This window comes from Apteryx rowi, unplaced genomic scaffold, assembly GCF_003343035.1.
Source record: "Apteryx rowi isolate R43461 unplaced genomic scaffold, aptRow1 scaffold_86, whole genome shotgun sequence".
Taxonomy (NCBI): domain Eukaryota; kingdom Metazoa; phylum Chordata; class Aves; order Apterygiformes; family Apterygidae; genus Apteryx; species Apteryx rowi.
Genome location: NW_020451160.1, coordinates 1022537 through 1091027, shown reverse-complemented (window position 1 = coordinate 1091027; position 68491 = coordinate 1022537). Strand labels below are relative to the sequence as shown.

The 68491-nt window shown below is 58.1% G+C and overlaps 2 protein-coding genes across 10 annotated transcripts in view; one reads left to right on the top strand and one right to left on the bottom strand.

Annotated features, from left to right (window-relative positions):
* The window catches only part of TMEM94 (transmembrane protein 94), a 45437-nt gene extending 24102 nt beyond the window's left edge, over positions 1-21335 (top strand). For 2 of the 9 annotated variants that reach the window (XM_026090399.1, XM_026090403.1), the window contains 23 exons: positions 8-112; positions 730-894; positions 1221-1430; positions 1609-1924; positions 2680-2853; positions 6002-6104; positions 7374-7591; positions 8847-9028; positions 9229-9367; positions 9987-10120; positions 10996-11095; positions 11667-11819; positions 12561-12669; positions 13122-13311; positions 13874-13951; positions 14378-14463; positions 15056-15137; positions 15463-15617; positions 15982-16076; positions 17299-17392; positions 17653-17823; positions 18647-18904; positions 20652-21335. In XM_026090399.1, the coding sequence (XP_025946184.1) occupies positions 8-112; positions 730-894; positions 1221-1430; positions 1609-1924; positions 2680-2853; positions 6002-6104; positions 7374-7591; positions 8847-9028; positions 9229-9367; positions 9987-10120; positions 10996-11095; positions 11667-11819; positions 12561-12669; positions 13122-13311; positions 13874-13951; positions 14378-14463; positions 15056-15137; positions 15463-15617; positions 15982-16076; positions 17299-17392; positions 17653-17823; positions 18647-18719 (3132 nt within the window). In that variant the 3' untranslated portion in view covers positions 18720-18904; positions 20652-21335. Of the gene's footprint in view, positions 1-7; positions 113-729; positions 895-1220; positions 1431-1608; positions 1925-2679; positions 2854-6001; positions 6105-7373; positions 7592-8846; positions 9029-9228; positions 9368-9986; positions 10121-10995; positions 11096-11666; positions 11820-12560; positions 12670-13121; positions 13312-13469; positions 13576-13873; positions 13952-14377; positions 14464-15055; positions 15138-15462; positions 15618-15981; positions 16077-17298; positions 17393-17652; positions 17824-18646; positions 18905-20651 lie in introns of those variants that run through there. The other 7 variants (XM_026090401.1, XM_026090400.1, XM_026090402.1 and 4 more) reach the window with 7 other exon arrangements.
* Positions 21336-24649: 3314 nt separating this feature from the next.
* CASKIN2 (CASK interacting protein 2) lies at positions 24650-53347 on the bottom strand. Its single transcript, XM_026090474.1, has 20 exons — positions 53223-53347; positions 36047-36098; positions 33969-34066; positions 33671-33816; positions 33409-33504; positions 32351-32481; positions 32006-32114; positions 31645-31753; positions 31224-31318; positions 31013-31130; positions 30281-30463; positions 29633-29754; positions 29338-29419; positions 29107-29201; positions 28729-28839; positions 28507-28608; positions 28119-28257; positions 25579-27741; positions 25094-25412; positions 24650-24746 (listed from the first exon to the last, which is right to left on the bottom strand). The coding sequence occupies exons 1-20, from the start codon at positions 53317-53319 to the stop codon at positions 24650-24652; spliced, it is 4464 nt and encodes a 1487-aa protein (XP_025946259.1). The 5' UTR covers positions 53320-53347.
* Between the last annotated feature and the right edge of the window lie 15144 nt (positions 53348-68491).

Here is a 68491-nt window from a genome sequence, read left to right as displayed (position 1 = left end):
TTGGCAGGAAATGATACGCTGTATCTGGAGCCACTTCCTGTGTGTTTTAAAAGGCAAATCCCCAACTCTGAGCTTCACCTCCAGCTTGCTGCATAGTTTGGGATCCGTCACTGTGAGTATTGGTGGGTTGTCAGAAGGAGGAGCCCTGCATGAATGCTTCATTTGCTTCATTCAGGTTATCCTTCCCTAGACACAGACTTTTARTGATCAATTCACCATGCTGGGAGTAGAGACCTCTCAGGGCACTCCTCTTTACAGAAGAGCTTACAACTGTCTTGTCTTGTCCAAGCAGCATATTTAAAGACAAAAACAATGGTTAGAGATACTCTATGGCATCTAGCAAGAAGTCTGTATTTTCCAGCTCTGGTTTTGGTTCCACAACCCMCTTGACTCCCATTTGAGTACCAGCTGGTTCTGGTCCCTATAAGGTATTAACTGGTGAAACAGGTTCAGCAGTTGCTTCCTTCCCATGGATTTAATGCCTAATCTTACAATAGCCTGAAATAAAACTGGTATTAAACAACCCATCAATCCTGCTAGAGCAGGGAACTCTCCATTTCTTGGAGAGACATTAGGTGCAGTCTCTTCATGCAGAAAGTTGGTGGAGAAGGGACTTGTCTAGCCTCCGTTGTGTTTGTTAAACTTTTCAGTATTTACAACTATGCATAAACACTGAAACATGTTTTCACTGAGATTTTGCTTTCTTGTGGGTGTTGTGGCATGTTCTAGGTGCTCTGCTGTGTAGACAAGCAGGGGATTCTTTCCTGGCCAAACCCCAGCCCAGAGACTGTTCTGTTCTTCAGTGGGAAAGTGGAACCACCTCATGATAGCCATGAAGACCTGACTGATGAACTCTCTACACGGTCCTTCTGCCACCCTGAGATGGAGGAAGAGGTGAGAGATATGTAATCCATAACATAGTAACATAGTTTGACTGACGTACTCAACATAGCCTTATCAGGTTTCTGATTTTGGTTCCTGAACTGTGGGGTTTGTGGTTGCACAGAGAAGAAGGCTTTGCTTGTAGAGGAGTCCTGTGGCCATAATTCTTTAATTGAAAGATTAAGAAGCAGTGAGGATCAGATCCTCTTCTACAGGAGTCCCAAGGCRGTGTCTCCCCTTTCTCTCTGTCCCCAGTTCAGTACATTTTGCATGTGAATCAGTTGTGGTTCATGTTCAACCACTGAATCTCCACCGTTCATTTAATTGGTCTCTTGCAGCCCCATGAAAGAGATGCTTTGCTCTCTGGCCCCCTGGCAGACACAGTCCATGTCACCAATGAGCAAGAGAGAAACAACTGGTCTAGTGACCCTCCAAAGGCTCCCGATGCCCATGCCCACCGAAAGCCAAACAGCAGAAGCAAGCATCCCTCTGGGTCCAATGTGAGTTTTAGCAAGGACACGGAGGGTGGAGAGGAGGAACGTATTCAGGTAAGCTATACAGAAGGGGCGCAGTTAGTCTCTTGTAGGGCTATATGACAGAATTATACCTGTGGAGTCTCCCCTTTTAATTGGAAATTTAGTTGGGAATGCCCTGCGGGATTGTGGGCTCAGGAAGACAAGCTGTATTCGTTGTAACCAACTAGAATTTTCTTACCTGTTGGACCAGGCTGGTGGTGACAGTGAGGTGTTGGCCTGTGAGGCTGAAGACTTTGTGTGTGACTACCACCTCGAGATGCTTAGCCTGTCCCAGGACCAGCAGAACCCCTCCTGCATCCAGTTTGATGATTCCAACTGGCAGATGCACTTGAATTCCCTCAAGCCTCTGGGCCTGAACGTGCTGCTCAATCTCTGCAATGCCAGTGTGACGGAGCGTCTGTGCCGCTTCTCTGACCACCTCTGCAACATTGCCCTGCAGGAGACTCACAATGCTGTGCTGCCTGTTCATGTGCCCTGGGGCCTCTGTGAGCTTGCCAGGCTAATAGGTAAGGAGAAATAGGAGGAGTGGACACAGAGAAGTCAGAGCTGTCAGCAGAGGGATGGCTGAATCTTTAGAGAGCATGAGAAGTATTTCCCCAGACCCAATTGCTGTGAAGGCAGAATTACAGAACTGACTCGTTTGTTTTCGGGCCGCCAAAAGAGTATATTAAAGAGGTTGCTTTTGGCAAATTCAGATATTGTAGATGCTATCAAAGGAACAAATTTCATCAAGGACACTTCCAGCCAGCCCTGGCTAGGCTTGGTATTCTTCTGACTTGAGTCTGCCAATCATATCAGTAGACAAAGAACAGCTGCTAATGGACAGATAGCTGACCTGTCTTTACAGTAATGCTTTATCAGGAGATTGGGTATAGATGATATGAGGTACCTCAGTTCATTTTACAGATGGGAAAACTGAGGCATAGAGGAGACAAGAGGTCAGAGGCAACACTAGAATTAAAATTTGAAAGCTCTTGAACTCTGTTCTGTGCCTGTTCTTCAGTGTCACAGTTCCTCTCGTCAATGAACCAGAAGAATAAAAGCTGTCATTACTAATAACATCTAGTCATTCTGAATGCTTTTTATCATAGATATTGAACCATCTTGGTGTAAATGCACAATGAGAACAGCTCACCCATCTATTGCTGGGGAGATGTCAGAATGAGAGCAAGCAAAGTGGAGGGTGTGGAAGAAGGAGGGAGGACTTGTCTTTTGCTTTGGTTACAGCCTTATTTTTCTCCTCTTCATGTTCATATTTAAGGTTTCATGCCGGGTGCCAAAGACCTTTTCAAGCAGGAGAACTATTTGGCCTTATATCGCTTGCCAAGTGATGAAGTGGTTAAGGAGACGATCCTGGGGAAGCTTTCGTCAATCACCAAGAGGAGACCACCTCTGAGTCACATGATTAACCTGTTTGTGAAGGATACCAATACCAGTAAGGCTGCCTTTTCTTCAGGCATCGAGCTCAGGAGGGAAGGATTTTTTCCGTAGGGAGCCTAGGAAATGCCAGTCTGGAACAGTCCAGGATCCCTATGGGGTGATAGCAGTGCTCTGCCTGTGGCCAATACAGATATGCTCAACAAACCTTAGTGGTCAGCACTGTGGGCATACTGAGGGAGCAGTTCTTCCCAGCTCTGGCTCACTCCAGGATCATAAACAATCTTTGCAAATTGGCCTAGATAGCTCATAGTAAACCTGTTTGACTATGCTACCTTTTCTATGACCAAATGGCAGAGTAGAACAAGGTAATTCTTTAATTTGGTTTTGAATACACTTCATTATGGTATAGAAACTGATACTGCACATGGTTGAATATTGCCCAGGGTTTTAGCTAGTGTTGCCCATCTGTCTGATAACCAAGATAATAAATCACTATCTTGGTAGTCTAAGCTAATACATCACACCACGAATGCAACACCTGAGGCCATGCTGACTTCGCCTTTCCTTCTACTCCTTTCTRTTCTAATAGGAATGGGCTAGGATGGAAGGGATATGCAGCTGGGCATGGTGAGGTCTTAAAGCACCTCAGCAAGATTTGACAGCTTGCCCCTCAGAGCTCTTAGTCTCAGTAATAAATTAACCGACTGATCTTGGGTCTTTGGAGTTGGCATATGTTCTGTATTGAATCTGAAATATGGTTAATATGTTGGCCAGAGATTTACTAAATAAACTGTCTCCTCTTGCCCAGTTCTTCTTAAACTTGTGTCTTAATCTGGGAAGGAGCTCCCTTGTTTGTCCTGATTGCTTCTGTCTTGCCTTTTAGGCAAGAATTTTTCCAGTGCTGAGATTCTCAGTGTAGAGAAAACCTTTTAACATTGCCTCATTTCAACTCCTTATCCTCATTTTTAAATGGTTTAGTTCAGAGGCTGGAGCTCAGAYGAGTACATGTGTGACCTGGATTATGCTGTCTAGAGTAAATTGTAAGAGGAATTTTACCAGTGAGGTTTGTTAACCATTGGAACACCTTTCACATAATGATGCGGTAGCGTTTTATCACTTGAAGTTTTCTAAAATGCATGCAGACAGAAATAATGGATTATGCAGAGATTATTGCGTGAAATCAAATGGCTGTTTTTATGCAGAAGAGTCAGACTAGATGATCGTAACTAACCTCTCTTGATTTAATACCTGTGAATAAGTCTTTGAATCCACCCAGTCCCATGATGTGCTGAAGTCAAAGGGAGATATATAATAAATTCTACAGCTGTAGCAGAAATAGGAGGTAACTTATCTGTATGTTCCATTGTTTAGTCCATTGAAATATGTGCTTGGCCATCTAGCAGTGTTCCCCCATCCATAATAACCACATGGAAATAGAAGCTCATCGGTGTCTTCAGTGGAGTAAAATGACTTGATATTCTCTGTCTTCCCTTGCTGTAGCTGCACAGCTCAGTTCTTTCTAATGAGTCCCAGCAGTTGTGAATAGATAGACATCCTCCCTGTCTTGTTCATTAGTTCCCTCCCTTGTGCCAGAGAAATCCTGGCCTTCTGGATTTTGATTTAGGAAGGGGAGAGGCTGAGCTCACTTTGCTAGCAATGACGGATGAATGAGCTCCCTCCAATTTGTAGCATGTGCTGTCACTGTCATTTACCCCTTGTAGGGACTGTGGTGTGGGATGCTGTTGACATTGAATGGGAATCATATGGGAAATGGATTGCAGTTGTTTTCAGGCATGAATGTATGTATGTTGTTTGCACCTGGTCATCTGTAAGCTCTTGCTCTGTGTCCAGGGCATAGGCTCTGCATGGTTCAATGAACATCTCTTGTTCCTTCTTTCCCAGCAAGAACTCTCTGACCATAGGAGCAAGGTGGAAAGCAAGGTGTTTATATAATAAAATTAGCCAGAGCCCCAGACAAGTACTCCTTTGTGTCCCTGAAACAAGCTCCTTCTTTCATACACTGCTCCTATTGGTTTTGGAGGTTTGTTATGCTGATAAACTTGGCGTGTGATGTCTATTTATAGAAGAAAGCAGAGAGCTGCTGTGTTTTGGAAAATCCTCCAGTGTTCCTGAAGGTCCCTGCCTGATTTATGCTAGTGGGTATTCTTGGCTCTTGATTTCACCAGCTAGTGTGAGCATTTGCAGTCAGCAGCAGCGCCTGTAAGAAGCCTTTGGGCTCATTTTTCTTGGCAGTGATGTTTTTTTCATTAGATCAGCTTTGAAGCTGTTGGGGGCAAAGTCACAGAGCAGCTGGAGGAGGGAACCTAGACAGTGAAGTCTACGTGCGTGCAATGTTAATGTAGCAGCACAAATAAAAGGCAACAGGAAATGTGGAGGGGAGGCAGCCCCGCATCCTTTGCCTTGTGTCCTGTGCCTGGGTCCTGCATCAGACAAGTATCATCACACACTTTTGGGAGACCCTTTGCAACACCCCAGCCTACAAGAGGGAATTAAAAGTTGTAAGTCTGTATTAAAGAATAAAGTAACAGAAGTAAAAATAGAACAAGCTGTGGAGTCCATTGATTTTCAGTTCTTCCGCTGGTCAAGACATGAGTTATTCTTTTACAGTCTGTTATTTTGAACTTTTGACCCATCCTGATTTAATTGGTTCTCAGGACCCTTTGTGAAACAGGCTGCTATCTAATGGATCACACCGTTAAATTATCCTCTGCTACGTAAATGGAAGGTATTCAAGAACAGTCCTCTCCCAGACTAAAATCGAATGCACTTTCCTGTGTAGGCAGACTTTGATTCCTTTAGTCTCATCACTGGTGCTTATCCCCTCATGAGAAGAAGCACACAAGAATATCTTCGTTTTTGTTGTACTGGATACAGGAGCAAGCTTTGCCCCCACCTTCTGTAGGAGGAGGACTGTTGCACAGTGCAAGGGAAGAATAGGAACTGACTCCCTGGCTAAGCTTGCTTAAACTCATGGCTGGGCAAATATCAGCTGAAYGCATCTCATCCAGTCTTGAATAATTTCTTGACAGGGACTGAAAACTCTTAACAGAGGAGAGGGGATATCTGGAGTGGATCGAGGCAGTTTGTGGGAACACTGTTTTAACAAATAAGGGAGCAGTTGGTATGAAATCCCTTGCTGGGAGCCTGTAGGTGTGATGCTGACTCATTCTCTCACACTTCAGGCACTGAGCAGATGTTTTCTCATGGGACAGCCGACATCATCCTCGAGGCCTGCACAGACTTTTGGGATGGCACTGATATCTACCCCCTCTCTGGCTCTGACAGGTAGGCAGCTTTGTCGTTTGGTGTGTTCAGAAGTTGCTGCTAAACAGCAGAAGGAACCTGGTCACTCTGTATTAAAATTCCCTTTATTGATGCTTGCTAAACTATTTAACAGAAGTTTGAAGTATGTTATGAACATGAGCAGTGTCTGCTTATAATCTGTTGTTAAAAGCATAGCAGTGTAAAGGATTAGATAGCTACAATCAACCTGTTGGACCGTAACAGTAAAGCATTTCCTACTGTATCTGTTAACATTTGTTAATTTGTTAAACATCTGTTAACCCCTTATAAATGGAACCTGACTGCACTATATAGGAGGACCATGAATTCTAGTCAGGTCATATGCTGATGGCAAAGAGTTTTGTTCAAGAAATGCCTTATCTTACATAAAATGCAAAGTGATCAATTGTACTTGCTGTTGATAGCTTCAGACCAATCCACTGTACCACATTGCATCCTTTTAGACCTGCAGTGACATCTGACAGTCTGTTGCGTCTTCGTCTATAGGCTAAATTTATGTTCCTGCTAGCTGAGCAGATCAGTATTATTTGGCTTCACTGAACAGCAGCACATTGTTCTACTAAATCTGCTTATCCTCAGGTGTGTCATAACTCCAACTGGTCCTTTTTGGAATATTTATCATCTTAGGAGCCGATGAAAAATCCCATGTTCAGTCTAGTGTTACCTTTGTGAGTTCAACATAGAGAAGAACTTTACATTATTCCAGGGATTCAGTCCAGTTAGTATTGACTAACTGGAGACTTCAAATACAGTACCGGGGACCCAGACTGTGAAGGGGGGTGGAAGAATAGTCTGTTATTTTAAGTATCTCTGCTACAGGTTCTATTGTCAGGGTTGTCAGTTCCTTCCTTGGTGTTTGTCTTCCTACAGATAAACTTTCTCTCTGATGAATTAAGCCTCTGCTGTCATGCAGTGAACTTCCTTAGAGTCATCTGGCAGCCATATAGAGCATATTATATTAATGTGTATTCCAAAAGTACTGCATTCATATTCATCAATCTGTCTAATGAGCAACCAGAAATGTTCACCACAACCCCTGCTGGAATATGTGTTTTTGTTGCCCCGCAGTGCCTGCAGCTTAGAGGGTGCAGAAACAATAAGGAAAGTTTTTTTCAGAGTCTCTTACCACTGCCCACAGAATACATTTTTCCAAATATCCAGTTGGTGATTCCTRCATTGAACTACAGTGTACATCGTCAGAAATGCAACAGATTTCTCCAGCTTTGTCTGATTTTTGTCTCTTCTACACAGGAAGAAGGTGTTAGATTTCTACCAGCGGGCCTGCCTCTCAGGATATTGTTCTGCCTTTGCATACAAGCCAATGCATTGTGCCTTGTCCTCCCAGCTCAATGGCAAGTGCATAGAACTGGTGCAGGTCCCTGGACAGAGTGCTATCTTCACATGCTGTGATCTCCCTGGGACTACCCCCATCAAACAGAGCAGTCGGAGGAATAGCTGGAGCTCGGATGGTATGTGTCTCCTCTGGTGTCTGTAAAAAGGTCTGCTGCTAGGCCAGGTGCTTTCTTTCTGATCGATCTAGAGCTGYGACAACGTTGTTACTCAGAGCAGCAGATGGAAATGGAGAACTATGCTTTTCTGAAGTAGGTGCAGTTCCAGAGGAAATAATGATTTAGCAGCTGGCAAGTATGTTTCTAGTTAAGTCATTGAAGCTTGCAGAGAAATACTTCTACTTGTGGGAAGTCTGTTCTTTAAAGCAGGCGAGTGAGATTCAAGACTTCTGGGTATTTTGATGCTTGGCTTGCTGTTTGTCTAATTTTATGGAAATCACGTATGTTGGGTTTTTTGAAGGAGTTAAATGCCTGATGGTATGTGACTGTTCTCCCTTGATGGATTTTTGTTGCTGGGCTGAAGGGTCCGATTCCAAGTAGAACTAAATTGTACAACATCTCCTCCAGAACAGCAATGGAAACTGAGCAATAAGCGCATAGCATTACATAACTCCAGGAGGCTCCTTTGAAAAACCAGCCTTGACCTCTCTCTGCCTTGGTTTCCCATTCTGTAAAATGAGAGTAACATGCTTTCAGACAGCTAGGAGGCAGTTATGACTGAGTGTTTTCAAAACACTTTTCAGTCTTACCTGCAGAGAGCTTTGTAACTGTGTGAAATATTTTGTTATATTGTTCCTCGTGCTGCATCCAACTCCCATTCACCACAGGCTGATCTGGTGATGGTGAAGGAACCCTGTCAGCCAGTCTTTGGCAGACTCTTTGGGAATCTGTGGACAGTGTCACTGGAGGGAACATGATCCAGTTCCAGTTCCTTTGCGTCAGCTCCTTGTAGTCCGATGCCTGTCTGCATCAGCCAGACCTCCCATGTTGTTTAAGCACAGTATGATGTGTTTAAAATGCACATGTGAACATTATGCAGCATATATCCTTTACCTTTTTGCCCTGGTTTCTTGTGACTGACCGTCTTCTGTTTTGTCTTTTCCCTTTCCATGCTCCCTGTTTTACACGTGTATTCTTGGTCGCACATGTGGGGATGTTCTGAAACTGCTTCTGGGATTGGGTATGCTGGGACAAATGGATGTCTCTTCATCTTTCTGTGTGTGTGTGTGTGTATATCTGCATGTTTGTGTGTATCTGGAAACTGTGTCCCTGTGGTGTTATTTTGGTGGTGTCTGTCACCATGTGTGCTGCTGTCTGCATGCACATATGGCCACCTGTGTCTCAATGTGATTGCGTGTTGTTTGCATGCCTGAAGAAGGGATTGGGGAAGTGATGGAGAAAGAAGATTGTATCCAGGCTCTGAGCGGACAGATCTTCATGGGAATGGTCTCATCTCAGTATCAGGCCCGTCTTGACATTGTCCGCCTCATTGATGGATTGGTCAATGCCTGCATTCGTTTTGTCTACTTCTCCTTGGAAGATGAGCTCAAAAGCAAGGTAAGCTGTCTTTGCTGAACTCCCTGAACTTGCATGTCCCCTGCATGTCTGACTGAAGAGTTTAGCTCTAGTGCAATCTAAGGTTAATCTGATTCAGCTAGTTAATGGATCCAGAAGGTACCTAGGCTCCAATATGGCATTGGTCTGCAAAGCTCTCGCCTGGACAGCTGCACTAAAATCTTGTGTCTGCTCTCCTGCAGGTCTTTGCTGAGAAGATGGGTCTTGAGACTGGCTGGAACTGCCACATATCTTTAACACCCAATGGTGATGTGCCTGGCTCAGAGATCCCTCCCTCTAGCCCCAGCCACGCTGGCTCTCTGCACGATGACCTACATCAGGGTGAGAGAACTGCACCTAAGCCACTTTGAATGCCACGTGTTTCCTGGATGGTTCTTTTAAACCCGTTCATAGGTTCCTGTGTCCTCACCAGATACCTGATCCTTCAGAGCTTTGAGCACAAAACTGGATGGGCCTGAGGTGTGTGTATGTGTGAGCGAGAGTTGTTTATTCATAGTATTTCTACCCAGTCAGTGAAGCAGTTGTTGCAAACAAACATCCCTCTGTGCACCAGCAGTCGTGACTGTACAACTGTTCATAACATTTCTGATTCTTGCTGGGGCCCTGGTCAAGCCACTGAGGGTCAGTCTTTTGCCTGTGAGTTACTCTTTTCCCTCACTTCAAGTGTGATTTCTTCATTCTCTTTTTCCCCTGGAAGAAGAAAGCAAGCTGAGCAGATAAACTGTCATGTCTCAGAAGAGCAGAGACTAGGCTCACATATCTACCTCTGAGCAGATTAGTCATCTAAAAATACTGCATTTTATATGACTGAGTGGGATCGAAGTGTAGCTAACCTAGAAAACCAGGCTTCACGTTTCCTGGCTTCTGCAGTGCCATGTGAATATACCACGTGGGTGTGTCACAGGGGTGGCAGAGGCAGGTTTGTGCTTATTGTTTATAGTGTTTCYCTCTGCTCCAGTTTCTCGAGATGACGTGGAGGGGCTTCTGCTGATGGAGGAGGAAGGACACTCAGATCTCATCAGCTTTCAGCCAACAGACAGTGATATCCCCAGCTTCCTGGAGGACTGTAACAGGGTGAGGCTCCCTTTTCCTACACACCTCATGCTGTCGCTGTGGTCAAGAGTAGCACCTCATTGCTCAGAGAGAATGCCTCTCTGAAGCCAGTTGATTGAGTGGTTCTTGTTGGGACTTGTGATTTTCCTCTTTCTGCCCCAGCTTAGAATCTAGGGCCTGGGAAGTTYGGGATTCTCTCGGTTCTTCCCTGCTGCTGAGCTGTTCCTTTCTCTGGAGAGTTCAGGAGTGGAGATGGCCTCACATGGAGTGGCCTTGAGAGCCTCATCTCAGTCCATCTGGGTCTTCTTCCCATAAGCTTAGCTCGAGGTGGAAACATGCATACGTTCCAGGCAGGCGGAAGATACTTCTCCCCTCCAGTTCTGAGCCATAGCTGGTGCTGCCTAGCAGTCAGGGTGTGGGACATGCTCTTCCTGCCTCATAAAAGCTCAGACACACTCAGTGGAGGTTACAGAAATATCAGAGAGATGTAGATTGAAAATATATTAAGCCTGTGTTTAGAAAGCAAGAACCCTTCCTTTGCTGGGTGTTGGTGTGGCTGCAATTGAAATGGCAGGTCTAGGTGCTGGGAGACAGTGCAAATTCTCAGACTAAATGCTCCCCGCATGTAAAAGTTCCTTAGAAATCTCTAAGCACAGTTTGATCAGGCTGATCTCACAGACCCTGGGGGAGAGCACAGACAACTTGACATGTCAGTGTAGGACTTTAGCAGAAGACTTTTTACAATGGCTTAGGTGAGCCAGCTTCTCTCTGCAGGGACCTTAATTTGTATCTGATCTTGAAGTTGCATTGTGAGAATCGTAATTCTCATTTCAACAGTTCCCTGATAACTGCCTCCTTCCCACACGCTCCTGCTCATTCTCCTTTCTCCTTTTCAGGCCAAACTTCCACGTGGGATCCACCAAGTGAGACCTCACCTGCAGAACATAGACAATGTGCCTTTGCTGGTGCCACTCTTCACAGACTGCACCCCAGAGAGTGAGTGGCACAGGGGCTAGGTCTGTCCTACTACTGCCTGTGAACACCCATCCATTCGCTCTAGCACCTCTGGGCAGAGTGTGGAAATGGATGAGGGGAAGGGGATATGCTCCAGAAATCCAGAGGGGCATTTTGATATCTTGACCCTCTGTGCTACCTGTGGGGAACTTGCTTCCTTTTCGTGTGACTGTTCCCTAGCTACAGAACTGGGCTAAGAACTGCTCCCCTGTCAATTTGCATTCATAAGAGACACAAAAGCAAACATTCAAAATGCTACTGCCTTTTATTAAATAAGCTTTATCAGTGTGCTGGGAGACTTTGATCTCTGCTCACAACCCTTGCTGCCTTATATAACTCAGAAATCACTTCCCAGAAGTATTTTCCTCTGGCAGTTGCTGTTAGCACCTTCTGCTGCTTTGTAGAGCTTTTGATTGCAGAGACCAGAAAGGACATAGTTTTTTTGTCTCTGAGAGATACTATTTTGTCTAAGAAAGGGCTGAGTGCTCAGCTGGCTAATACCTGTGCAGTCTACAGTAAAAGTGCTAAGTATCATTACAATTTGGCATTTTAGGTACCTCTTGGGCACAGCTTACAGGAGTGCCAGTGAGAGCCAGTTACAGCGCAGCCTGCCTAGGCACTCAATGCCTGGGTAGGTTTTCCTCTGTCTCCGGTGGAGGTGGTCCTTCCCTGCTCCATCTGACTCCTCGCTGTGCTGCAGATCTGGGTGCGCCCATCATTTAGATAAAATGTTTACATAAGAATCTGCAGAGAGTGGCTTATTTTTGCCTAGAGCATTCTAGAAAATTCACATGTACACAGAGCACTGTGCAGAGCTACAGAAGTAAAAGTGGATCAGACAGCAGCTTTGATTTAGAGGCCTCAAGAGGATGTTAATAAAAAGATTGGTGATGCTGGGAGTGCAGGAACAGGAGCTGGCTCTGAGCAAGGCTTAGTGTGGCACTGCTTTTGGAGTGGTTTGTTAGATTCCCTTTGTTCCTTTGAACTTGGAACAGCGGTGAAGCGCTGCTGAGCAGATTTTAAAGTTGTCTTTTTATTTTAATTTATTTAAGGCTCAAATTATTTAAGTGAATTTAATTTCTGCTGTTTGCTAACAAGACTATTTGATGCTAGAGCCACCTGTGTTATGTACCCAGGCCATACCCAGAGCTCTGGTCTGAAAGAGACGTGCTAGAGGTACAGGTCTCCTCTGGATCGCAGTTCTRTGGATCGCAGCTCAGCTCCTGTAGAAGGCAGGTGCACAGGGCACTTTGTCTGCAATTCGTTAACTACCTAATTGTGTCATCTGACTTTGGATCTGACTGCACTCRGACTGAGGAATCTCAGTTGGGGTTATTTTAAAAGATCTGACTGCTTGTTATCCAGACTGGAAAGGGTGTGCAAAACACTGCTTCTCTGTGTGCGCAATGAGGTAACATACTATTTTTCTCTTTCTGTCCCCTTGCAGCCATGTGTGAGATGATCAAGATCATGCAGGAGTACGGGGAGGTGACCTGCTGTCTGGGAAGCTCTGCTAACCTGCGGAACAGCTGCCTTTTCCTGCAAAGTGACATCAGGTGGGGCAGGATCCAGGGTCCTCCTGCTACCTTTGCCTTGCGCTTGCAGAGGATGACTCCTAGCTCCTTTCGCACACAGAGAGACTTCCCTCCATCTTTGAAAGGAGGTTTTTACTTTTGCATGCTAAAGGATTGTGCACCAACTGGCAATTATAGGTGCTTCTGGTTTGGGTGAAAGAGTGGAAATGCCACTTTAGATCAAGCAATTTGTTGATTTTGAGCCAAGCACCCAAATAGATTGATTAGTTCTCTGGGAAAAATGGAAAGTCTGGGGGATTGATGCTGAATTCATGTGGCAGCTCAGGACTTTTCTACCAAGGTAGAGAGGGTAGATAGGTAGATAGAGGTGGCACATCCACAGCACAGCATAACTCTCCAGGCTGGACTGCAATGAAATGTGGTTTCTTCCCTGGGATGGGGCCTTTCCTAATGCTCTTGTGTTGTCCATGCAGTATAGCACTGGATCCTCTCTACCCATCCCGCTGCTCCTGGGAGACCTTTGGCTATGCCACCAGCACCACCATGACTCACATCTCTGATGAGCTCACGCCGCTGCAGCTCTCAGGGCAACTGAACAGCCTGCCTTGCTCCATGTCCTTTCGCCAAGAAGAGAGTACCAGCATCATCAGGCTTATAGAGCAGGTGAGCCAGGCGTATTCCCTCTCTAGTTCTCTGTCTCTAGCCTTCCCCATCTACCTGTGGATTGTGAGGAACAAAGCCAGGAGCCCATGCTGGCATTTTTGTTGAGTTGCCCTAGGTAAGCTGCCAGCATTAGCTTTGCTCTCCTGTCATTTGTTCAGGAAGTACAAAGGAGAGATTCTTCCTGCCTGGCCCTACTGGTCCAAGGTGTACGAGATGGTTTGGGAATGGTGCCGTGTGGCAAAAGGACATGAATATCATTCAACGGTATGAAGAAAAACTTGCAGAGATCCCTATGCAGGAAACACTGCAATGCTAGGGAGGAGCATTACCCCAGAAAAGCCAGGAGGTTTAAACAAACCTGCCCCTCAGCTAAACTCTGCTCTTCCTTCTCAGCCATGGCTAGGCAGGAGGCCTTCCCTTCTTGTTTATACCGAGTCCAAATCCTCTCCCCTCCCACTTCCCCTGCAGGCCACATGCTCTGTCCCCCACCGCCCATAACTGCTCTTGGCTGATAACTGCTGCCATCGCAGTGAGGGCTCTGAGGGCTTGTGCTTCCTTCCAGGCCAGGCATGCAACGTACGGGATCCGCAAGTGTTTCCTCTTTCTGCTGCAGTGCCAGCTGACCCTGGTCATCATTCAGGTGAGCCCTCGCCTGGCTGGGAACAGCACTTAGCTCAGAGCACAGGGACACTAGTGAGAATGTGAGTGGCTGCAGTGGGGCAGCCTTGCAAGGGAGGGAGGTGACCTTCAGTCAGGTTTACACAGAATGTCCCTCTACCAATGACAAGACTGGTCTCATTTACACTGATTAAACATAATTGTGTTGATTAGCACTGTTTGGGGAAGTTACAGGTAGAGGCTGTGTGGTCTCAGCCTCATGTTCTTTCTGACTCCTTTTTCCCTGGAGAAAAGCATCCCCTGCAGCACCCATTCCATGTGGAGGGGCTGTGCAGTCGCACCCTAGTTACCAGCTCATCCCTGCGTTTGGGGGAGGATGGTGGTGTCTGGGGTAACGAGGTTGTCCTAACTCTGCTCATGCTCTTCACTCTTTGTTGTTCCTGTCCAGTTCCTCTCCTGCTTGGTGCAGCTGCCCCCCATCCTCAGTACCACAGACATCGTGTGGCTCTCCTGTTTCTGCTACCCGCTGCTCAGGTGAGTCTGTTAGGGTGGAATCTCCTGCCTTAAGCTTCCCACCCACAGGATGCATGGGCCAGGCTCCTAGGCTCACTGTGTCCATGGTAAAAGGAAGTTGACATGACCCACAGCATGCTAGGGAGGCTGGAAGGATTGTTGCAAGCACCTGCTTTGACAAGGTGCTTGGAAACACAGACAGGAGCATTTGTGTACTGCTGTTCAGCCCTGCCTGCTGTCAGAGAGCCTCTGTTATCATGTGGTTTGAACCCCCGGCTGAGAATAATCTTCTAATCCTAACACTGTTGCCCTGGTTGGGGGTGATGGAGAGCATAGGGTGTCAGGCAGAGCCCAAGATACTATAGGTGGATTTTACCCCATCACACACTTAGAAGTCATCTCTCTCTCCCCCTGCTTGCACCTGCCATGCATAAGATCTACAGCATATGTTGGAGGGAGGGAATGCAAATATGCTGTACAACAAGTGACCAGATCAGTTCCAATGCTCCAAGCAGTCTGAGGAGGCTCCTTGGGCTCAAATGCTAGAGATCCCAAAAGGCAAAAATTCTGGTGCCTGAACTTGTTATTGAGAGACTAACTTGCCTTTCCCCAGCATCTCACTCCTGGGAAAGCCCCCCCACAGCTCCATCATGACCATGGCAACAGGAAAAAACCTGACTTCCATTCCTAAGAAGGTAGGTGGCTTATCAGATGAGACTTGTTCTCACTTCCCTCTCTACTACTTTGTCCCCGCGTTGGTGCATAGCTGAGGTCCTGTGCTAGCATAGACCTTTCAGATCTCTTGGTAAATTCTGATCCGTGGCATGAGCCATCCTAGCCAAAAGCCTGGCAGGGACAGGAAGGGAAGCCCTTACTGCCCACAGGACAGATCCTCAGTGGCAACATCTCACCTGTACTGCAGCCAGTCTTTGTTGCAGCCACTGATGCCCTGATGGTTTGTGCTGGGGAGGGTGAGCCAGTGACATGCCCATGTCCCTCCTCCCTCTCCATTATTCACAGACTCAGCACTACTTCCTGTTCTGCTTCCTGCTGAAATTCAGCCTGACCATCTGCTCCTGCCTCATCTGCTTTGGGTTCACACTGCATGAGTTCTGCAAAGAGGTGAACACTACCAGCCTCAATCTCACAGCCTGCTCCTCCATCATGCTCTACAGGTGAGGAACAGAGCCTGACCCAGCACACCCCTCTCCCTGCAGTGCCTGCTCCTCTTGCCCTTCTTAAGTGGAACTGATCCCCAGCTAATGAGCTTCAGGCTCTTGTGTGACCCAGCTATATCATCTCTACACAGGGCTGGGAACTCTCCCTGGAGCCTTGATAAGTGCATCCTTGGGGCAAGGTCCTGCCTTGCTCCCTATCACCTCCTGCTGCTAGGACAGCCTTTGTTTTTCTTGCAAGTGGCTGACTCTGAGCTTGCATTTAGTTCTCTCAGCTATCAGAGGAGGACATGGCCCTGGTGGGAACAGGTCAGCCAGCAAGTCTCCTTAGTTGACTTCTTTCCCATGTCCTCTCATTTCCTAGCAATGCCAACGGTGCTCCTGACTGGTTTGGGACATTTTCCAATGCCCTTCTTGTAGCCCAGAAGCTCACAGCTGGCCTGGTTGTTTTACACACAGGTGAGTCCCTGTTCCCAGGGGGTCCTGCTGGGGGTGGGGACTTGCAGCCTTTACCTCTCTCTGTGCTCCTCACTCCAGAGCACAAACTCTCTTTTAGAAGCAAGGACTGTGGCAACCTCTTGGCATAGGCACAAAGACTGTCCCTTGTCTTACTATATGTTGCCCTGACAGATTAAAGATAGCACCCTCGGAGCTGGTCCTGCTTCCTATCAGCCTGGCAAAACGCTGGCTCCCTTCCAGGCTAGTCAAATAAGCAAGCAAATGCCACCCTATGAACAATCCCTCTCTGCCCTCTTGCAAATCAGCTAGTGACGTCCTGCAAATCTCCAAAACATTCCCTGCCTCAGGAGTCCCAGTAGCCCTGCTGCCATTTTGTGAAGCACCTAGTTCCCTTCTCCCAAACAGCTCTGTTTTGGCTGTCACTGCCTTGGCCCTGGAAGCCTTTTTAAATCCTCTGGCGGGGAGAGGAGCCAGGCCCTGGCTGACTCGCAGCACCTGTGAGTGGTCGCCTGGCAAAGCAGGGCCAGCTGCTCTCCTACAGCCTTAGAGAGCCTCTACTCCCGTTCCTCCACGTCTTGCAGTGCTGTGCCTTGGTGCCAGGCGGAGCTCTGGACGTTGAGATGTGCAGGGTGTCCAGGCCGACTGAACCACCTCCTGATTTGAGAGGCAGCTTTGCGTTAGTGGGATGTAGTGGTGCACTACTGGCGGGACTGGGGAATACTGCTTTGTGTCCTTGAGACATTAGAGGCCAAGCAGGGATGCTTTGCCCCGCAGGTGGCAAATGCTGTTTTAATGTGCCCAGCAAAAGCTGAGTGAATGCGTTGTCCTCTGTAGAGAGCTCTAGGTCTAATTAAATGTCTTTCCCAGGGCTGGAGCTTTACACTGACGCAGGCCTGCAGTGACCCAGTGATGAGGGTACCCCCACTGCTTCCCAGTTCTGGTCCTTTGCCTGATCCGCATTAGAGCGCCAGGCTAAGAACCACCCTTGCCATCCCTGCACTGAGTAATCCTGCACAGTACTGCCGCGGCGGCCCCCTCTGCATATCCAGGGACTTGCCTGGCATTGTTATGGGGAGTCTGGTCTGGAAGGACCTTGAAAGAAAGATTGAGTTGAGGGACAGCAGTCTCACATCCCTTTGGAGCAATAGCCCTTGGTGTATATTGTAAAGCAATTATCTGTGTGTGCTGCTAAATAACTCCCTGCTCCATCTGTCCCCCGTAGTGTTCATATCTATCACCCATGTCCATCGCACCAAGCCGCTGTGGAAGAAGAGCCCCCTCTCTAACCGGTGGTGGACACTCACTGTGGCTGTTGTGTGAGTATCCGCAGGTCCTGACGAGGCACCGCAGAGTGCTGGGGGAAGCGGGGCTCTGCCTGCTCTAGAGCTGCTCCAGCACCAGTTTGCTAGCTCTGAGGAAAATGCTGCTGTATGGCACAGGTTTTCCACTGGTAAACTGGTGAAGGGGCCCCTGTTGTGAACTCAGGGGTGGTACACCTGGGCCTAAACCCTGATCTGCAGATCCCAGGAAGCCTGTTAGTGCTGCTGAGCTTTGCTGTGTCTCTTTATGACCCTAGATTGCTGGGGCAAGTGGCACAGACTGTGCTGGACCTGAAGCTCTGGGAAAACCTCAGTTCTCCACTGACCTTTAACTACGTTCCCATCTCCCCGGTCTCATGGCTCCTGGGTTTTCTTTCCCTGGTCCTTGTGGTTATCATCAATGAGATTGTCAAGCTGCACGAAATCAGGTATGGGGTTGTGGGGATGGGGAAAAAGGGCTGGGACCTCGCTCCAGCCTGGCCTTGGGCTGCAGATAAAAGATGCGCAGGGAACAGGGTGGGGAATAGAAAGGAAAAGATGATGGCGTGGTGTAAATCACCTGGCTCTTTTGTGCAGGCTCATGTTCCACCTCTCAGGGACTCAACAATGCAGGGGAGGAAAGAGGGTCAGGGAAGGGCAGTGGCAGTGATTGGGAGCAGGAAGGGAGACCAAAATTCCCTTATCTCCCACCAATGAGAGGGAGAGAGCCAAAGTCTATGAAACACCAGTATAGGTCAGAGAGGGCTGTTCTCTCCGGCTCGTCCCATGAGGACAGAGAGGCATTGAATAGCGGCAGAGGAAGTATGTCCTCACACAGTGCCTGGACTGTGGGACTCATTTTCACGGGAAGTGGCTGAAGCCAAGAATTAGCAGCAGGCAAAGTGACTGGCTGTTCCTCCTAGCACAGGGAGCAGCCAGAGCTGGGAGTTAATGCTAATGAGCAGTGATCCAGGAAGGGGGTTTGGTGAGGAAAAGCAGTGGGGCTTCAAGGGAACCTTGATGAGGGCAGAGGCCCTGTCTCTGTTCCTGGGAGGAGTTTTTGGACCTTTCTCTGCTGTGCCTGGTGGGCTCAGAGAAGGGACTTGGCTGGATGGGCAGGACTGAGGCCATGGGTCCTTCTCTGGGTCCGGTTTGCCTGCCCTGGTGCTGTAGGGCCCAGGCCCGGAGCAGATGCTGCCCTTCTTCTCAGGAACTGCGGTGGGGCAGCCTTGCCTGCTTTTCTGATTCTTTTCTTTCTTCTGCCTCCTCCAGGGTCCGAGTCCGTTACCAAAAGAGGCAGAAGTTGCAGTTCGAAACAAAGCTGGGGATGAATTCTCCGTTTTAAACCCCGCCAGCTCAAGTTCCCTGGGGCCAGGGCCGCACAGCTGCATCCTGCGCTGGGAGAGCGGCTGCACCAGAGGCTCAGGGAGTTTCCCCTCGCACATGCAAACCAGACGGCCTCCTTGCAAAGCCACATCAGCACCTTCCGGGGGGCCCCAGGCAGGGCACTGCTGTCAGGACCCCCAGCAGGTACGCAGCCTCCCCCTCCCCAGCCTGCTAGAGTGCTTGAGGGAGCCTGCAGGCTCTGCTGGCTGTTCGGGCTGCTCTTCCTTTATTTATTTATTACTAGAGGTTTGTTGTTAGTATCATGGTGATGCTGAAATGAAGCGACCCCTTCTCTCTGTGTGAGCAGATGGGTTTTCCTGGGCCTGGCAGGAGAATCTGGGCCAGCAGGGGAGGCATAGGGCTGCTGAGGCAAGAAATCTCTGTTGAAACCCATTTTTTTTTCTCCTTCCTTGTGCGCTCTCCTGCACGGCGCGCGTGTCTGTGTGTGCACGTGCGCACGCCTGTGTGTGCCCTCGCTCACCTCCCTCTCCCTGCGTCCTGGGGGATGGAGCCACCTCCCCTGCAGCCCCGGGAGCACGGGTGCGCTAGGCGAGGACTGGAGCTCCCTTTCCCAGCTGGACGCTGGGGATGCCTCTGGCAAGGTGCCGGGAAAGCCCCTGCGATGGCCAGGCCATGCTGGACCTGCCCTCTAGCGTTGTTGCTCTAGCCATATGCTGGCTGTTGAGCCCTTCACCAGAAGAGGGATGAGGCAGGGCCTCAAGATCAGCTGTCTGTGTCTTACCCTGGTGATTTGGTGCACAGGGAGGCAGGAGGGCAGCTCTGCCTGCTGGCAGGGAGTCAGCGTGGCCCAGCTTCATGCAGCCCCGTTGAACTGGCTCCTGTCTGCTTTGACAACCCCCAAAGAAGTAGGTTTGTAGCTGTCCTCGTTTTTGTGTACTTCAGTAAATGCCTGCCTGAGAGGGCCACAGCAATATTTGTAGATAGAAATAAAGCCTAAGACCTGCCTATCCTGCCAGGGAGGAAGGAGACATCTTTCCAGGCAGGATATCTGTATCTTGCAGTTGTGAATGACATGGAGCTGGGGGATGGCTCCCTTCCTGGGGCTGTGCAGCACCCAGKTCTTKCTSTSCARGKSWYWGGRARWCYCYYSCCYCCCYSCYGCTGCCCCTGCAGCCATTCCCTCTTCCTCTGGAGGCCTCTTCTCCACCCGACTGGGGGAAACCTGTGTGGCACATGTGCACTTAAGATTTGAAAAGACACTGTTACCCTTGGCACGCTGGTGCCATCATGGTTTGGCAGTCAGGGGCTGCAAGAGAGCACGTAGGCTGGAATACTACAGCTCGTGGGGCTGTTTACTCCCTTTCTAATCCCGAGACCTGACCGACTCGGGCAAATCCTGGCACTGTTTTTGCTTCCAATATTAGCTCTACACTACACGGCTGTTGTTTCCCTTCAGTACATGAGACTAACAAATGGCTGCTGGTCCTTCCCTGGGAGGCAGGGAGCCGGCTAGGACCCTCCAGCCCTGCCCTGCCGCTCCACCTCGTCTTCCTCGCGTTTCCGCCAAACCAGGGATCCCGCACAACACGCGTCTCTAAGCAATACCCTTCTCCCCACCACGGGGCTGGTAGGAGAGCAGAGCTGGGGGACGGCCGGCGTCTGAGCTCTGGGGACAGACAGGATGCTGGCGAGAGGCAGCTGGGGGTGCTGGACCGTGTCCCTGCAGCCGGAGCGCGGCTGGTCGGACTCTGGAGCGCACCTGCTTGGGCTCTGCGCTACCAGCAGGGTTGCGTGGGCTAGGGAGCCAGCAGCTCCCAGGGCAAGGCAGGGCTGCTCTCCTGCAGCGCAGCGGTACCAGGCCGCTCCTTCCTGAAGAGTGGGACTGCTCGGCTTTACCAGCTGGGCTGAGCTCTGCCTTCACTCCTCTCAGGCCTGCAAAGCTGCCTGGCTCAGGGAGAACAAGCTGCGCCTTACCCAGGCTCTCTCACTTCACTAAATGCCGGCTCCAGATCTGTTGCCACTGGCACCTGAGAAATCGGCTTCTCTTTCTGATCCCAGGGTCGGCCGGCAGGTAGGACACGTTCTCCTTCTGTGTGGCTGGGCTGGAGCCAGACGCAGCACCGAGCCGCTCGGCTGCTGTTCCCGCAGAGCCACGTCCTCCCCCAGATCCGAGCTCCTGCTCTGGGCCGCTAACTGTTGTAGGTGATAAAAGGCAGCAGCTGCCAGGGCTTCCTGCTGGCCACACCTTCTCTAGAGGAGGCACCTCCGAGGCTTCCTTCTCTGGGTGATCACAAATGTTTATTTTCCCTCACCCTCCTTCCCCTGCTAGACTTGGATGGAGCAGAGGCGTATGAATGGAGCCTTTTGGATGGTCTTGCCATTGCCACCCCTCCCTCGGCCCATCGAGGCACTGGAGGGCCAGGGTGCATGGCTTCAGAAGGAAATTTCCTACATCGAGATGTTTTTAAATGGTGTATATTTTATAATAAATTTTTTGGGATGTATGTAAAAATATTTGATTTGTATTAAAACTTGTAAATTGTATTAAAAAAGACCAAACCCCAACCCACACGCATCCAGTGTCTGAGCGGCAATAAAGGATTCTCTTGGATAACTGAGAGTGGGAGGGAGTTTGCACCCAGCAAAACAAGGAGGTGAAACGCGTGTGGTTGCTTGCGTCCGAGGTAATGGTGACAGAGCCAACGTCTGCTGCAGAGACGTGGCCTGAGAGGCTGGCGCTCCTGGGGGCTGATCCTGGCACTTTTTCCCACTTTCTGTCCAGCCTTGGGCAACTCTGTCCGTCTCTGCATCCCTCTTTCTGTAGAATAACTGTCCACTTACTGCTTGGTCTCTTGGATCCCAGGCACAGCACAAGGTGTGAGGTGGTTGCTGGCATGGTTGTTGCAGACCCTGCTTCAGTCGTGACGGGTGTTGCACCGGTTGCAGCTCTGAATGAAAGGTGCAGGGTGAGCTGGAACAGACACTGCGCCATCTGGAGAAAAACGGAGTAGCGGAGAGATGAGGAGGCCTGGGCTGCTTCTGCGCGTGGCTCAGCAAGCAGGACCTGGTGTCCCTGTGGCCACACTGATCACCGGCGAGCCCGGAGGACGGAGGAGTCCTTTGCCTGCCAAGCCAAGGTAGCTGTGGCTCCACAGCTGCTGCCAAAGCTGGGCAGGGGGCAGTGCTGGTCCCTAGAGCTCTAACCACCCATTACTGCCATGGTGGTAAGACTCAAATCAAAACATGACCCTCACTAGAGGCAACAGCAGAACTCTTACCTGAGGCAGGGGCTTATGCGAGGAAACCCAGAGCTTAAGCCCACACCGGGCAGGATACAGCTGATCCTTGATGACTTCAAACAGGGCAGGAGATGAGCTTGTAAGATTTGAAATGAAGGAGACAACTAGGCCATACTATCAAAAGGGTAAAATAGGCCCCACTGTTTAATAGAACTTAGTCTTAATGGATGTTAGTGGAAAACAAAAAACACATGATTAACACAAAGAGAGCAGATGGTTTAAAATCTGTTGTCAGTCTGGTGATTACATGGGCTGTTTTTCCCCTCACTGCCTTGCTGCCCGGAGCAGGTGCAGCCAGGGTCAGTTAGTCCCACTTGCAGTGTACATAACTTACACACCATACAGTAGCTTTAAAATAAAGATCTAGAGCTTAAAAAATAGGCTTTCTTCTGCAAAATCAAATGTTTAGTTCCCTTATTGACAACGAGAGCAGCGTGGTGCTGCCCTCAGGTGGCTCAGACAGCGACACAGCTCCACCCCAGTGTCCTCTTATCCCTGACCCTAGAGTACAAGACTTGCAATTCTGGTTAGTAAATATATATAATAAGTCACATTTAAAATATATACATTGGCCTTTAAAAAAACATTTACAGTTTATCAACATTGGAAAAGAAAAACACCTGGGCTTGTTCCAGGCTGATTTGTGTAAGAGTAAAAATCAGTTTTAAAAGGTTTCCGCAAACCTTTTGATAAAGTGCCACTGGTTGCAGCTATTTAAAAACAATCAGGTCCACGATGTAGCACTTGTCTGTCAGACATGGTCACTTTAATACACTCAACGTGATGTATAAAACACAGAGCAACCCACTTGCCAGGGTGCAGGTGCCTTAAGCACCTCCAACTGACCTCAAGTCCCAGCCAACCAATCCTTTTTTTTTTTTTTTTTTTTTCTTTTTTTCAGGGCTTTCTTGTCTTTGCTTTTTAACCTAGAAGCCAGGCTGGCATCTCCCGCTGGCTGGGCCCATGGCACAACGGCCACCCCAGGAGCAAAGGCCCCCTGGGAACCGTCCAGGCCAGCTCTAGGTACAAGGGGCTGCTTCCTTGTCAGTGCAGGGGGATGTGGTGCTGCAAACAGTCCACTATTTCAGTTGCAAACTTCCCCCAAAAGTGGGAAGCAACTGCCTCTTCAGCCACCTTCTCCCTTTACATTTTGGTTTTGTGTTGGTGGGTCTTTTTTAAAGGGATGGAGGGTTGGATTTCCTTTTGTTGGGGATTTTTGCAACGAATGGCACTTTAGTACAATCTTGGGTTCCCTTCTGGTGCTCTGATGCTTTCATTTGCTTGGCATGCCGAGCGCAAGCCAAGTTCGGGGCTCTTGGACATATTTAGACATGCACTACTAAACAGATCCTGCTAGAGAAATCTGTCTTCAAGCTATGCAGCCGTTCCTACTGCTTGGATGCAATGAGCTATCGCTGCTGTTCCCCTGCTGCAGCCACGGGGCTGTGACTGCATCCAGTGCGTATTTACAGTAGCTGTTGCTGAGCTGAATTCACCCAGTGCATTTGGGGTCACCTCTCCCGCTGGGTTTTGGAGCTGCAAGGAAGCATCTCACATAGTCCCAAACGCAGCTACTGTCTAGCAAAGTTCACAGCTGAGTTTGTGCCAGGCTCTCCCTGCACTGAGGATTAGCGGGAAAAGGGACCATTTTCTCCCCCAAAAAGGGGCAGGGGAGGAAAAGGGGGGGGGGGGGGAAAAAGCGCTAACCACTTTGCTACTTCATCCCTCGAAGCAGCGGGGCTGGCGGTTGGCGTAGGCACGGCGTCAGCAGAGGGCAGCCTCGATTTAGCAGCACGATCGAGCCGGAGCGGCACGAATGCACAGCCCTTCTCAGCCTTCAGCGCCGCAATTCGCCCTCCTCGCCCCGGGAGAGGCACGGGCAGCCTTCCGCCTCCGGCAGGGCCCGCGGCAGAGCRTGGGCTGCTCCGCAGGATGCAGGCTGTGCCAGCCCCGGTGTCGGGGACGGGGGTGTGGGTCCCGCTGGAGGATTTCGATCCGCTCGGATTACACGCTGCCTGACGCTGACATGTTCGGAAAAGCAACGAATAAAGCAGGAAGGTTCCTTCTCGCTCCGCTAGCTGCCAAGTCGCGACAAGCCCTGTCTTCTTTTCGCTGCTGTCAGGCTCTGCCGGGGCTGGGATCTGCTCAGTAAATAGCCAGCTCCGTGGCGCCTGCCCGGGGAGGTCTCTCCTTTGACACATTGTTGGCAGCGGATAAATAATAAGAGGCAGGACTCAGCAATGCGGCGAGGGAAGAGAAAGGTCCCTTGTGGAGGCTCTTCGGCTCTGTGCAAGCGAGCGAGGTTTTTCTCTGCGGCCTCCAGGACCACATGTGCAGCCCCTCTGGGCTCTCCTCCTGCTGCCAGTCTGGTGGGAAATGCCTGACCTTCTCGGAAACCAGCCCACGGTCGTGTTGGAGCGTGTGACACGGAGGCAGGCAGCTCTGGGGTCGGTGACGCTGGGCGGGTGAGGAGGGGACAGACGTGTTCCTAGCCGTGGTGTAAAGCGCAGGAAGGGAGGTAGCTGGAGAGACCTGGAGACACTGCTCGGGTGCTAGATCTACTCTCTCCCCATCACAACGGGCATTTGCAGAGCAGCCGGAGGCAGGGAGGGGAAGAAGGGAGCAAGCCTCAGTCCAGCATTGCGTCCAGCTGGTCAGCCAGGTCATCAAACATGTTGCTGATGTCTTCCAGGATGTTCTTGGCCGAGTGCACGGCCCCAGGGTGGCTGCGAGGGAAAGGGAGAGACGGTCAAAGACTGCCCAAAGGCTTGGGGCCCTGGTGGCGCAGGGAGAGCCAGCTGGAGCCAACCCCCCTGCCCGCAGCCGGAGCTCAGCCTGCGCCTGGGACTCAAGCACATATGAACTGGTGCAGCGCACACGCGTGTGGCTCCTGTGTCCAGGAGGCTGCTGCACGTGCACAGCCCTTGGGCACRGCTGGGAGCAAGCTGCCGCACCACCAGAGCTGGAGGCTCCTCAGCCCTTCCCTCCCCTTGCTGGGGCTGCCCAATTCCACTGCGGGGGCCTCACCCAAGCGTTTTCCTCTCTCTCCCATCCCGCCCCAGCGCTGCCTCACCTCTCTGCCTCCTTGGCCGTTATCTTCTTCTCCGCAGCCTGCAGCGCAGCGGCCAGGGTGGAGTTGGTCTGTTCCAGCCTCTGCTGGGCCAGAGCGGGCCCCGGTGCAGCCCCCAAAGGCTTCGCCAACACCTTGCTGCCGGGCTCCAGGTTCAGAGAGCTGGAACTGGCCAGGGGTCCGATCACATCCGGCACCGTGTCGGCAGCCGCCCAGGGAGCGACGGTGTGGCGGGAAGGCTGCAGGACCTGCTGGTAGATGGTCTTGGGCCCAGAGAACACCAGCTTGGTGGATGCCACGGAGGTGTGCTTGGCTGGGACGTCTGTAAAGGAAGGAGCCTTGTTGCGCTTGGCAGCAAGGACTCCCTTCTCACCTCCCAGCTCGCTGGGGAAGTGGTTCCCGGCCCAGCCGAAGGGAGCTGCAAGCCCCACCACTGCCTCGGAGAAACCCCGCAGGGCAGGGCTCTCCCTCCACACAAACACACCTACCTGGAGTTGGCGTCCTCAGCACAGTGGTGCCGAGCAGCTCCGACGGGCTGGGGGGTTTCACAGGGCTCGGTGCCTTCTTGATGCCCTTCTCCAGGGACAAGATGCTCTTCTCTATCTCAGCAATCCTGAACTCCACGTTGTTGTCATCAAAGGCATCTCCGGCCAGCTCAGCCTGCGGCTCCGGCCTGTGCGTGGCCGGGCCTGCGATGCTCACGGCTTGGGCTTGCGCGTACTGTGGCGCYGGGTTCGCCCCCGCCTCAGCCTGCCCCGCCAGGCTGAACGCCTTCAGCACCGTCTGCAGCGGCTCCCGCTCCTTAAAGCGGGGCCTGCGCTTCACTGTGTCCGACTCGGTGAGGTTGAACTCCAGCACGGGCAGCTCTTTGGTGGCAACGGGCACCCCCGACTCCTTTTCAGTGGAGCAGGGGGGCTCCGTGGCCTGGGAACTGGGCTCTGCATCCAGTGTGGCTGTGTCAGCCTTGAGATGCCCGGCGGGCTTGGGCCGCTGTTTGATGGTTAAATTGCCTTCTTCTGCAAAGGGGATGCACTCACTGGAGCTGTTCTGGGAGGATGAGGTGGAAACCTCTGCCTTGGCCTCCTCCTCCGTGTCTGAGCAGGCATCTTCCCGCCTGCCCTGCACAGCCTCCGTCATGGGAGCACTGGGCTCACTGAATGTCCGTCTCCGGGGCTTGCTGCTCTCAAAGGCGTCCCGGCTGGCCTCCGAAAGCCTGGCGTTGCCGGAGTCATCAGCGTTGCAGGACTGATCGTCCTCGCTCGCCCTGGAGAGAGTCTCCTGAGCGACAATCAAGGGCTTCGGGGCCAGGAGAGGCTTGGGCGGACTTGCCCCAGGTGGCCCCTCCAGCGCAGCCGCGAGGCTCCTCACCGTCCTGCCGTGGCCGGCGTCGCTGGGGGAGGCAGCGACACTGGCCGCATCCGGCATGGCAGCGGGCTGTCGTTCGGGCTCGGGGGCCTGCTCGCTGTCTGCCTCCGTGGTGAGGGCGCTGGAGACAGAGCTGAGACGCTTGGGAGGCGGTGGCGGAGGGCCCTTGCGCTTGGCCCGGATGGCGAAGGACTGGCTGCGGGTGACCTTGGCCTCCGCCTGCAGATAGGCCCGTGGCATCTGGCTCCGGCCTGGGCGCCGCGTGAGGGTGGCGTAGGAGCCTAGGGTGCTGGTGGAGACCCCATCCTCCTCCTCGTGCTCCCCATCCGACAGCGCGTAGCGGTTCAGGCTGTGCGACCGCTTCTTGTACTTGAAACCTTCGCCGCCGTTTTGCTGCTCCCCRGCCTGCCAGGCGCCCGGGGCAGCGGCAGGCTTGGGCAGCCCCGCGGGCGTCTCCGCAGGGCCGCAGTGGCTGTGCAGGTAGGAGAAGGCTTTCTGGGCCGACGTCTGCAGGCTGCTCTTCTGGCTGGAGGAGAAGGAGGGGTAGGGGTGCGCCAGGCTCTTGGGCTGCTCTGCTCCCAGGAGGGAAGGGGCCGGCTGGGATTTCAAGGAGACGTGGGGGTACATGAAGACGTAAGGGGCAGTTGCCTTGCTGGGGGTCTGGGGAGGGGTGCAGGGGGTGACTGCCTGCGGCCCCGGAGGGACAGTGCCCTTTTGAGCCGCCGGCCGGGGGTACTGATCCGTGCCTTCGGGCAGGTTCCTCTCCTTGAGGGGGCTTCCCCCGCAGCCGTTGGCGTAGCCGTTCAGCCCCTCCGGGGAGATGAGCTTCCCGCAGGGCTCGGGGCTGGCYGGGCTCTCCTTGCTGCGGGGCTGCGCGCAGGACTGCCCGCTGCTGCTGCCGCTGCTCTCCCCGCTGCCCAGGCTCTCCTGCGAGGGGCTGGAGAGGCGCCGGGACAGCACGTTGTCCTGTGAGTGCCCCGAGCCCCTGGACCGCACCCCGATGCTCTCCTGGCTCCGTGACATCCCCTGGCTGCTCTTGATGCTGAGCGTCTCATGGCAGCTGTTGGACATGGCCGTCTGGAGCTCGTAGCTGAGCTCACTGTCCTGGAACGTCATCATCTTGGGGGTGTGCGGGGACTGACACTCCCCATTCTCCAGCGACTCGATGGTGACGATGTCCAGGGCACCGGGGACCTTGCGTCTCGCCAGCGTTGCTTCCGCTTGGTTCAGGCTTTTGCGGAGGTCTCTGAGCTTCTTGACGGCCAACATGATCTTCTTCTGGTGGCCTGTGGGAAGGTTGTGACAGGAGGGAGACATTAGGTCAGCTCTGGCCCTGCAATACCTTTGACTCCTGGCCTAGAAGAGCTGTGGTCACGTCACCAACCAAGGCAAAGGCCTTTGGGTTACCCAAACCCTGCCAACAGGAGGAGACAAACTACTGCTGATGTCCACACAGCACTAGCTGGCACCAGGCTCAGCCAGGCTCCAGCCTGCCACGGGGAGTCTTTGGGAACTGCCATGAACCACCCATTTTGGGTGTGCAGGACATGCCGTGCACCACCCAGCCCAAGGGAGGCGTGCGCGTCGGGACGCCTTGCCAGGAAACTTGGCCACCCCGGGCCACCCTGGCTCCATGTCAGGGATGCTCCCGTCAGCCACTCACCCAGCTTGTTGATGCCGATCTCTTGCAGATCCTCCCAGGTCAGGTCCGTCACGATGGTGATGGAATCATAACCGTTGTTCACCAGCTTTTTGTGGTACTGGGGCAGCCCGATGGCACTGAGCCAGTCCATCAGGTCAGCCTGCAAAGAGCACGGAGATGCCACCGTGAGCATTGAGGGATAGGTCGTGCTTTCATCCACCCCCTCTCTGCCCCTGGCTGGGAGACCTTCTCTGGCTTTTTCTTGGGGTCTCTGGCTGCGTTAATGCAGGCCGTTGCAGCCATTTACTTCCAGACCTCCATCCTGTCCTGTCTGGGGGGAGGGCAGCTCTGAGAAAAGACCTGGGGAGAAGAGGGTGCTGCACTGAAGCCCTGGGGTCCAGGCACTCACTGGGATGTAGTTGGGCAGCCACTCGGCGATGCTGAGCTGTCCGATCTCAGTGGAGATCTTCTTCCTGTGTCCCGGTTTGGTCACGCCGATGGCCGTCAGGTCCTAGCACAGAGCGGGGCTGCGGTTAGCAGCAGCAAGGCAGGCACAGGGCAGTGGGTACCCACTGCTGGTGGCTCGTGGGGCCAAGGGCTGTGCTGGGCTGGTGGGAAGGAGCTGCCTTACCTCTGGAGTCATGCGGCTGATGGTGGGGACATCGTAGCCGGCGTTGAGGAAGTTGGCGGTGTACAACTCCAGCTGGAACTCACGCAGCCAGYTGTAAATAGCTTCTGCGTCCTGCAGAGAGGACAGAGCAAAAAGCTGCTCGTGGCGGTGGCTGCAGGGGCTGGAAGGACCTAGCTGCTCCATGCAAGATGACAGTTCTTCCTTGTGCAGGACCCACTTGTCCCCATCATCCCCAAGTCCCAGTCCCCCATGTCCCCAGTGCAGTGAGAGCTGGGCTTAGAGCCCCAAACACGGCCAAATGGCCTCTCCTGCCCCATACACCAGGTCCTGCCAGGAGAAACATCCCCTCCCCAGCCACAACCCCACTGGCTCAGTTACCTTCCCCTCGAGGAGCTGCTCAGGGCGCAGGAACTGGTGGGAGAAGACCTTGTCTCCAGGGGGGCAGCTGCTGGGGGTCTGGTGCCCCAGGGGTCCTGGGCAGAGGGGAGAGGGGAGCGTCAGGGGGCGCGGTGGCAGCGAGGACTGGCTGTGCTGCGCTTGGCCCATCAGGGCCCCATGCTGGGGAGGGACAGGTGTCCTCCAGCCCCATGGCAGCAGGAGGTCCCTCACCTGCCGTGGAGTTCAGCTGCCCGTTGCGTGGCTCCGATCCCAAAAGGTGCTGCTGGAGGTCATCGCCGGCGGAGGGCAGCGGCTGGGGGAGAGGAAAGGTGAGCGGAGGAGGGATTCCCACCAGCGAGGGGCCCTGTCCCACTGCAGGGGGTGCCAGGGTTGGTCTTGCACCCACCCCCGGGAGCAAGGAGGGGAGGTCCCCACCCTGGGCACGGCTTTAACCCCTGGTACCTATCAGATCCGTGGGGCTCAACTGGGGGAGCAGGAAGGGGGAGGGCCGGGGGCCAGCACCTACCCTGGCGTTCTCAATGAGGATGCTGGTGCTCTGCCCGTTGGTGCCCTCGGTGCTCTGGCCGCTGCCGGCGCTGCGGATGCTGCCGATGCTGCCCTCGCTGCCCACGCTGTTCCTGTCTCCTGCTGTTTGGGGCAGGAGCGGGGCAYGTCAGCCGCGCAGGCCTGCCGGTACCCGCGCACGCAGCGCCACGGGGCAGCGCCCCCGGGCCAGGGCGACACAAAGCTCCCCGGCAAGGACCCTACTGCTTCACCACATGGCCATGGCCTCGGTTGCCTGCGCGGGAACAGGCCTGGCGTCGGCCAACTCGGGGACGCCGGTAAAGACCAGTCTCACATGAGAGCCTTCCAGCCACCAACGATCTACCAGTGCCTCCCACCTCCCAGYGCAGACGGCATGGACAGGGCAGCCTGGGCTGGCAGGGGCGAATGGAGAGGCTGCGGGGACCGAGCCGGGCCGAGGACACGGGGAGGGAAGGGAGCTGCTCTACGGGCTCCCCTAAACTCCGCTTCCCTGTGGCTGCTCCCCTCTCGTCTGGCTGTTTCCCTGCTGCGAGCTGGAAAGAGTCTTCCCCTGTGTCCCCCTGCGCGGCAGGGCAGGGTGACAGGGGAAGGTCCCCAGCCCGTCTCCCTCCCCAGCAGCACCCCTGACCTGAGCCGTCAGGGCCCGGGACCGTCCGGGTTAGGGTGACGTGGCCATAGGCCGCTGGGCCGCTCGGGGCTGCCTGCTGCGGACACTCGTCGGGGAGGTGCTGCAGCCTGCCGGGGGGGGCGGTGAGGGCCCCGGGGGGGCCCTGGCGCTGGTGCGCGGGCGCCAGGCGGGGGAGGATCATGCCTGCATTCAAAGACAAAACACGCGTGGTCAGAGCGCCTGCGGGAGGCAGCGAGGGGGAAGCTGCAGGACCCCGGCTCCGCTCGCCCAGGCAGGGCGCAGCCGCCAGCCCGGGCACCGTTGGCGCCGGGGGGCTGCTTCCCAGCCGGGCACCGGCCCTGCAGCCTCTCCAGCCACCGGGATGCAGGGACAGCTGCAGGGAGCGGCGGGAGCTGTGGCCTGGAGATGCTCGGCTCTGCAAGCTCGCCCAGCCGGCAGCCCCTGGGCTCCAGCCCTCCCTGCCGCTGCTGCCACGCTGGCACTGGGCCACCGCGGCCTGGGTTGCTGCACGGCCTTGGCACTGAGCGGATTCCTCCTGCCAACGGGTATCTGAACCTCAAAGCCCAGATTTCCACCCCCCCGATCACACAAACCCCCATTCCCACCCCACGTCCTTCTCTTGCCCACCCTAGCTAGCCTGGGCTGTGGGGACCTGTCCTACGGGTAGTGCCAGGAAGGAGGGGATGGTTTTACAGCGGGGACCGTCTCAGCGTGCCCAGGATGGGTGCAGACCTGTGCGCTTGCTGATGACTTCRGCGATGGAGGGGGGGAAGTATCCGACCCGATCGGTGCCTTTCTGAGGGTCGTGGATATGTCCCTTCCACCGCCCATCTGGGTGCTGCTCCAGGACCTGCAGGGGGGCGACAGGGAGGGGGTTGGCACCCTAGGGTGGGCGGTGGTAGGTGAGGGGAGAAGTGTGGAGCAGGCACTCCCAAGGCCTTACCGTGATGACATCTCCTGCCCGGACGTTGAGAGCAGTTGGGTCATGGAGGTTCCAAAAATCCTTTAAAGCTCGGACCTTCAAGATTCCTGATGCCTCTGAAGACAAGGGACAGAGGGAAGAAAGAAGGTGGCAGAGAGCAGGGGAACAAGAGAACAGTTCAGGAAAGGCAGAGGGAGAAAATAGGCATGGAGAGGGGAGAAGAGAACGTTAATATGGCAGGAAGGACTCGATCTCCGAGGATCCCCCCATGCCTAGGCCCACGAGGAGGACGGGAGCGTGCGTGAGGGGCGATGATGTTCATACTCAGAGCCAGGCTAGTTTAGGGCCGTGCAGGGGGAGCGGTGGAAGCACCTGGCAGGTCCCGCCAGGACCCTGCTTTTGACACCAGGCGAAGCCTCAGCGCAAGCCAGCCCCATCTCACCTCTCAGCAGCTGCTTGATGTCCTTGCTGGCGTGCGAGGTGGTGAACTGGTTCACGATGTCTAGGGCGGTCTGGTTGTAGGTGTTCCTGATGTTCACGTCAACGCCGCCCTGCCCAGGAGGAGACACAGTTCGTGCCAGGCCATGGGGCGAATGTTCCCCCGGGACGGCGGCGGCTCCATCTCCATCACAGCATCACAGGCGGCATCAACTGGGACAAGTGCCAGCCAGCACCCGCGGTGCCGCAGGGATGGAGCGACCGAGCCACAGGGAAGGGAAGGAGGCGCTGGAAAGGGCTCGACTGATGCAGCGATGGGAGAGACGCCGGTGCCGGCTCCCCCCATCACACCCCCGCGTGCTCACCTCCAGCAGCAAGCGCACCACCTCGGTCTTGCCGTAGAGCGCGGCCTCGTGCAGGGCCGTGCCCGTCTTGGTCTGCTTGTTGATCTCAATCCCGGCTTTCAGCAGCTGCCTGGTGGGAATGAGGGAAGGGGACAGAGCCCCGGAGGGAGGTGTAAGCTGAGGGACGCAGCCGGCAGGGCTCTGGGGATCCTCTCCACAGCACTGAGGCTTTGGAGATGAGGGATCAAACCATGCGGAAGGAAGGTGGGTTTGGGAAGAAGCAGGGCTGAAGTCCTGCAAGGGTCTCTGGGGATCTGGTGGTGCCTGGGGCTCGTGCGGGCCGGGGACAGCAGCAAGGGCAGTTACCTGATGATCTCCTTGTGCCCGTTCTTGGCCGCGAGGTGCAGCGGGGTGGTGTAGTTGGGGTCGGTCGCGTCCTTAGACTGGCCCTCTAGGAGGGCGACGCACAGGTGGCTGTTCAGCAGCAACTGAGCCACCTGCGAGGGGGTGACGGGTGAGAAATGGGGGAGAAACGCTGCCCGCAGCCTCCCCGGCGGGGGGCTCGCACGCAGGTTGCCCCGCTGCCTTCAGGGCCTGCCCTGCGCTCCCCGTCCTGTCCGTCCCGTCTGTCCTGCAGCCCCAGGGCTTGGACGGACAGAGACAGCGCTTGGCAGGGGCTGTGCTGTCGCGAGGCCACGGGGCAGGGGCTACAAAAGGCCRTGGCAGCCAGGAATAGTCTTCCCATAATTGGGCTTTTCAGACCAAGCCCTAAAAAGCTCCGGTCTCTCCAAGCCCAGAGTGACAGTCGGCATCTTGGGGCAGCCCAGAGGCACAGAGGAGTTATTTTTACTGCCCTGTTTATAGCTGCAGATATTACAGATACTCCAAAAATGGAAATATCCCCACGGTCCCCTCCCTGGTGGGGCACGGGACAGTCTGCCTGGCTGCGCTCCATCGCAGCCCCGCGGTGCTACGCCGGCTCGGCTGGGGTCTTCCGCGGCACAAGGAGGCCTGTCCCCGCTGGCCGAGCCGGGGATCTCAAGCAGCCGAGCCAAGCTGGCGCTCAGGGCTTGCGGGGATGAGTGAGCTCAACCTATCTGTGCTTAAACGGTAGCAAAGGAGGGGGAGAAGCTGCGGGGAACCGGGAGCGAGGACTCCTGGATGCTCGCCCGGCCTGCTGCTGCCCCGCTGCAGGGTCGGGAGCGAACCCTGCAGCTCGTGGGGTCGGATCCAGCCTCCCCAGCTGCGGGAGGAGGCAGGAGCTGCTAGCAAGGCACCAGGGCCCAGGAGGGCAGTCACGGCCAGGCCCAGCGTGAGATGCCTGCTCCCGCTGGAGCAGCACCTTGTTCCTGCTATGACGCCCTGGAGAGATGCTGGGTGCAGGCACAGACCCGGCCCAGCCCCATGGGGGTCGCAGCACTCACCTTCAGCCGCCCGAACTCGCAGGCCAGGTCCAGGGGGGTTTTCTTCGCCTTGTTGACGAGGCAGGGGTTGGACTGGTGCTGGAGCAGCATCTCCGACTGCGGGGGAGCAATGGGGACCGGGGCTCAGCAGCCGGCCTGGCCTCCGCCACCGCTACGCCCTGCCTCCCTCCCAGCCGAAGCGGCRGGTTCGACCCCGGCCCACGGGCGCAGATCCCCAGAGAGACTCAAATCGGGGTGGCGCGGGGCGCCAGGTCTCACTTACCACCTCGTAGTGGCCGTACTGTGCCGAGAGGTGCAGCGGGATCTGCCCGTCCAGCGAGGCCATGTTGACCGAGGCGGAGGCCCGCAGCAGCACCCGCACCGGCTCCACTCGCCCCTGCCAGGCGGCGTAGTGCAGGGGCCGCATCCCTGCCGAGAGAGGGGCTGGGAGGGCTGGCGCCAGCCCCCGCGGGGCCCAGCTCCTCRCCGGGGCGCCGGCAGGCCCGCGGCCTTGCTCTGACGGCGGCTCCCGGGCGCGAGAGCACAGGGCTGGGGAGGGGGGCGCGGGGGACACCCCTTACCGTTGCTGTCCTTGATGTCGATGGTGGCCTGCGCGTCCAGCAGCAGGGCGATGAGGTCCAGGCTGCCGCCCAGGGCCGCGTGGTGCAGCGCTGAGAACCTGCGAGCGCGAGGCAGGGGCTCAGCCGCAGCCCRGCCCCCTCCCCGYCGCGCCGCGCGCTCCCTGCCGCCGCTGCCGCCGGGCYGCRGGGCACGAGAGAGAAACCCTTCCCTGCCCGCCATCCCCCAGGGCCCGGCAAGGGAAGTGTGGGCACCTCGCGCGCCCCGAGGTCCCCCGCGAGCGACGTCCCTTGCCCGAGCCACCCTCTGCAGGGGGGGAAAGCAGGCGGGATGAGAGGTGACGGAGAGACACGACTCCCTGCTCCACAGCACAGCCGGATGGTGCTTAAAGCACCTGGCAAACGCACTGGCCCTGGGGGCAACTTCTGGGCCCCACTTACGCCCCCGAGTGCCTCTGTCACCCCCCGAACGGCCTCGTCTCCCTGCCCGGGCCAGCGGGGATGCCAGAGCCCACGGCAGAGCGCGTGAGGCCAGCAATGATGAATGAGCCCTGTGTTTCGGGGCTGTGAAAGAGGCCTGTCTGCCCGCAGCACTCCCCCCGCGCCGTCACGTGAAGGGCCACGGCCGAGCGAGGAGCCGCCGCGCCGCCGCGGATTAGCTCGCGCGCCGCTCGGAGAAGCGCTGGGGGCTGGCGCCGGCCCGGGGCTCGGACGTGCTCAGCAGGGCTTGAACGCGCCCAGCCCTGGGCCGGGGAGCACCGATCACCTCCGACCTGCTGGCCCTGAGGTCGGCTCCCGACAACGGTCCCAAGACGCCCTCAAAGCCCCGCTCAGGGCCACGGGGCGCGTTCCCACGTCCCCAGACCTCTTAGGAAGAGCAGCAGCTCTCCGGGACTGGAGGCAGCTCCCGCGGCCGCTCGGAGGCCCGCGGAGCCRGTCCCGCTCGGCCAAGGAAGAGCTGCCTAGCGGCTGGGGCACACGCYGAGGCGCTCGGTGAAAATGCTCCTGCTCTTGGCTCCGACACCAAAATGCTTCTCCCGGGCCGGGAGCTGGTGCCGGGCGTCCCGGGGAGGGAGYGCCGACCGCAGCAGAGCCAGGCTGCTCCCTCCACCAACACGGCCACCACGCGGCCGCCATGTCTCTGAGCCCGTATCTAAACGCGGTCCCATCGCCGACCCTGCGCAGCCGCAAGCCCCRTGCCCTAACAAAACTAGATCATCGCTTCTATTATTACATTTTTTACATTAAGCTACATCTGCACAGAATTATTTCAAGACAAAGCCACACGGCACACGTTAAACCCCCGTCGGCTARCTCCAACTCATCACTAACTGACATGTCCTCCGACAGAGTCCTCCGAAAGGAAACATGTAGAAATTAGGCACAAMAATAACACATAAAACAAGGCTAATAAGTTATGGGTCAGAGTTAATTCAATAGGAATAACGTGCTTATTTATTTTATGGGCCTTTGTGGTTTCCTTAGCTCTCAGTACCCAGCTTATTAAGCGCTCGGATTTTGGAAGCGATGAGCTACACAAATATGCTGTGGTCACTTAGCAACCTCATCTTTCCTTTCTCTAACCCCCCCCGAACGAAGGGATTTTGCTCTTGGGATATTAAACACAGGCGCAGGCACGTGCACGTGCTGCAGCCGGATGCACCAGGGCTGCTCTGTGCGGTGACCGAGCGCACCAGTACGCGGCAGGCACATGGGGGAAGGCGTTTCACTGCCTTTTTCACCCGATGCCCCCCGAGGGGGAGGCAGAAGAGTTTTAGGAAGGATTCTGCTGGATAAGCCCACATGGAGGACGGCTCAAGTGAAGCCCCGAGCTCGGATGTACGCGGCTACGCAGGGCTTCGGGAAGCAGCATCGTCTCGGGACGCCGTCGCGCTCCCCGAGGCTTGGCAGCCAGCCTCCAAGGCCATCTGACAGCCGCAGGGTGCAGAACTAACCTGGTATCGAGCAGAGCTGCCCTGCGAAAAGCCATCGGCTCCCCTGAACCAGACCCGAAACCAGGAGCCAAGCAAGGTTAGTGACAGCCCAACGGCATCCCCAGGCCGGGGCCGCGGTGAACTCACCCGTCCGCATCCTGGTAGTTCACGTTCAGGCGTTTGGCAGATCCCAGGAGCTCTGCAGAGAGAAGAGGAGAGAGTCAGGGGAGGGGAAGGGCCCTGCGGCCCCGCGTGGGCAAGCAGGACACCCCACGCATGCTGGGGAGCGTTCTCGAGGAGCCAGGTGGCACAGGCGCACCTCCCGGCTGCCCCGCTCCTCCCGGGAGCCGACCGCAGGGCGCAGAGACATCGCCGGCCGGCRGCCCCTTCCCTCTGCGCCCCGGCTCGCCGCCGGCCCCACCAACCTGCCAGCGCGCAGAACAGCGCCTGCCCCATCCCGTCGGCGCCTCCTTGCTCTCCGGCCTCTCGCCTGTCACCTCCGCAGTCCCTCTGAGGAGCAGACCCAGCTCCGGCTCAGACACCTCTCCTCCCTCCATCCCCCAGGACTCGGTGGCCCCGGCCCCGCAGCCGCTCCCGGCCCCCTGCCCGGGAGGGGACGGGCCCCGCTGCCCGCATTGCCCCGCTCCGCCACGACGGCGCCTCCGTCGCCTCCTCGGGGGACGCTGCCATTTATAGCCAGCAGCGGCCCGGACGTGCTGAGCAGGGACGTTTTGCTCCCCACTCGCCCCGGCTGCCGCCAAGCGCTGGCCCACGGAGCAGAGCGTTGGCATTTCGACGGCTGGGGCCGAACACCGGCGCTGTGAATGCAAGGATTGTGCCATTGCAGACGGTCCCGTCTCCTTGCCCGTCCCTCCCGCCTCGCCGGGGGGCCGCTGAGCGGCAGAGGACGCTCACCCCACCCTCGGCGCGGGCTCGCGCGGGCCTCAGCTCCCCGCTCTTTCCCGCAATGAATTCAAATGAATTCTTTCCTCCCACACAGAGAGAGGACGTTTTCTTCTCCGCCGAGGGGTGGAGAGCGGATTAACATCTCTGGAATTCGAGTGCTAAGTGAAAAGGGAAAGAAAGGATGGAGGTATGCAGGGGGCAAGAAATGCCATCGTTTCTCCTCTGCTTTTCCGGGCAGCCCCATCACCAAGCCTACAAGAACTAAAGGCTTTGGCAGGTTGCTGCATTGCTTCCTACAGGATAGCGCAGTCCTACGGGCAGCCGGGCTCTCAGCCTGGGCCGCAAGAGCCGCCTTGAACCCCCTGAAACTTGCTGGGTTATCGGAGAAGAGCCTTCTTGCTCGCAGAGCTCCGGGGTCCGGCTTTGTATCCATCCTCTCCTCCTCCTCTCACATCTCTGTCCATCTCGCACAAAGATCCCCCGCAAAAAAACCCGCGATGTGCCGTGTGGCCAGAAGGATACGTGGCCCTTTCTGCTGGAAATGGGAGCAAAGAGGGGGCCGGCTCATTTCTTATGCAAGTGGATAATTAAAAGGAAACCAAGGAACGGTGTGTTCGTTACTGCAATTTAAGATGTTTTGTAAATAGGCTAATTAATGCAAAATGGTCTTTGAGTGGCTGCTGGTGAAGGATTYGTGACTAGTCACCACAGCTGAGAAGATCAGGATGGGATCACCGTAATTAGCTCTTCCAGGGGCTTTTCATCTCCAAACACTAGCGAGCAGCTCTGTAATGAGTTTCAGCTCCGTCAGCCCGCAAAGTCCCCGGAGGAACCTGCTCCCTGGGGACCATCGCTCAGTGCCAGCGACGAAGCGGCGCTCTCATTTTTTCTTTCCAGCCCGTTATCTCCAGAAAGCCAAAGATTTGGGTTCCCCGCCGAGGAAAAGCAGCTTCCTCGGCCCCATGGCCAGGCTCGCTATCGCGTTGCACAAGCGCCGCCAAGCCGTGGTGCAGCGGCATCCCCGGCACTGGAGCGTGCAAAGGAAAGCAGCACCGGGACGGGCTTTCCGACGCCAAGCTGGGTCCGCTGGCTTGCCACTTAGGAAAAAATAACATTTCATTTGTAAACCGGCCACTTCTGAGTCACGGAGAGATAATAAACAGCAAACCCCATGGTGCCTGTTTTACAGAGTCATTTTCTGAGCCAGAACTGCGCTTTGCTTGGACAGTAGAGGCAGGAAAGCGCTCCGCTTCGGTGGGAACAGACCTCGTCCTGCCGCTCTCACAGCCTGGGGACTCATCCTGCAGCAAGGGGGAGCAGGAAGGGCTGAGCAGCGTTCGCTGCCATGGGATTTCCAAAGGACGCAATTGAGGTGAAATTAAAGATGATATCGAGGGTTTCATTACTTGTGTTTACCAACATGGTCTTAAATGACTCGGACTGATTCCTAAACCAACACCGCCTGGTGTCACGGAAATACCCATAAATCCGTTATTTCCTGCACCCTTAACACCGTCGGTTTTGGCCATGAGCTGAGGGATGTGGCTGGTCAGGAGCAATTTCTGCTTCTCACGCCACGAAGGACAGATTCCCGGCAGCGCGGAGAGTTCAGCCCTTACGGCRCGGCGGAGCACAAGCAGCAGCGGAGCCCGGAGCAAAGCTTTCGGGCTGGGCCTGCAGCGCGCCCGCCTTTTCATCAGTTTATATATATGTATATATATTTTTAAGGCTGCACTAGGCAGCGGGAACTCAAATCCAGAGAGGAGAGCAGAGCTCAGGCTGCATTTCTTGCTCGGGAAGCAATGGATGAGATGCTGGTGCACGTGAGCTGGGAGGCTAAGCTGAGTTGGGGTGTGACAGCACGGCCACCAGAAAGACCCGGGAAACCCCGAAATCCCAGCCCCGATCCTTGCYGGCGAGGGCAGCGGCCGGGGCCGCTGGCGTGTCCGGCGGAGGGAGGTTTCCCGGCCTCCCTCCATCCCTCCCYGGGGAGGCAGCTGTCAGCAGTCGTAAAGCAAAATTCCTACGTTTTAACTGCTCTCACCAAGGAACGTTCCTCAAATTAGTTCCTGGCTCCAGTGGCCCAGTGGTCTCATCCTCACCGGAGCCATGCCAGCATGGAACGGCCTCTGGATGCTAAACACTAAAGATTGACCCACAGCGCTGCCGCCCTGCTGTCCGCACCGGGAGAGCTCAAACCCCCTGGGGACTGAGAGGGAAAAGGCCCAGGAGGCATYGGGAAGAGCCGAAAGGGACCCGTGCCGGGAGACTGGAGACGGGTCCCGGGCCGAGTTGCACCAGCAGCCCTAGACACTGCTGAGATTTCCAGGGAAAAACAAGGCTTCGCACAACCCCAGGAGCATCTCYGGACACAGCTCTCCGTGCTCACGCTCCCTTCCGGCAGCCGGGGCCCCCCCGGCCRGCTGCGCTCCCGCCTGGGCAGCACGCGGCCGCGGCGCTGCTGGCCAGGGTTAAGCAAGGCCTCGGGGGAAGGCAGCGAGCTTCTGTACGGAGCCTGGCTGCCAAGCGGCAGGCAGGAAACACCTCCGGAGAGCTCCAGCAAATTGGTTACAAATGTAGGGCCCACGTGCTCCTCGGCACGGCGGCCRCTGCGCAGGGAGCCCGGCCGCCTGCTACCGGCACGGCGCAGCRGTCCTGGCGGCCAAGCGCCGCTTCTCGGCCTCTCGGACCCTCGTGCGCAGCTGCGTTTCGTGGCGGTGGGAGCCGGATCCCAGGCGCTCGGCTGGGGAGGGCCGGGGGCAAGGACTGCGCAGCCCCGGCACCGCGYGTTTCTCGCCCCGTGCCTCAGTTTCCCTACCCTCAGTTTCCGCACCCTCGTGGCGGGGCGCTTGGCGGTGCTGAGCGCCATGGTCCGCACGGGGCTCCTGCCGGCCCCGCGTCCCCCCAGACCCGCTGCTTAAAGCGCCGTTTCCCAACGGGTTCGGAAGAGATTCGCCCAGGTTGATAGGGAAGGAGCTCGGCCCCAGAGGTATGGAGGAACTCGACCAAAGTTGCGCGGCCCCAGGAGGCTCATGCTGGGGTTTGCAGCTTTGCCAGCGTCCCCACGAGCCAGACGGGTCCTCCGCGACGCCAGCCACCGGGGCAGAGCCTGCCGCCCCGCCAGGCCGACCGGCAGAGCCCGGCAGGCTGCAATCGGGGCGGCACCTTCCCATCGGCGCAGGGCAAAYGGCAGCAACGGGAGAGCGCGAGGCAGACCACGAAGCCGTTATCTTTATCGCCGGGGTCCGGGTGGCGAGGAAACCCCTCGGCCACTGCCCGGCCCGAGCAGGGCCAGCGCTGCTCCGATGTTCTCCAAGCCGCTCGACAGCCGGCACGCGCACCAAAACCCCTTGTCCCTAACCATAACGGCCACCGTGATTTAACCCTGGCTTCACCCTCAAATCCAAGAGCTTACGGTTGTCCTGAGCCTGCCTTGCTCCGCCACCGAGCTGGCTCTGACGATGGGCACGTCCGACTCCTCTCCGGCAGCTTTGCGCTCCATGGAGCCGCCTGCTTTGGCCTCTCCTGCAATACTCAGAGGTGACCAGGGTGACGGGGAAGCGGGTGCCACCCCGCTGCCCGTGAAGGGATTTACTGGTCCTTTACTGCCTCTCTCCCACCCACCTGCTACAGCCCGGAGGGGGAAGGCAGGGCCGGCACGGGCGAAGCAACCGCTCCTCCAGCTTCGCCAGCAGCCACCTCGCTTGTCACCTGTATTGACCCTTCAGCGGTGCCCGGTTTGCCCCAACAGAGATCCTCTGCCACCCTCGTGCATCGAAGGAGCCGGGCAGCGACTCCTGAGCAGGCAGCAGAGTTTGAGAGGCCCGAGACATCTGCCTGCCTCCGCGGGCCGCTGCCGGCCGGGCTGGGAGAGCCGGGACAGCTCACGGGATCAGGCCTCCCAGGGCTGGGGTTGGGCCGCAGGGCGAGAGCCCCAATTTCCCCCTCCTCCCCCACCCCCATTTCCCCCCCAAGCAAAGCAGGAAAAAACACCCGGCTTGTGAAAAGCAAAGGGCCCGAGAACAATGAAAGGAAAAGCCACCGCGGGAAGCCTGTCCCCCTCCGCGCAGCTGCCGAGGGCCAGCCCCAGCYGGGGCTCCCGGCGCGCCGGCCGGCCCGCTCAGCGGGTGCCGAGGGGCTAACGGCCCTGGGGGAAAGCAGGGCTGGAAAGGCCTCCGGAAAGACCCAGCTGGATTCGCCCCTTCCTTGGCGGAAGCTGCTCCCRCTCCAAATTTGGGGCCCCGAGACAGACCCGAGGCCCTGCAGGGCGGCGGGGGGATTAAGGGCGATCGCTCCGTTTCGTGCACGGGGTCTGCTCGGGCGCACGACTTCTCCCCGACGAGCCCCAAGGCCGGCGGGAGGGCGGGAGAAGCGCTCGGCTCCTGCAGCCTTGCTGGCCACCCCGGCAGGGACGCRCCGTGGCCGAGCACCCTGGTGGCTGAGCACGCGAGCAAGGAGGGAGAGGGAACTCCCATTCCCCTCGGAGCCGAAACCTTCGCTCCACATCCCCCCGGCCCCTGCCGGGCTGGAAACAACTGGTAAAGCYTTTTGGGTGGGGGAAGCCAGGCGGCTCCTTCGGAGATAGGAAGGCTCCTTTCCCAGCTGGCCGGGGAACCACGTTACCGGGCGGTGAAGTCACCGTCCCTGCTGGGACCTGGCTATTCCGCTCTCCAGGATATGAACTCAGTGGAGCTCTATTTGCCGAGGGAAGAGGTGGAGCCTTTTCCATTTCCCCCATCCTTCCGAAAGGACAGGACACCTCCCGGAGCGGGAAGAGATGGAGCGATAGGAAGGGGGCCAGCAGCCGAGCGCAGCTCCTCGCAGCCGCCCCGGAAAGGCCGGCCGGCGGGCCGAGGCGCCCGGCCGCGGCCGCCCCACCTGTGCACCCGGCGAGCCGTCACCTCCGAGGCCGCGGGATGCGAGGGTCAGCAGAGCGTCCGACCCAGYGTTCGCAGCGCTTTGGCTCCCGTTCAGCCCGTTCAGTGTTAACGCTTCCTCAGGAGCCCGGGAAAGGGCTGCACGAGCTCTGGTACCTCTCCGAGCCGCCCGGCAAAGGCAGCCGCATCCTACAGACGCCCTTGGCACTTTCGTTAACGTGATGCCAAGCAAACGGCACGTTAACGTGATCTGCAGGTGCYGCTGCCCAGAGCGGCGATCGATGAGGACAGGGAAATAACACAAAGGGACGCAGCGAGATCAGGAACGCGGCGGAGGCCAAACCRAGGCAGGTTCAGCTTGGGAAAATTGCAAACCGCAGCACCTGGGGGGAAAAAAATCCGACCGGCAGACATTCAATGGGAGGAAGAAAGAGGGGAAGCAGGATGTTAGGGAGCCYGTGCGAGCGGTGCGACCGCAAGCTCCCGCAGGGGGAGAGCACGGCGAGACAGCCCGGCGCGGGGTCCCTCTTCCCGGCAGCTCCTTGGGGTCCAGGGCTGGGAAGCTCATTGCCGCCAAGATACCGACTGGGCAGGGGGATCTGGGAGGCGAGCGACAGGCGCAGGCAGCCCAAATCTTGCCTTGCAAGGGAAGATTAGGGCAGGTCAATAAGTCTAGATTTGCTGAGCAACAGTTAATTAGGGCGGGCAGGGACGCAGCAACCCACCTACACCCGAAGGGTTTTGACACTTGAGCAGGTAACTATAATTTTTATGGTTCTAACAACAAGCCCCAGACAAAAACGACAACAGCCAAGAGCAGCTGGCAAAAACCTGCAAGCTCAGGGGACTGAAACAAGCATCCAGATCGCCAAGCTACAGCTCCGATGGTCGCAGCAAACCATGCACGTGCCAGGGCTGCCGGGGAAAGGCCGGGCACCGGGGTACGGGGCTGGCGCGGCCCTAGAGCTCCCCATCCCACTAATGCCAGCCCAGCACGCCCGGGGCTGCCGCCGGCCAGGGCACGTGGCAGCCGGTGTCTGGGTGCCGCTCCGGCCGGTGGAGCCGGTACTTGGGGACGATGCGGCTGGAAACCCCGTGACTTCCTCCCCCTTTGGCCCCAGGGAAGCCGCRGTGCGCGGGCAGCAGGCCCCGTCGAGCCGCCGTCCCCACTCTGGATGCTTTCTAATCTGGGCAAGGCGGGCGCAGGATGGGAGGGGAGGCACCGAGAGGTGAAGGATTTGCTCAGGGTCACGCGCAAGGGCAGCGCTTTAAGTGCCGTTGCTTGTCTCGCTCTTCCTCAAGGCGCCAGCCCAGCGCSGGGGCACGCGGGAACCGAACCTTCCCGAAAGCTCCCCCTCTGCCGCCACGGCGCGGGTCATCAGCTGCCTGGAGCTGAGGGCTGACCTCAAACCGCTGTTCCCGGCTTGCGGCTGCGCAGACGGGGTTTGAAATCAGAAGCGTTTAAAAATACCTTGCAGATGTCTTTCCTAAGCTCCGACCCTGCGAGCGGATCCTCCCAGCAGCCAGCCCCGTCCAGGAACGCAYGGCAGGGTCCGCCGGGATGCACGCATGCTGGGCAGGGCACAGGGGGACGGCGCCAGGCTCTGTCCAGGGAGTTTTCTCCTCGCTACAGAAGAAGCGTTTCCGTTCCCAGGGGACTGCTGCCTCTCCCCGGGATTGCCAAGGCCAAACGAGAGGCTCTTCCTTTCCTTCAACCACCTTCCAGCAAACCCCGCAGAGYGCAGGCCAGGGCTAGATCTGAGTTGCGACCCGGAGCCGAGAGCTCCAGCAAACGGGCGCGTCCAGATCCAGCTTCAGCCTTTCCCTTCCGTCCCGCTTCCCTCCTGCAGGGAGCTGAGCCACAGCCTCCAACTCSCGGCGCAGGGAACGGGCGGTTGAGCCATGCCACCCTGGTGCCCAGCTCCCACAGCCGCACCAGGGCTGTGGGCATTTGTGGTATCTGGGTTGGGACGGAGCAAYGGGATCTTCTGTGCCCTGGCAGCTCAGCATTCCCGGGCTGCGGGGACGGGTGAGATTCCTTTCCAAACGCCCTCAGCGGCGACGCGAAGAGCGGCGAGGCAGGGCCGGCCCGGGCGCCGAGGGCACCGACCGGCCACGCTGCTCCCGTCCCCTGCGCGAGGTCACAGACCGAGGCGAGCTGAACTCTCCGGCCCGCTCTGCTCTGCGCCGCTCCCGCTCCCCGCTGGCGACGGCTAAGCTTCGTCCAGAGCTGGGACAAGCAGCCCAGGAGGGAAGAACCTGCCTTCAGGCTGTTCCCCACACCACTGCTGAGGACGAGAGGAGACAGCACAGCTCTGCCCGCGCGCAGAGCAATCGCTCTTTGCCCACCGGGTCGAATTGTCCATCTGTCCGTCCCAGCTTTCCGAGCAGCGCTGCAAAGCAGGAGGAAGAATCGCCTCCTCGAAGTGCCCGGCCGCCACGGCTTTCCTCGTGCCGTGCCCGGCGCGGGATGGCTCTGCCGGCCGCGGCAGCGAGGGAGGCACACGAGCCCCATCCCCGCGGCACGGGCTGTGGTGCCCCGCGCGCGGGGCTGACGCCGATCAGCATGGATCCACATGCCTGCAGGCTGCGCCGGACGGAGCATCCCCTGCTGAAGACGTTCGCCGGCTAGCGAAAGCGCACGCCCCGGGCAAGGCATCGCCCCAGGCCCCCGGTGCCATCCTGCCCTGTGCTGCGCGCGTTCCAACCCCCCCTTCCGAAGCACCGTTTGGGGAAGCAGCGATCTCTGCGGCTCGCGGGAGCGGTGAGCCCACGCTGGGGGCCCCCGTGCTGGGCTCGCCTGCCCCCCGCGGGCCTCGGCAGACGCCGAGCTATTCCGGGCGCCGCGTTCCTGCGTCTCCCCCCGCCGCCCACCTGCTCCGGCGGGTTCCTCGCATTGCCCGGCCTGCGCTCGCAGCGCCGGGGGCCACGCCGGGGAGGSCAGGGCCGGGCCGGGCCGGCAGCTGCGCGGGGACCAGCTGGGGAGAGGGCGGCGCAGGGCGGCCCCGGCCCCCCTCAATACCGCGTAACGGGCGAGGGCTGGCGCGCGGTGGGGTTGGAGGCATTGGGGCACAACTGCGACGGAGCGACACGGGGGCGCTTTGGGCCTGGGGATCCCTGATCTGGCCGGGCCGAGCTCCGGTCTGACTGATCCCTGACTTCCCAAGCGGTTGCAGGGAGGAAGAGGACGGTGAGGAAGAGCAAAGGCTGAACGAAGGGCGAAGCAGATCTTGGCTGCTGCGGGGCAGGGACAGACTGGGGGGGTCGCGAGGGTCTCACTGACACGGGCACCCCGAGGGCGCATCCTGCTGCAGGAGAGCCCAGCGCCCCCAGCGCAGCCCAGATTCCCCTGCCTCCCATCCCGCCACGTGGCCGGCTCCAGGAAAGCCCCGTGTGGGCTCCATGCAGGGACCGTGACGCGGCCCCCTCGATGCCGGCCCCTTCCCTCGGCGCTCCGCASGACCCAAATCGACAGAGCGGTGACGGGCCGCAAGCCGGGGCCTGCCCGGCTCCCTGGACCCCTGCCGGGAACCTGATCTGTTTACGCTTTCGCAGCGCGGCGGGTGCGTGTCGGGAACGGCCCCGGCAAGCCCGAGTTGGCGGAGGAGACGGCATGCGGGAGCCGAGCACGGGAAATCCTGCCTCCTTGCAGCAGCCCCCGGAGGGGCGGCCGGGATGGGCCGGGGAAGGGGCCGTAAAGGGGGGGGACGAGGGTCGTCCCAGCTCCCTCCGTGCCCTGCCGCCCTTCCCTGCTCATCACGGGGCACCCRGCTCCGGGAGCGCAGACGGCCGACTGGCCCCCGCTCCCCTCCGCCTTCCGCGCGGGAAAGCACCCGCCTGGCCCCCTCCCAGGCGCCGCGGGCAGAGCGCTTCGCCTCGGCGCCAAGCCCGCCAGTGAGGCGTCGAGGGAGCGCGGTGGCCCGGGAAGCCGTGCGCCCCTCCCCGGCGGCCCCGGCGGGCAGGCGCGTGTGCGGCCGTGTCAGGGCTCGGCAGAGCACGGGAAGGGGCTGCGTGTCGGCCCCCCCACGGCAGCGCACCGGCCCCGAGCGAGCTCAGCACCGCACCTGGGAGGCGGCAGCCGCCTTCGCCGCAGACCCAACCCGCAGGCGACGCGGGCACCTGGCCTGAGTTTGGCCCCACGGAGGCCGCAGGGTCTGGCGTGGCGGAGCAGAGCCAGGGGTCAGGTACGGAGCAGGGTGAGAGGCAGCCACTCTGCTCCAGCTCCTCAGCCCACTGGGATGGAGCCGGTCCCTGCACCGGAGCGGCGCGCCCGAGGGCAGCCCAGCCCAGAAACMGCTCTGCGCCTGCGCGGCCTCGCTTTACAGCCTCCGTGGACAAGGAGGAGCATTTTCCTTCTTTTTTATCCAGCGGGATAACCGGGCCCTAGTTCAGGGAAGTCAGGCGGGTTCATCCAGAACAAACCCGAACCGGAGGTATTTCGGGTCGACCGGAGCAGCCTGGGCCCGAGGCTGCAGCAATTCCCATGGCGCGCTTGCCCTCGAGTTACCCCGCGCCGCTCTCGGGGGCACAGGGCACCCGCTTGCCGCAGCTCGGGCAATGATTAGCCACCGCAGAGGACTCTGGCCCCTTTCGGCAGCGATCACGTGGCCTCACTGTGCAGAGCCAGCAGGCGCGCCGTGCCCGAGGACAGGAACCAGCAGGACCCTGGAAACGCCGCTCCAAAGGGGCCGGGACTGAGCCGCGACGCCTCCTCCACGCACACGTATCGATTCGCTGTGAAAGGAGATGGAAAAGCCCAGATCTATGACGTGGCCGCTGGCAGCCGCGCTCCCTGCAGCAAAGGGCAGCGCTACGAGACCGCGGCCCAGCCGCGCGGGCGGCCGGAGGGACCAGTCGGAATTTGGTCCCTTGCCCACTCAGCGGCTGCTGCTGCTTCCAGCACAAGGCTGCGCTGAGAGGCGACGCCGACGTTCCTGAGCACGGCAGGTGCAACGCCGGCGCAGGCGTTTGGGCCACAAACCCGCAGCTGGGGCGGCGCACGCGCTCTCTGCCCAGACTTGGCCGGGGCCGCGCGAGGGAGAGGCGGCRATGGCGGCAGGGCCTCGTGGAAACGCACCCGGACGTGTCCCGCCAGGCCCGCGCTGCCGCAGCRGCTCCGGAGCTGCCACGCGCAGGTTTGCCCTGCTCCCTTATCTCGCCCTCGACGCGGCCCYGAGCGTGGCAGCAGGCAGCTCCCGGTGCCCACCGAGCTGCCGCGCGCCCGGGCGTCCCGAGGGAGCGAGCGATGTGCGAGGGCGTCTCGCCCTTCACCGGCGGGTAAAGATCGCTCCAGCAGAGCCGTCTCCAAGCAGGCCGGGCATCTCCAGACAGGTCCGTGACTCACCGGGACACCTCGGCACGGCCTGGGCAACGTTGCAGCCTGAGGTTCGGGCAGGTCCCTGCCTCCCCAGCCAGGGGTGCGATTCGGGGGAGGCAGGGCGCCGGCAGCTGCTGCCCCTCGGCTCCCCACCCCCCGCCTGCCGCCGGAGCCAGCAACGGCGGTTTATTGTTATTGCGTTTCTGCCCTTTCCTACTCCTTCGCCRGAGCCGCGGTTTGCCAGCGGCAGCCCCGGGGCTGGCGCCGGGCCAGGCYGGGCCAGGCGCTTTGAAAAACAAAGCGGGGAGYGTGCACGCACGCACACGCGCCCGGCACCCAGCGCCACTTTAACTCTTCCCGGCCTTTGCCGGGACGCTGCCCCGCACGCTCCCAGCCCCCCGGCCAGCTGGGAACCATCGCGGTCAGGCGGCGCTGTCAATCGCCCCGGAATTCCATAGTTCTCCCCGCTTCCCGCGGAGGCCTTCTCCCGGCCCTGCGCCGGGCGCTCTCACGGGAGGCCTCGGTGRGAGCCGGCAGGAGCGATGCCACCAGCTTCGGCAGGACTTGGCGGGCGCCCAAACCCATGTGGGTCGCAGGCCTCGGGGGACGGCGGAGAGGAGCCTCTCGCCCAAACCGGGCCGGGGCAGCAGGCTGAGGSCCGCGGGGGAGGACGGCTCCCAGACAGCCTTTCTAGGTCACGGTGAGCGGCAGCGACTGGGGGGGACGTTTCCCCCCCCAGGGCCAGCAGCGCAGGGAGCGCAGCGTTCGGGCTGCGAGCTGGGAATGGCGGATCCGAGATCTGCCTGCAGCCCGGGCYGGGCAGCTCCGGAAGGGCACAAGAGCACCAGCTCCAGCCAAAAGCCGCCCCCGGGCCCACACGGTACCTGCGCGTCCCTCCGGCAGAGCTGCCCCGGCCCTTCAGCCCCGCTGCTGCCCGCCCCCCGCTCTCCTTGCCGGGCTGGCCGGGGAGCTGAAGCAGGGGGGCTCAGGGGAAATCCCGGCACTAGCCGGGCTGGGGGACAAGGAGGGAGAAACGCGCCGTGCGGAGGCGGCCGCGGCCCTCCCCAGCGCGCGGGGCAGACGCCGACCTGCCCGTTCGTTCAGGGCTCGACGCGCCGCAGCCCTGGACCCGGGGCAACAGCCGGAGGCCCCAGCCTGGGCTCGCCGCCGCCGCGATGGCCCCGAGTGCTGCCAGTGTCCTTGCCACTGCCTCTCCTCCTCCTCCTTCTCCTCCCCCCCGGCGCAGCCCTCTGGAGCGCTGTCCCCGTTACAGAGCGCGCGGGACGTGGGCAGGCACGCTCAGTCCGAGGCTGGCGCAGGCGTCCCCCTCCCCGCCTGGTTTCGGAGCCGCCGGCATCCGAATCATCCCCTGGTTCTGGGCCTCCCGCAGCTCAGGGGAGGGGGGAGCGCAGAACCTCATCTGAGGGTCTTAGCCCACGGCCGGGCTGAGGCACCCGGAGATGCCCAAGAGAGGGAAACCCCTCTCCTGCCCCAAAGCCCGGCCTGCCGCCCGCCGCCGCTCAGCATCAGGGCACGGGAGCGGCAGAGCGCTCAGCCGAAGCAGAAGGGCGCAGCGGTGCAGCCAGCCTGCACCGAGCCCAGGCAAAGGACGACGGGGAGACACACAGGCAGCAGGTCCGGCAAGGAACAGTGCACCACCCTGCCAACAGGCTTTTTAGGGATGTAGCTCCCTGGCTCACGCRGGCAGCCGGTCCCAGGGAAGCCCATCCGCTGGGGCCGGGCAATGCCTGGCATGGCCTCCTCCGCTCCTGCGCACCACTCATCTCTCTTCGCGACACTGTTTGCTCCCGGCTTATCTCCCTGAGCTCAGCGCAGCGCGGCTACGGCTGCCCCAGCTCCGGGGGCACCGAAGGCGGCCCCGGCCCCGGGCACAGCTAGCCAAGGCCGGTCACGGCCCCTTTCCAACCACAGCAACCGTCCGGGGCCGGCTCTGAAAGCAACCACGGAGTCATGGCACGTCAACTCCTTTGGCGGCGGCTGCCGCCCGTGCCAGGCTCGTCCTTCCCCCGGAGAGAGACTGCAAACGAGGGTGAAAACCTGCCAAAGGGCCGGGCTCCCGGCGGGGGCGAGAAGCACGGCACGGCACAGCGGCAGCGCCCTGCCGGCCCACGGCGGGGTGGGAGGGGAGCAGAAAACCCCAAGCAGACTCGGCGCTGGCACCCGAGGAGGCCGGGCCGGGAACCGTGGGAGGAGGACGAAAGGATTCGCCCCCCCCCCGTTCCTCCCCCCTTGCCACACACAGCTGCTGCCTTGCTGCCATCCCCGCGGCAGGCGGCGGAGAGGCAGCCGCACACGTGGGAGCCTTTGAAGCTGCTTTCGCGCCCTCCCACCCACCRCAGGCTGGTGTAAGAGCACGTTGCGGCAGGCGGCGGGATCTCCCGCCTGGCGCTCGGGGCTCCGCTCCTCTCCCCGCTCGCAGCTTCGTCTCGGCGGAAGAGGGACTTTTGGCCGAGTTTCTAGGTGTCTCTCAGGCACGCAGCCGCGCGGCCAGTCCGGCACGTCAGACCTACAGCACACGCGCAGGGGAGGAGCGACACCCCATCTGGGACACCGGGAAACTCATCCCAAGACCCGGCCTTGCCCGGGACCTGGCCAGGGTCGTGCATCTGCCTCCCCCAGGTTTCCCGTGCCCRCGCAGCGCAGCGAACTCCTGGCACCGCTTGCCCTGCTGGAGCAGCGACAGCGGTGTCCGAGGGCCGCGACCACGGCCAGCGGGAAGGGAGAGGGCTCTCCGGGAAGCCTTACTGTTCTCCATGCTGCCGGGACGYCGYGATGACGGGTCCTGACCCAGGCGCRTGGTTGCAGAATAAAGCCAAGACCCTCCAGGATTTCACTGGCATTGAACAACTCGGCACGTCAGAGTCYGGCCGGATCCATGTCCCTGGGCAAGCAGCACCCGCTTTCTGCCTCCCGGCAAGGCACCCTCGAAATATCCAAGGCCTGGGAGCCCCCAGAGGCGCTGTGAGACCCAACGCGGGCAGCGAAATGGGGGGCGAGCGGCAGACCGAAAGCAGCCGGCCCTCCCAGAGCCAGCGGTTCAGTCCCCGGCGGGGCAGCCTCCGCTCCCCGTCCTTGAAGGCTTAACGCGCCGCGTTTGCTCAGCTGTCACCCTCTCTTTGCACTTGGCGCCCATTTAAACAAAAAGCTTCACCACTCCCTCCAGGAAGGCAAACAGCGAGCCGGGCTCCCGTTCCCTTCCACGACGCACGGAGCCCTGGGTCCTGCCGGGGCGCTCAAGCTCCTTCCTCCGACAAAACAGCCCTCGGCACCCTCTCGAGCGTCCCCCCCTCCCCGGGCAGCCCTCCCCCTTTCCCCCATCCCTCCACCTCTYGCCTCCCCCAGGAATCGCAGCTCGCTGCCTCCCGGGCTACCGCGGCCRCCCTGGCCCGGCCGACCGGCTCACTGGGAGCGAGCGCGGCCAGCCAGGGAGGTGATTGATGGCCAGGGAGAAAGGCCAAAGCCGCAACGGGTCGTTTCACAATTTCAATTAAGCTCCGGAGTGCTCAGACACGGAGGGGAGGGGAGAGAAAGCGAGAGGAGGAAATTAGAGAGAGGGACGTTTCTCCTGCCGCCCTGGGGGAAACCTCGGCCCAGGCTCGGCTGGGGTGGCGGGACCGGCCGGAGACACGTCCCCTCCTCGGTTGCACAAGCGACCACGGCAGCGTCCCGACACCCCCTTCRCGCAGGGGGGACGCCAGCCCTCGCCTGCCCTTCCCCTCCCGCCGCTGCCCCCAAACCTTCCCCCTGCCCACCCCGTAATAACAGGTGCCGCGACCCACTTGTACGGCAGCGCTTGCGCGCGGACGAGGCTGCGCCCGGGGAATATTAAACACCGCGGCCCCGAAGCTCCCGCGGCCGGGACTGGCGCTCGATTCTTGCTTACGTACAGCAACTTTTTTAGGCACAGGGAGTCCCAGAGGGCTCGTCACAGAGCCGCAGCTCCGAATCCTCCGAGACAGCCCAAGGACTCTTAGAGGGATTTTAAAAACCAGCATCTCCGCCTGTCGCACAGGAGAGGCGCTTTGATGAGTGGCAAGCGCAGCAAATGCTCCGCTTGTGCGGCATCGCAGCGGCAGGAGGGAGAGGAGCATGTATCGGACAGGGAGCAGCGCTGCCCTCCGTGGAGGGGCCACGCGCCCCCGGGGCCGCTTAAAGCCCGCACGGCGGGTTGGGGGCGCRTGAGCCCTGCAAAGGGTTTGCAGCAGCCTTGCGGGGGTTTGGGCTCTGCTCCCCTCCTTATAAAGGAATAAAGGGAAGATAAGTAGAGCCTGGGACCCAGGCTGCGCCTGCGTCTGCTTGCGGGACCGTGACGTCCTGCCGCTATTTACCACCCCGGGGGCGTCCTCCAAGCCCCTCGCAAACACAGACCTGTCTCCCTCCAGCCCCGGGACCTTCCCCGGTCCCCAAAGCGAGCAGCACTGCGCCCGGCGTCCCGCACGGGGGCAGGCGGCTCCGCGACCCAGCGCAGCTCCGAGTGGCAGGTGTGCACCGAACACCCCCAGCACCCCGACTCAGGCGGGGGGGGGGGGGGCAGCAGGCAGCCTCCCACGCCGCCAGCCGACTTGGCACGTGCTCGGAGGGAGAAGGCAGCGGCTCAGCCCTCCCAAAGGCCCAGCGATCGGCACTGCAGGGTTTGGGCCCCAGGCAAAGCTTGCCAGTAGCTGACCCAAGGGAGCTTAGCCTCAGCCTAACTTACATCGCTCAGYGCCCTGAGCTGCTCCTAATAAGTCTTAATGCTTCTTTCCCTGCCCGATTTTCCCTTCTCCCTCCCTGGGGGTGTTCCTCTCCTCCGGTTTTCCTGCACACCCATGAGCCCCCTGCCAACACGAAGCTTCGACGAGGGGGTCCTGCAGCCGCCACGCGGGCGGCCCGAGGCYGAGCGCCCCACAGCACGGCCGGGGCTGCCCCTGCCCTGCCTTCGCCGCTCGCGGGGATCAGGGGAGCTTCGGTTATTTTTTACAAACGCCTTTCAGCAGGGAGGCAGCCCCAGGTCTGTTCTGCCCGCACTAACTTCCCTCTCAGCCTCCAGGTCCAGCCGGAGTCGCACTTCCCTCGGGCTGCAAACGGAGCGYGCAGAAGGGGTTTGCTAGGTCTCCCCTTCCCCAGCACGGCTCCTTGGCATCCCCTGCCCGCAGCCCCGYGGCCCGGGCAGGATCCGTGCGGCTTCCTCCCATCGCGCACTGCTGCAAGCRCCCTTTCATTTACTTCTTCCAGTCTCCTCTTCCTCCTCTCTAGGTCTCCAGAGCCAGAAACGACCAGGGTTTTCCTAACCAGGAGGTTGTCCGCTGGCCACGCAAYGCTGCTAGGGGTCTAGGAAGATCTCTGTACGACCGCGTGGGGCTGCTGCGCTCCTAACTGCAGCTTTTCCACCAGCCCTCATTGCCTTCAGAACGCCGGGTACGCTCGTTCCCTCACGCTTGGGCTGGGCTCCCACGCGCCACCTTTTCATCCCCTCCTCGATTCCTGCAGCAGTTCTGTGGCGCCTGCGATACCCTGCTGCCCTTTGGGATCCCGAACAGCAAGCAACTACCCCTGCCCACCACCGGCAGCCCCAGGTCCGCGCGACGCCTCGGCCGGAGCGACRGGGCGCCTTCCCCCATCTCGCAGCCCAGCCCACCAAAACGTTCAGCACGGATTGGGCCTGAAATTCATCCCAGCTCACGCTTGCAGCTGACCTTTCCGAGAGCACATGAAAGAACAGCTCTGCTGAAGGGTTAAACATTACCAGACTGAAATTCAAGGCTTGACGATTGGTTCCAGCCGACCGGCTCAGCCGATAATTTTTCACAAGATAAATACGGCCAGGAGCGAGTGGCAATTGCTAAAGACCCTTTGCGGCAGCATCCCCCAAGCGGCATTGCTTTCTCCCCTGCCRTGATTTCCTTTCGCCCTTCCCCGCTTGCCGTCCCACGCTTCGGGGCGCCCGGAGCCCGAAGGGAACCCGAGCCCGGCTGGGAGGATCATTTACAGCTCCATCGGCAAGGGYTGGATTCGCGCTCCCGCCTCCAGCCGCCGTGTAACTCGTACACCGGAGTTCAGAGCCAGTATTCACACCCCCGGCTTGGACGCACAACAGTCCCCGCACCGGAGCCCAGTGCCAGGCCTCGCGCCCAGGACACAGYGAGGCGCAGAGGGCGGAAACGCACAGCGGGACAGATGGGCCGCGGCAAGAGCGCCCGCGTCTCCGCGCCAAGGTACTTACTGCTCTTGGATGCTTTGATCTTGGCCACCAGTTTCTGCACGCCAGGTACGTCCCCGTTTTTCACAGCCTGAATCAGCTCCTGCTCTCGCCCCATCATGGACAGGTCGGAGCGACAGCGGCGCGGAAGGAAGAAGTCCTCAGATCCCCGTGGTTTATATAGCCATGGGAATAGGCCTGTAATTCCTCAAAACACACTCGGATGGGAGGCGAAATCCAGCAAGAGAGATGCTTTACAATCCCCCGGGACATAAAAAAAAGACAGAAGTCGTCTCTCTGCTAACAGCGGCCAGTCACTTTCCGCTTCGGGAAGAGTGAGACCCGGATGGAGTTTCCTTGAAGAACATGCAATCAATTAAAAGGAGAAATAGTTCAGTGCGCGGGGAGCGACTCCTGGCAGCAGCAGGGCCCCACGAGACAAAGCGAGGCGGCGCGGGGCAGGCGAGCCGGCAGAGTTTGCATGGGGACGCCTCTGGCCTCTCAGCTGAACCTGCGCAAAGCTCCCGCAGACGGAGGTGTCATGTTTGGCTTCCCTCGCCAGGCTGTGCTGTGCTGATGAGTCCCTAATTCTTCCCAAAGGGATTATGGGCTCCTCACCATCTGGAAATTATGAATCCTCCCTCTCTCTGCTGCTCGTTAGCCCCCTCATTCCGGCATTCCTCTTGGCGACGGTCCTGCCTCCGCTCCCGGCCGCGCGGCAGCCTCTGTGGCAGGAGGACGGCACAGGAAAGCCGGTACCTGCAGAGGGGAACAGCAGAGTCAGGCTTCAAAGGCTCTTTACCGCCCGGCRCCGTCGAAACGCTCCATCGCGACAGCTTCCGTATCCGCGCCGAAGAACAAATACTTTGACTATATTTAGTCCTGGCGGGACTTGGCTCATCCGCACGTTAACAGGAGAGGGAAGAACCTGCAGCGAAAACCTCCAGAAGTCGCTGCCGTGGGGCGACCCCGAGCACAACAAGCTGCACGGCAAAGTGATGCCACTGCCCTGGGGGGGGGAGCGGGGCAGGGGCGCAGCCTCACGCMCCTGTGCCCCGTGGGGCCAGGCATGGCGCGCCCGCCCTAGAGACGCTGCGTGGGCTTGGGGGATGATGGCTCCCGCCCTCCTCTCCCCTCCCAGCAACAGCACCCAAATAGACGCTTGGCCGAAGTCCTTTGCCCTGCTGGGACCCATTCAGCCTGCCCAGCACCCTTCCCTTCTCTGTGCAGGCACCGGCCCTCCGAAATAACTGTGAAGGTCAGCCCCCCAGGACCCCAGATACCCTCTGTAGCTGGCACAGGAGCCCTCCTGGGCCCACTGCTCGCAGGCGAGGAGCTGAGCACGACCCAGTGGCACAGCTGGAATCAGAGCAAGGAGATCAAAACCACTAGCAGAGCTGCYGCCAAGCACCTCCTGGCCTGCACAGGGACACAGGCAGGGAAGAGGCAGCGGAGAAGGGGCTGCCATCACCCCCGAGAAGGGGCACGGGGCCCMGCTGCAGCCACGTACCCCTTCCAGCCCTCTCCTCTCTCTCTGTGCTTGTGTGGCCAGGCAGAGCGGCTGGCAAAGCCTCCTGGTTTGGGGCCACGCATCCGCCAGGCTCCTCCAAAGCCTGGGGAGGGGCGCGTGCGGGAGGACGGGGAAGGGAGCACGGTCTGCCAGGCTGTCACCAGATAGCCCCGCGCCTCCAGCCGTGCCGATCCGGGCCAGATTAGAACCGGCGACCTAGCGCGAACCGGCTCTGGTTTCCCCCGGGTCGGCTGCTCGCTGGAGCCGTGCCCTCCCTGCCATCGCCCTTCCCAAAGGGCTCGCGCTCATCCTCAGCCATTTATGTAACGCTGAGCGTCGCTTCCTCTGAGCAATCGAGGTCGTCGTTCCGAGGAAGGAAACCGCGTAAGGAGAGGGAAGGCGACRGCAGGAGGAAAAGCATCCATTGCGGTTGGGAGGATGAGCCCATGGGGTGACCCAGGCGCCCCGGGGTCCCCACCCACAGCCTCGCCAGCAGCAGGCTGGCTTCCCCCCAGAGCAGCGTTGCTTCCCCCCCCAGCAAGCCTGGCAGCCGCACGCACCAGCCCGCTCGCCAGCGCGGGCCCCCCGTGCCAGCTCCCGCGGGCTCCCCAGCGCTCCCAGCCATTCCCGGGGTGCAGGCGGGAGCGGGAGGGGCGACTCTCCTAACTCCGTGCGGCCAGCTTAGCTTCTGGGACAAGGGGATGCTGAGACTCCCACTGCGAGGCTGGAGATTATTCCTCGCTTTCGTGTCCCCCCCCGCCCGTGGCCGCCAGCTCGGGGTTTGTTTGGCCGCCRAGTCCCCCCGCGCGAGGCTACTCAGCGCTTTGGTACCACGCACGGAAGCTGCTGCTGGCTGAGGTCGGCTGTCACCTCCCCACGGCCTGGGGCGCCAGCACAGGCTTATCTCTATTACAAAAAAGTTTCAGCCACTTGACTCAAGCTAACCTGCCACGAGCGTATCGCCTCCCGAAATCTTAAGCATTGCACTATCTTCAAAGTTACTTTATTTAATCCAGGGTGCCTTATCCAACTTCAAGTTGCTCTCTGAGCACAGAAAAAGCACGCAGGAGGACATCGAGGCTGTTTGCTCACTTAGTAAAGAAGCCCACGGGGCCTCACTCAGGAAAGAGCCCCGCACTACTGCCCACCCCTCCTGGAGCCCGAGACGCGGTAAATAACTCGGAGGCACCGAGAGCTCCGAATACCACCCTCCACCTCCTCGGCCTCGCCGGAGAGGAGCGGCAGCAAGGTAAGGCTCAGCAGGAACACACAAAGCTGGAAAAGCAACAGCAAACATCCCTCCCACCCGCGCAAATCTGAGCCTCCAGCCCAGGAATTCACCTGGAGAACCAAAGTATCTGAACTATTCCCGCAGCCAACAACAACGCCGGGAGAAGGAGGAAGAGGAGAAAACCAAAACCAAAACAACCAGGTAAGCGAAGAAGGGGAGATGCTGCAGAGGAGCGCGCCACAGCCGGAGAGACTCGGGCGCGAAGGGCAGCGGTGGCGGAGCCTCGCCGGCCCCGGGGAGACGAGGCCGCCGCGGCGCGGGGCGGCCCCGCTGCGGGCTCCGGGGCGCCGCTGGCGGCTCCGCGCGGCCCCTTCGCCCCCCGGACTCACCTCTCGGGGCGCTTCCAGCCCGCCGAGCCGGGAACCGAGCCGAGCCGAGCTAAGCCGAGCCGAGCCAGGCAGTACAATGCAGCGCTAAGCCGAGCCAAGCCGGACCAAGCCGAACCGAACTGTGCCGAGCCGAACAGCACAAAACCGAGCCGGACCGTGCTGTTCTGTTCGGTGCGGTGCGGTGCCGAGCCGGACCGGACCGGACCGCGCGGGACTTAGCCGAGGCGAGGCGGGCGGCGCGGCCCCGGAGGCGGCGCGGCACTCGGCGAAGTCCCGCTCGGGCCGGCCCCGTCCCGGCAGGAAATCCCTCCCCGGACCGGCCTGATTGGAAAAGCCCGGCGGCTCGTGCGGGCGGGGCAGCGCCGCGGCTGCTGTCACTCACCGCGAGGCGCCGGCCGATTTGGCAGCGCCGCGGCAGCCCCGCGCCCCGCACCGCGCCCCGGCCCGCGGCGGCTGCCGGCCCGCTCCCCGCTCCCCGCTCGGCGACGGCTTTAAGGCGAGCGGCTGCCTTTGAACGGGGCCCCGCTGGGCGAACCCCCGCCCCGGCACCGGCCCCGCTGGGCGACCCGTCCCGCTCCGGTGCTCTGCGGCCGCGGGGATGCCCGGCCCCGGGGGAGGCAGGAGCCGAGCGGAGCCGGCCGGGCGCGCTGCCCTCGGCCCCGTAGCGCCCCCCCGGCGCCCCAACCTGCCCCAGCAGGCGGGAGGCCCCCGCAGCGGGGAGGGGGCGCTCGGGCCCCGCCTGGGCTCCCCGCAGAGCCCGCTGGGCGCAGGCCGCGGCCCGGGAGCCCCCAGCCTCCGAGAGCGCCCCGGGAGGCCGCCCGGGCAGCAGCGACGGCAGGGGGCCCACCTGGGCACCCAGGCACCCAGCACCCGGGCACCCAGCACCTGGGCACCCAGGGGAGCAAAACCCACTGACCCTCGGCTCTCCCAAAGCATTAAAACCACCCCAAACTACCCTTTTCTGCCAATCCTTGTCAGCAACAAAAGAGCTCAGTGCTCCCCCAAGAGCAAGGTTCTCTTAAAACAAGGGATTGCCTAATAAAGCCGGACAGCTTTCGCTGCGTGATACCCCTGGATTATCATCAGCTAATCAGATTAAAAACACACCAAGGCTTTGGTTTTATTCACAAGGCGCCCAGTCCCCAGCTCTCCGGGGGAGCTGCAAATATCCAGCACCTCTTAGGATCAAGCCTGGAGATGTTTCACCAAATTATGGTTTCTTGAGCAATCTCAATCGGGGGGATCCTCAGYGAGGAGGAGGAGGAGGAGGAGGRGGAGGAGGAGGAGGAGGAGGAGGAGGAGGAACTGACGTTTCAAGACACACCCAGTCTTTTCAGGCTTGGAATAAAGAGATTATTATGCACATCTAATTATAAATGTCAACATTTTACGGCTGCTGTTTTGAAGCGTGAAGCTATAAGTAGTCCTGCTAGGAAGCGCTGTGAAGCGAAAGGCCTTGTTAGTCCTTAAGTGATTTTTGCCAGAGCTTGTAAAGCAGTGACATTTATAATAATCCCCTGAATTTATATAGCACCTCTTGTCCTTTTAAGGATCTTAATTAAGCTTTGCAGCTCCCGGAGCACAGACTAAACCCGCTTTGCAAAGAGAAGAACAGGCTCCACTTTACACCAAGCTCGTGTCCCGCGTCGCTGTCTCTCACAACGGTAGGACTTTTCCACCCGAAAAGCCTGGTGCGGGCACGCAGTTACACTGCAGAAAAGGCACTTTTCACCGGTATTCCCACGTGAAGGTTATACCACTCCAGTTAGGCTCGCGTGGTTAAATCTGGGTAATTTAAGCTTTAATCTCTGCTGTCTCACAAGCCTTTTGAACAGAGGGTGCCAGTGCAGAGTCTGCCCAGATTTGCGGGATATTCACCCTTTCCAGCACAGCTGCTGAACGCTAAACCATGCACCGGCACTCCCGACGCCACGCTTTGGCTCGACACCTTTGGCTTACGGTCCTTGCCTGAAGGCAGACGGCAGCAGGAGGATTAGAAGTCGGTAGCCTTGATTTCCTATCCCGTACCGTGTAGCTTTGCATTTAACTCTGGGGGGTTAAACAGCTCTTTCATGATTCTCAGCGAAAAGATCTGTTAACGGCAGTGGCCTGGAGCTGAGACCTGTCCTGGCTGCAGAAGTGGCCGAGGCCTGGGATAACGTTTATTTTTCACGGGCCCCCAGATCAGGCGCTAGGAAAGTTGATCTGCCATAAAGGAAACTACACACAAAATTCTCTCTCATGCACAGTTTTTCTGCAGCAAAGGGGAGAGGGGAGTCGCTTAGCTCCATCCTGCAGGATCCGTCCTCTGCCTGCTCCCCGCCCCAAAGAAACGCCTTTTAACGCTGTGCTGTGCTTATGCACAGGAGCAAGACRTTTGTCCGTGCATTTGGGGGGTGTTTTGAAGGGCCGGCACATTTGGGAGGCCTGTGAAGAGCTCTGCCCTACCCTGAGACCTGGCAACCCATTTCAGAAAGGGGCCAGAGGGAGCATTCACCGATGTCCCTTGGATTTGGGTGTGGAGCTGCCGTGACCGTCCAGCTCTGGATCTGGGACAGGCTGCTCGGCTTCAGCAGGGACTTCGCTCCAACTTGCAGCTGCTCAGGTCAATGTTGCCATCTAGAGGCTCATGCTACAACCATCTTCTCCTTGCAGGGTGCTGGGGAAGATTTTTTAAATTCCAGGCAGCATTTAAAAGTAGCTTTTGGGGGGTGGGGAGTGGGAGGGAGAAGCGGAAACGTTGCTCCTACAGTTGATACATTTTGACTCAAAATATCACTGCCCAGCTTTGCTGGATAGCCCTAGCCCATGTCCTGGGCGGTTGATTGATGGCCACAGCTCATCTCTGCTCTTCTCAGCCTCAGCAGCTGTTCGAATCCCTCCTCTCTCCTCTGAGATCGACCTTAGTTGTTCCCCAGCCGCCCGTCGTCAAAATAAAACGATGTGTTTGCTGCCGGGGCAAGAGGAGACCTGCCTTGCTGACGGCAGAAGGCCCGCGGTGGGGTCTGCAGCATCTCTGCCTGTCAGCGCCAGTTCCAGGTGAGGCCGGGACAGACGCGGCTCGAAGTCCTCAGAGCGCGAACTTCCCACTTCCAGATTTCGTCCGTGAAAGCCAAACTTGGAAAGCTGACGGCGATTCCAGCCCCACCTAGCGGGAGCAAAGAACCGGGGGGAAGGCGACGAAGGTCGAGACCAGACATTCAAAACATTTTAAGTATGTTATGAAAAAGCCTGATGGAGATGTACTTTTTTCCTTCCCCCCAATTCAGCTATGGCTCAGGCGCTGCCTGGCTTCTCCTTTCCCCGCTGTTTAAAATCACAGAAGAGAGACCCAGCTCGCAGAGCTTGACCTGAAGACCTGCTGCTGTTTATCCAAAAAATCCCGGTTGCTCACCCAGTTCCGATCTCCCTTGGTGCGACACCATGAGAAGCCCCTGAACTTCAGTTCCCAGAGCCTCAACTCCTCTACAGAGCAGTTACCCACACGCAACGGGGGTTTCGGGGGCTCGCGGGACTCACAGCAAGTCGGCCCAAGCTCCCTTCCTGCTCCCTGACACCAGAACCGTCTCAGCTCAGAGCAACATGCTGGCGCCACCATCCAGTGCCCGAGAAACCAGGAAAAATCAGTCACCCGATCCCACAGAGCCCCATGCTCATCCCACCTCGCTCTGCACCTTTGGCTTGCCCTTTCCCACCGACACAGGCAGAGGGGGGATCCTGCTAAACAACGAAGATGCTGGAGCCGGGTATCCCCTACATGGGTAGGATTGCTTTCCCAGACAGGCCTGGAGACACTGATGCCAGGACACTTCTAGTTCAGAGTCAAAATGGGGCTGTAGCCGGGTATCCGGACACCCACCTGGATAACAACGCCTGCACAGAGGCTGCAGCACCCCAAATTTGTGTTGTGTTCTCTTTCCCGGGGGTATGAAGGTGGGGGATGAAGCACAGCTTCATCACTGAGGTCTCCAGGTACCTCCGGAGATGGAAGACTTGGACCTTCTCCTGTCCCCAGGGTGTCTGCTCAGCTCCATCTTCTCGTGCTCCGGCTGCCCAGCAGACACCAGCACTTTCTTCCCTCAGCTGCTCCCCCATCACCGGGTGGGAGGACGAGCTGCTCCATTCCTGCTTTCCCAAATGGGTTGCTGGCCAGGGATTTATCTGGTACAGGCTTTTCCTGCACCCAAACAGAAGATGGGGAAAGGCAAGCAAAGAGGCTTCACAGCGGGGCAGGAGCCTGCAGGAAGCCAGGCTTGAACCACAGGACGGGGGAAGGAACRGGTTCTCCTCAGTCGATCAGGTTATGGCAGAAGGCAGGTGATTGCCTGGGTTTAAACACATTCAGGGCTCAGGGAGGCGCCGGGAGAGCAGATGGAGGGTCCGAGCCCATCCAGGAGCCCCTGGTGCAGCTCTCGGAGGGTCGCACCTCGAGCCCCGGCCTTGTCAAGGAGGGGCGCACACAGGGCACCAAAGGGCGCCGGGTGCCCCACTGCGGACCGAGCCCAGCAGGACGCTGGTCCTTTTCGTAAGCAGCCCAGCAGGTCTTGGTCCAACTTCATGTCCCATCCGCAGGGACACAGTGAGCCTCCTCTTTCATACCTCCCCCTGCTCGAAGTCAAGGGCAAAGCTGGAGAAGGAGGGGATCAGCCCTCTGGTCGGGACCCCCTCAGGACACGCGACGTGTTTATGAATGCATTTATGCCATCACCTTTTTGAAACCTCCCTGGCAACAGCTGCTGCTGGGAGAGGTCTGCAGAGCTGAAACTAGACCTTGTCTAGGGGGTTAGATCAAGAAGGAGAAGCACTRCCTGGGAGGAGGAGGAGGAGGATGGTCCAGCAGGCAGGTGGCTGGGCCAGTTTGGCCTCCGCACCTCCTGCCCCCTGCACCACGTGCACTGCAGCCACTGCCTGTGGCCTTGGCTGGCTGCAGCAACAGGGAGGGCTTCCCTGCCGGGAGACATCCCAGGCCAGGTGCTCCCATTCCCAAAAGCCAGCATGCCTGCAAGGCCGAACCTCAGCCACAGCACGAAGCAGCGGCGACTGCCCCTTGCAGAGCTGGTGGCACCTGGCGGTGACGGGCAGCAACACGAACCCCAGCTGGAGTCAGTTCCCCAGGGCACAGCGGACACGAACGGGGGCTGTTCCCATTCGCTTCCCAGTGATTTGGGAAGCTCTGCTCAGCTACCATCTTTCACAGCAAAGGAATCCCCCCCCCCCCAACACTACCACAGGGAGCAGCACCGGGGTCAGTCCTTGGCACACTCCCCCTACGTCACTGCAGCTGGAGCCCAGCTCCGAGCTCACCGGAAAAGCAGAGCTGCAGCACAGCAGGAATGCGCACACTGGTGGTCACAACCTGCGCCGGCTGCTTCCCCAGCGAGGCAAACCCTCGCAGCGATGAATTCACCCACGTCGGAGTGCGAACTTCGGCAGGCGCCCGACGCGGGGCTCCCTGGGCCGGAGCAAACATTCCATGCGCGAGCGCTCAGCGCCGCTCACTCACCTTTCCACCCGCACACATCTGCAGCTCGTGTTCTCTCCTGCCGTTCCCTGCCGCCTCCTCTCCTCCTCCTCCTCCTCCTCCGCAAGCCTGTCTGTGCCGACAGTCACTTCTTTCTGCTCCTGTGCCTTTCTTTCCTCTCCGTCTCCCTTGCCCCGTCACTCTCTCAGGAAATTAAAGATAATCCCCCCCTTTTTTTGCTGCCRAGTCCCTGTTTAGCATGCGCTGCGTGTGCTTGCACTGATTCAAACCAGGATTAGACTCTCCGTTGCTTTGATGTCAGTTGGGCTTTGCACTTAAGGCAGAGGGGAGGGAAAAAAATGCCTGCTGAGAAGCCTCGCAGGCTCTGCCCGTCCGCTCGCACCCGGCCTGGAAGGGGAGGTCGGACACATCTCACTGCAGAGGCAGGATTCCCTTCTTGGATCAACCTGGAAGGGGCCAGACCGCCCCCGTGACCGCCCTGCCGGCCTGTGCCGCGTTATCCTGTGGAAACGCTTGGCTTCTGCCCCAACTCCGTTACCGCCAAGCTCTCCGGGGACGTGAACGGCTCTTGCCAGGAGGGGACGTGTCATTAATCACGTGCAAACGCAACTCACTGACTGTCAGTGAATATTACAACCTGCAGCTGCCACCCAGCAGGGAGCAAACACGCCACCAGCATTGCTTCAGTGGAGAGATCAGCGCTGGGGAGGGCCCACGGGGAACGCGTGCCGGCGTGACCCCCAGCTGGGCACTGCTAAGGGAGAAGCGAGAGCAGCTGCTCTGGGATGGCCAAGATGGAAACCCGCATYGCCGTCCCCCTTGCACAGACCCTCGTGCTCCGGCAGAGTCCAAGAACCGGGCATTTCCCTCTGCTTCCTCAGGCCCGAGCGCCTGGGAACGGCGGTCAGAGGGGAGAACCGGTTACGGGCCTGGCACTTTTCTTGCCTCTTCGACGACAGTCTTGCTCCAAGCAAAGCATTCCTCGAGGCCAGCAGTGTCTAAGCGGCCCACAGCACAACACGGAGCTGGGGGAGCTGCACCACGGGTGAGATTTCCCTCCTCTCTGTCCCGCGCTGATCCTGCACTGGGATTAAAGAGCCTTTTAGGCTGCTGCATAGCCATGATATAGCAAGGATCCTGCTGCTTTGTCATATTCCCGCAGAAACGGAGGCAGGTGCCTCCCTCCAGGGTACGATTGCGCCTCGCACGTCACAGCGGGGCCTCGCGGACGCGCCGCGCTCCCCAGGGCGGGCGGTTCACCGAGGGCGGCTGCCCRGCCTGCACCTTCCCCCAAGGACGTGCGTCCAGCGGCTCCCGCGCATCAGCGGTGCCATCGGGACGGGCCCCGGCTCCGGCTCCTGCCCCGCTCGCCAGCCAGGCTTCAGCCGCAGCTCCCTCCTTTCGGCCCCCGTCTCCTCGGCTTCTGCAGCCATCAGCTGCGCCGCAGTTCTGTCGCTTTGGGTTTTTTTTTTCCCCTTTAAGTGGAAATTATTTCTCATTTCTGTTAGCAATCAAGACACAGAAAGAGAGGACAGGAGGGAGTTTCCAGGAGATGAAAGGGCAGGATTAAGGCTGTGGCTTTCGCTCTGTTATCCCTGCAGTACGGCTAAGCAATTCCTTTCAGAATCACTTTCAGGCTTTAATTAACCAAGTTTTTCTGACAGGAAGGAAACCTGGACCTGGAGGCAGCTCTGGCTTCCTGGGCCTGCTAACAACCCCGGGTGCGACGTAAGCAACGCAAATTCACACACACACGGATGCTCTTCTGCAAAACCCTTCGAATATATTTCAAATTGCTTTACAAAGGTGCTGACTGGCATCCTGACCTGGAAAACAGAGGGGGGGAAAGGAGACCTGAGCACAGCTGCCCTGCATGCTGCTGTGGGAGGAGGATCCAAGCGCCCCGAACGCCAGCGCTGCGGCGTCTCGGGATCTGGCAACGGACCTTTGCGCAGAGGATCGAGCCAGGCAGGAGGCAGCACAGGTACCTCCACCGCTTTCCAAAGCAACCGCCCGCGTCCCACGGCAGGGAGAGGAGGGGAGGGAAGGGGAGGCAGAAGCCTGGCGGCAAATTGGGGCATTTAGAAAGCATCACATGTGTATCCATATCCCCCACAGCCACAAAACCCTTCAGGAACTAAGTCAATCCAAAATAACATTTGGGGCTCATTTTTATCCAGATGAACTCGCTCCAAATACTTTCAGGCTACCAGAGTGTTTTGTCCAAGCAGCCAAGCGTCCTGCTTTCTCCTTGTGTAACCCTTCTCTTGGATCCTACATCAGGTTCGAAACAAGAAACCGTCTCGGAAACCGTCTCGTTCCGTGAGCTCAGCCTGCAAAATCGGAGGCGGTAGCGGGGCTGCGCGCCCCTAACACGGCTCCCGTTTACGCACGGCGGGTGCAGGCCTCCACGGACACCGCCGCTGCCCCAGCCTGTGTATTCCTTTCTGCAGCTCAACTTTCCACAGAAACTCAGACATGAAAGCCCAAAAATCTACGCGCGCTTCTGGAGGAAGCCTCCCCCTGCCTTCCACACAACAGCAATTCCTGTACCGGAAACATCTCGCTTGATCCCTCTGAGAGTGACATTTGCCTTTTTTAAAGCCACGTTCCACAAGTAGCTCACACCAAACCCACGTCTTTCTCCACTCCTGTCTTTCCAGCTAACGAACTCCCAGCTGATAACAACTTCTTAGTGCTGTTCCTAAATGCTTTTATCCCCTTGGGCTGTTAAACGCTAAGCGCTTTACCAATTCTTGTTCTCATAAATGATAGTTACTTTTTCATTATCATTTTAAAAGGTTCCCACCTCTCCTGATGCCCTTAGCCACTGCCTCCAACCCCTGCCAGGTCATTTCGCAGGTCTCCTGCCTGTCCGTGTCTTCGCTGTACTAAGAATTTCCTGGGAGATGCTGTATCAAACGCTTTATTGGAGTGTAGGTAGATTCAATGTACCGCAGCTCAGAAAATCAGCTATTGCTGGTTTCCTCCCTCCTCCCCCTGCTCCGATAGAGGCAGCAGGATTGCATTCGCCATTTATAAAACACCACCTCTTTTCTTTTCTTTTTCTTTTCTTTGATAGCTTTGTCATAAATCCTCGCTCTTGGATTTGCAGTTTCACGTGGCAGATCCTTCCAGGCGCCAGAGCAGAGTTTATCTCATTTTCCTGACTTGAACCTATCAGGCTTTTCAATTCTGCTTCATCTCAGGTCTGTAATTTCCATTTCTGAGTTCATCATCCTCATCCTCGTTGAAAAGTGAGGCAGAGTGTTCATTTAGGCTGGGGCAGACCTCTATTCCCATTCATCGCCACCTGCCTGTCCCCGCAGAACGGCCTCCTTGCTCTGCCTCCTCCAGAGCCTCGTGCACAGTCGCATGAGCTACAGATTTGAGCCTAAACTTTTTTCCTCTTCAGACTAAGGAGGAGTTAAAGGTAAAACCACTTCCTCCTCGTACTAATGTCTCTTGTAAAAGGGAAGCAAAGTGACCAACGCAGCTCCCTGCGGGGGGACGTGCCGCCCCCAGGGCTCTGGCTGTTTGCGCCAGATGCCGAGGGCGCCTGTAGGTTCTTATCTTTGACCGGTCCGTCGGCTGCACGCGCACCCGCGGCCCTGACCGCGGCCCGACAGCGCCCAGCGGCGGCGGAGCTCAGAGGCCTCTCAGCTTCCCCGGCTCCTCCTTGTTATTTTTGGCTGCTCTTTTGTCTTTGGGATCCTCGAACCTTTAGCGAGGGAAACAAAACCGCAGAAGGCAGCTGCCTTGGCCTTTGGCTCGCTGCAATCAGCCAGGGTGGGCGGAGGCTGAAGACTAAAACCACAAATTAGCAGCGTGGGACTGGAATTAGCCAGGACTGACCAGAGAGCTCTAATCTGCCATTCCAGTGGGAGGAAGCCTGCAGCGAGAGAGGAGGGGATCATCTGGGTTCAGATAAATGCCCACTCGGTGCTAATTAACTGGAAATCCAGAGAGGATAAGGAGGGAGTTCAGCCCGTTTCCCCGTAAAGGCAGGCGTGAGAGTTTACAGAGCAGCCGAGAAAGCGAATTCRCTCCGCTGCATTCATTAGAAACGCACGCATGTAAGGGAGAGTGCCGCCCRGGAGTCAGGAAAGCCAGGTTTTGCTTGGAGCTTTGCCTCAGGCTGTGGCTCCGCGTGCATTAATACCAGCTCAGAACAGTGCCGGATCACAGGGTAACACAAATCCGATTCAAATCAGGCATCGAGACATGACAGCAATTTCTTCCCAATCAGCCAGGCCGTGTATGCGGTGCACATCTAGGCAGATGACAGCAACACCTGAGTCACCATCCAGTTGCCTTGACGAAGCTGCTCCTTCAAACCTTTTTTTTCCCCCTCTTTTAAAATCGAATGATTATATTCAACATGTGTCTCTGCGGTGATATAAACAGTTGTGCTGGGATAATCACTGGAGGGAGATGGATAAGATGCTGCCTAAAGCAGCATCGTGGAAAGAATTGCTGTCAATTCTTGGCCTCGAGCTCAGCATGTGGATTTAGGGGAATTTTTCAACTTTGCCACATGCCATTTTCCTTGCCTGTAGATGAGAAGTGATAGCAAACACTCACTTTTCAGAATTGAGGGAGGCAAAACAGATCGGTACTTGGAAACTACTTAACAATCTCGCCTGAAAAGGGGTAAACGAGACTGATGTGCAGCTATCGCACGGAGACAACGCTTAGGTGCTCAGCCAGCACGGAGGGTCAACGCACCACGTCTAACACCCTCTGAATGAAATCGTGCCTACCYCTAAGGCCAGCGCAAGGGCTAACCTTCACCCCGAGGCCATTTGATCAATATATGCAAAGACACAGAGCTAAGCAACAAAAACGTAGCGCGTCGTTCTCTAAGCCAGGACTCACGTGAATAAAGAGACCCGAATTTTCTCAGGGAAGGGTTTGCAGGTTGGCTCTTAACTCAGGCTCCTCTCTCCAGAGTGCAAGTCAAGAGTAGTAGCTAGGTACTAAACACCTAACAAGTGAGAAAAYGCCCAGCTAACGAGAAAGTATTTGGTGAAACAAGCTGGGGAAACGGTTTCAGTAGCTTTGTAACAGAAGCCAGTGCTGCTTTGTGCCCCATGGGATGCTGTGCCGCTATCCATGTTGCGTAAGACGGGATCTCCAACTGGGACAGACGCAGGAAATATAACTCGCTACTGGAATGCAAGTGCCTTGCAGGGTTCAACCACTGTTAAACTAGCCAGATTCATTCCCCGGTCACAGAATTTGCCTAGCAGCAGCTGTGGGGGATTACTATCTTTCTTCCTAACAGTAATTTTGCAGACAGGATGGTTCAAGGATAGAGGTGATGCAAAATTTATATGAAGAAGTAATTTTTTTCTTCTATGTTCAAGGGCTGAACTCCATTTCTGTGCCTTTATCTACAACATTTGGCTGTCAAGATGGCAGTACCCTGCTTAAGTGTTAATTACTATATCTCTCTTTTAATTTAAGACATGTTTTCAAGGGATTAGTGCCTCAATCTTCCTTGCAATTAGATGGAGTGGTTAGTACCACTCTTCAGCTACATTCCAGCGTCCCTTGAGAGCTCGTCCCTGCTGCAGCTTCCAGTAGAGCAGCACTCACAGCACTTCAGAGAGCTGCAGTCTCCACATGCTCAGCCAGGGAACGAGCTGGTTACTGTGCCTGCTCCTCCTGGCGACCCCGAACTGTGCACGCCGTAACAAGGGAGGCCCAGACCAGTTCGGAGCCTGAATATAAAGCCCAAGTAATAAAACAGCCACATAACTATGAAGTGAATCCAAAGCGCTGAGCGCGGTGTTGTCATTGCAGCTATGACACATGTGCACCAGGGATGGAGCTGCTGTGGTTTATYGTGGCCCTGCAGCTGAGAAGTAGGAAATACAGCTCCCCTCAAATACAAGGTGGTTTCATAAGCRAACGGCAATTTTTGAGACTGCAAATTCAAAGTAATGCTATGCTTTGGAAACYGCTAAATTTTAATATCAGACGCTCTCTTTGAAAGCTATAAGAAAGCTCGTTCCTCTTCAGAGAAAGGGAGTAGGAGCTTGTCTATGCAGGGAAAATGTTTGGAATAGCAGCTGCCCACCGGTTTCCCACGCAAACGCTCATACTTTGCACTTCAGGACCGGATTAATAAAGTTACACGCAGGCACTCACTGCAGACAACAACACCCCGTTCACCACAGCTCTCCTGCCTTAGCTCCRTCATCCCAGTGCACAAACTGTAGCTTGTTTTGTGGTAGTAACCCCACGTAGACAAGCTCTAAAATTTGCCCAAAACGTAYGAGAAAAAGAGAACTTTAAGACAAATATTTGATAATCAAAAACTACCACTTTTTCCACAAGCTGTGCATTTTCAAAACTGTTTTATATACCAAGGGTATCTGCCAGTGAAGAACCTCTTCGGCAAATCACCGACCAAGGCAACTCCAGAGACTCAGTCACAGGAGAACTGGCCCCATCCTGTCTCCAGTTAAGCGCCACAATACRTGGGCAAAGCAAGCTCCACATTCCTATCAGCTGATCCACTAGAGGACAACCTAATAATGACAAATTCCTTCAACTTACATGGTAGAAAGCCCGTACTGAAAACGCTGCTGTCAAGTGYGGCTCACAGCCCACGCTGGGATCACTGCTGGTGTGTATGCTTGGCCTCATTTGTAATGATACAGAGTACTTCTA